At 47.3% G+C, this 71184-nt stretch overlaps 1 protein-coding gene across 1 annotated transcript; it reads right to left on the bottom strand.

Annotated features, from left to right (window-relative positions):
• Positions 1-25729: 25729 nt before the first annotated feature.
• On the bottom strand, positions 25730-51467 carry LOC129844844 (dysbindin-like). Its single transcript, XM_055912998.1, has 4 exons — positions 50991-51467; positions 32226-32375; positions 31557-31700; positions 25730-27974 (listed from the first exon to the last, which is right to left on the bottom strand). Exons 1-4 carry the CDS (start codon positions 51037-51039, stop codon positions 27712-27714), a joined length of 606 nt encoding a protein of 201 aa, XP_055768973.1. The 5' UTR covers positions 51040-51467; the 3' UTR covers positions 25730-27711.
• Positions 51468-71184: the final 19717 nt, after the last annotated feature.

Raw genomic sequence — 71184 nt, 5'->3', positions numbered from 1 at the left:
CTCGGTCTCCCCCCTCTCCTCTCTGGTCTCGGTCTTAATTAACTCGGTCTCCCCCCCTCTCCTCTCTGGTCTCGGTCTTAATTAACTCGGTCTCCCCCCTCTCCTCTCGGTGTTTGTCTTAATTAACTCGGTCTTAATTAACTCGGTCTCCCCCCTCTCCTCTCTGGTCTCGGTCTTAATTAACTCGGTCTCCCCCCTCTCCTCTCTGGTCTCGGTCTTAATTAACTCGGTCTCCCCCCTCTCCTCTCTGGTCTCGGTCTTAATTAACTCGGTCTCCCCCCTCTCCTCTCGGTGTTTGTCTTAATTAACTCGGTCTCCCCCCCTCTCCTCTCTGGTCTCGGTCTTAATTAACTCGGTCTCCCCCCTCTCCTCTCTGGTCTCGGTCTTAATTAACTCGGTCTCCCCCCTCTCCTCTCTGGTCTCGGTCTTAATTAACTCGGTCTCCCCCTCTCTCCTCTCTGGTCTCGGTCTTAATTAACTCGGTCTCCCCCCTCTCCTCTCGGTGTTTGTCTTAATTAACTCGGTCTTAATTAACTTAGTCTCCCCCCCTCTCCTCACTGGTCTCGGTCTTAATTAACTAGGTCTCCCCCCTCTCCTCTCTGGTCTCGGTCTTAATTAACTCGGTCTCCCCCCTCTCCTCTCTGGTCTCGGTCTTAATTAACTCGGTCTCCCCCCTCTCCTCTCGGTGTTTGTCTTAATTAACTCGGTCTCCCCCCCTCTCCTCTCTGGTCTCGGTCTTAATTAACTCGGTCTCCCCCCTCTCCTCTCTGGTCTGGGTCTTAATTAACTTGGTCTCCCCCCCTCTCCTCTCTGGTCTCGGTCTTAATTAACTCGGTCTCCCCCCTCTCCTCTCTGGTCTCGGTCTTAATTAACTCGGTCTCCCCCCCTCTCCTCTCTGGTCTCGGTCTTAATTAACTCGGTCTCCCCCCTCTCCTCTCGGTGTTTGTCTTAATTAACTCGGTCTCCCCGCCTCTCCTCTCTGGTCTCGGTCTTAATTAACTCGGTCTCCCCCGTCTCCTCTCGGTCTCGGTCTTAATTAACTCGGTCTCCCCCCTCTCCTCTCCGTCTCGGTCTTAATTAACTCGGTCTCCCCCCCTCTCCTCTCTGGTCTCGGTCTTAATTAACTCGGTCTCCCCCCCTCTCCTCTCTGGTCTCGGTCTTAATTAACTCGGTCTCCCCCCTCTCCTCTCTGGTCTCGGTCTTAATTAACTCGGTCTCCCCCCTCTCCTCTCTGGTCTCGGTCCTAATTAACTTGGTCTCCCCCCCTCTCCTCTCTGGTCTCGGTCTTAATTAACTCGGTCTCCCCCCTCTCCTCTCTGGTCTCGGTCTTAATAAACTCGGTCTCCCCCCCTCTCCTCTCTGGTCTTGGTCTTAATTAACTCGGTCTCCCCCCCTCTCCTCTCTGGTCTCGGTCTTAATCAACTCGGTCTCCCCCCCTCTCCTCTCTGGTCTCGGTCTTAATTAACTCGGTCTCCACCCCTCTCCTCTCTGGTCTCGGTCTTAATTAACTTGGTCTCCCCCCCTCTCCTCTCTGGTCTCGGTCTTAATTAACTCGGTCTCCCCCCCTCTCCTCTCTGGTCTCGGTCTTAATTAACTCGGTCTCCCCCCTCTCCACTCGGTGTTTGTCTTAATTAACTAGGTCTCCCCCCTCTCCTCTCTGGTCTCGGTCTTAATTAACTCGGTCTCCCCCCTCTCCTCTCTGGTCTCGGTCTTAATTAACTCGGTCTCCCCCCTCTCCTCTCTGGTCTCGGTCTTAATTAACTTGGTCTCCCCCCTCTCCTCTCTGGTCTCAGTCTTAATTAACTCGGTTCTCCCCCCTCTCCTCTCTGGTCTCGGTCTTAATTACCTCGGTCTCCCCCCTCTCCTCTCTGGTCTTGGTCTTAATTAACTCGGTTTCCCCCCTCTCCTCTCTGGTCTCGGTCTTAATTAACTTGGTCTCCCCCCCTCTCCTCTCTGGTCTCGGTCTTAATTAACTCGGTCTCCCCCCCTCTCCTCTCTGGTCTCGGTCTTAATTAACTCGGTCTCCCCCCTCTCCCCCCCTCTCCTCTCTGGTCTCGGTCATAATTAACTTGGTCTCCCCCCTCTCTTCTCTGGTCTCGGTCTTAATTAACTCGGTCTCCCCCCTCTCCTCTCTGGTCTCAGTCTTAATTAACTCGGTCTCCACCCCTCTCCTCTCTGGTCTCGGTCTTAATTAACTAGGTCTCCCCCCTCTCCTCTCTGGTCTTGGTCTTAATTAACTCGGTCTCCCCCCTCTCCTCTCTGGTCTCGGTCTTAATTAACTCTGTCTCCCCCCTCTCCTCTCGGTGTTTGTCTTAATTAACTCGGTCTCCCCCCCTCTCCTCTCTGGTCTCGGTCTTAATTAACTTGGTCTCCCCCCCTCTCCTCTCTGGTCTCGGTCTTAATTAACTCGGTCTCCCCCCTCTCCTCTCTGGTCTCGGTCTTAATTAACTCGGTCTCCCCCCCTCTCCTCTCTGGTCTCGGTCTTAATTAACTCGGTCTCCCCCCTCTCCTCTCGGTGTTTGTCTTAATTAACTCGGTCTTAATTAACTCGGTCTCCCCCCTCTCCTCTCTGGTCTCGGTCTTAATTAACTCGGTCTCCCCCCTCTCCTCTCTGGTCTCGGTCTTAATTAACTCGGTCTCCCCCCTCTCCTCTCTGGTCTCGGTCTTAATTAACTCGGTCTCCCCCCTCTCCTCTCGGTGTTTGTCTTAATTAACTCGGTCTCCCCCCCTCTCCTCTCTGGTCTGGGTCTTAATTAACTTGGTCTCCCCCCCTCTCCTCTCTGGTCTCGGTCTTAATTAACTCGGTCTCCCCCCTCTCCTCTCTGGTCTCGGTCTTAATTAACTCGGTCTCCCCCCCTCTCCTCTCTGGTCTCGGTCTTAATTAACTCGGTCTCCCCCCTCTCCTCTCGGTGTTTGTCTTAATTAACTTGGTCTCCCCCCCTCTCCTCTCTGGTCTCGGTCTTAATTAACTCGGTCTCCCCCCTCTCCTCTCTGGTCTCGGTCTTAATAAACTCGGTCTCCCCCCCTCTCCTCTCTGGTCTTGGTCTTAATTAACTCGGTCTCCCCCCCTCTCCTCTCTGGTCTCGGTCTTAATCAACTCGGTCTCCCCCCCTCTCCTCTCTGGTCTCGGTCTTAATTAACTCGGTCTCCACCCCTCTCCTCTCTGGTCTCGGTCTTAATTAACTTGGTCTCCCCCCCTCTCCTCTCTGGTCTCGGTCTTAATTAACTCGGTCTCCCCCCCTCTCCTCTCTGGTCTCGGTCTTAATTAACTCGGTCTCCCCCCTCTCCACTCGGTGTTTGTCTTAATTAACTAGGTCTCCCCCCTCTCCTCTCTGGTCTCGGTCTTAATTAACTCGGTCTCCCCCCTCTCCTCTCTGGTCTCGGTCTTAATTAACTCGGTCTCCCCCCTCTCCTCTCTGGTCTCGGTCTTAATTAACTTGGTCTCCCCCCTCTCCTCTCTGGTCTCAGTCTTAATTAACTCGGTTCTCCCCCCTCTCCTCTCTGGTCTCGGTCTTAATTACCTCGGTCTCCCCCCTCTCCTCTCTGGTCTTGGTCTTAATTAACTCGGTTTCCCCCCTCTCCTCTCTGGTCTCGGTCTTAATTAACTTGGTCTCCCCCCCTCTCCTCTCTGGTCTCGGTCTTAATTAACTCGGTCTCCCCCCCTCTCCTCTCTGGTCTCGGTCTTAATTAACTCGGTCTCCCCCCTCTCCCCCCCTCTCCTCTCTGGTCTCGGTCATAATTAACTTGGTCTCCCCCCTCTCTTCTCTGGTCTCGGTCTTAATTAACTCGGTCTCCCCCCTCTCCTCTCTGGTCTCAGTCTTAATTAACTCGGTCTCCACCCCTCTCCTCTCTGGTCTCGGTCTTAATTAACTAGGTCTCCCCCCTCTCCTCTCTGGTCTTGGTCTTAATTAACTCGGTCTCCCCCCTCTCCTCTCTGGTCTCGGTCTTAATTAACTCTGTCTCCCCCCTCTCCTCTCGGTGTTTGTCTTAATTAACTCGGTCTCCCCCCCTCTCCTCTCTGGTCTCGGTCTTAATTAACTTGGTCTCCCCCCCTCTCCTCTCTGGTCTCGGTCTTAATTAACTCGGTCTCCCCCCTCTCCTCTCTGGTCTCGGTCTTAATTAACTCGGTCTCCCCCCCTCTCCTCTCTGGTCTCGGTCTTAATTAACTCGGTCTCCCCCCTCTCCCCCCCTCTCCTCTCTGGTCTCGGTCATAATTAACTTGGTCTCCCCCCTCTCTTCTCTGGTCTCGGTCTTAATTAACTCGGTCTCCCCCCTCTCCTCTCTGGTCTCAGTCTTAATTAACTCGGTCTCCACCCCTCTCCTCTCTGGTCTCGGTCTTAATTAACTAGGTCTCCCCCCTCTCCTCTCTGGTCTTGGTCTTAATTAACTCGGTCTCCCCCCTCTCCTCTCTGGTCTCGGTCTTAATTAACTCTGTCTCCCCCCTCTCCTCTCGGTGTTTGTCTTAATTAACTCGGTCTCCCCCCCTCTCCTCTCTGGTCTCGGTCTTAATTAACTTGGTCTCCCCCCCTCTCCTCTCTGGTCTCGGTCTTAATTAACTCGGTCTCCCCCCTCTCCTCTCTGGTCTCGGTCTTAATTAACTCGGTCTCCCCCCCTCTCCTCTCTGGTCTCGGTCTTAATTAACTCGGTCTCCCCCCTCTCCTCTCGGTGTTTGTCTTAATTAACTCGGTCTTAGTTAACTTGGTCTCCCCCCCTCTCCTCTCTGGTCTCGGTCTTAATTAACTCGGTCTCCCTCCTCTCCTCTCTGGTCTCGGTCTTAATTAACTCGGTCTCCCCCCCTCTCCTCTCTGGTTTCGGTCTTAATTAACTCGGTCTCCCCCCTCTCCTCTCGGTGTTTGTCTTAATTAACTCGGTCTCCCCCCCTCTCCTCTCTGGTCTCGGTCTTAATTAACTCGGTCTCCCCCCTCTCCTCTCTGGTCTCGGTCTTAATTAACTTGGTCTCCCCCCTCTCCTCTCTGGTCTCGGTCTTAATTAACTCGGTCTCCCCCCTCTCCTCTCTGGTCTCGGTCTTAATTAACTCGGTCTCCCCCCTCTCCTCTCGGTGTTTGTCTTAATTAACTCGGTCTCCCCCCCTCTCCTCTCTGGTCTCGGTCTTAATTAACTCGGTCTCCCCCCTCTCCTCTCTGGTCTCGGTCTTAATTAACTCGGTCTACCCCCCTCTCCTCTCTGGTCTCGGTCTTAATTAACTCGGTCTCCCCCCTCTCCTCTCGGTGTTTGTCTTAATTAACTCGGTCTCCCCGCCTCTCCTCTCTGGTCTCGGTCTTAATTAACTCGGTCTCCCCCGTCTCCTCTCGGTCTCGGTCTTAATTAACTCGGTCTCCCCCCTCTCCTCTCTGGTCTCGGTCTTAATTAACTCGGTCTCCCCCCTCTCCTCTCTGGTCTCGGTCTTAATAAACTCGGTCTCCCCCCCCTCCTCTCTGGTCTTGGTCTTAATTAACTCGGTCTCCCCCCCTCTCCTCTCTGGTCTCGGTCTTAATCAACTCGGTCTCCCCCCCTCTCCTCTCTGGTCTCGGTCTTAATTAACTCGGTCTCCCCCCCTCTCCTCTCTGGTCTCGGTCTTAATTAACTCGGTCTCCCCCCTCTCCTCTCTGGTCTCGGTCTTAATTAACTCGGTCTCCCCCATCTCCTCTCTGGTCTCGGTCTTAATTAACTTGGTCTCCCCCCCTCTCCTCTCTGGTCTCGGTCTTAATTAACTCGGTCTCCCCCCTCTCCTCTCTGGTCTCGGTCTTAATAAACTCGGTCTCCCCCCCTCTCCTCTCTGGTCTTGGTCTTAATTAACTCGGTCTCCCCCCCTCTCCTCTCTGGTCTCGGTCTTAATCAACTCGGTCTCCCCCCCTCTCCTCTCTGGTCTCGGTCTTAATTTTTATCTCGGTCTCCCCCCCTCTCCTCTCTGGTCTCGGTCTTAATTAACTCGGTCTCCCCCCCTCTCCTCTCTGGTCTCGGTCTTAATTAACTCGGTCTCCCCCCCTCTCCTCTCTGGTCTCGGTCTTAATTAACTCAGTCTCCCCCCTCTCCTCTCTGGTCTCGGTCTTAATTAACTCGGTCTCCCCCATCTCCTCTCTGGTCTCGGTCTTAATTAACTCGGTCTCCCCCCCTCTCCTCTCTGGTCTCGGTCTTAATTAACTCGGTCTCCCCCCTCTCCACTCGGTGTTTGTCTTAATTAATTCGGTCTCCCCCCCTCTCCTCTCTGGTCTCGGTCTTAATTAACTCGGTCTCCCCCCTCTCCTCTCTGGTCTCGGTCTTAATTAACTTGGTCTCCCCCCCTCTCCTCTCTGGTCTCGGTCTAAATTAACTCGGTCTCCCCCCTCTCCTCTCTGGTCTCGGTCTTAATTAACTCGGTCTCCCCCCTCTCCTCTCTGGTCTCGGTCTTAATTAACTTGGTCTCCCCCCTCTCCTCTCTGGTCTCAGTCTTAATTAACTCGGTTCTCCCCCCTCTCCTCTCTGGTCTCGGTCTTAATTACCTCGGTCTCCCCCCTCTCCTCTCTGGTCTTGGTCTTAATTAACTCGGTTTCCCCCCTCTCCTCTCTGGTCTCGTTCTTAATTAACTTGGTCTCCCCCCCTCTCCTCTCTGGTCTCGGTCTTAATTAACTCGGTCTCCCCCCCTCTCCTCTCTGGTCTCGGTCTTAATTAACTCGGTCTCCCCCCTCTCCCCCCCTCTCCTCTCTGGTCTCGGTCATAATTAACTTGGTCTCCCCCCTCTCTTCTTTGGTCTCGGTCTTAATTAACTCGGTCTCCCCCCTCTCCTCTCTGGTCTCAGTCTTAATTAACTCGGTCTCCACCCCTCTCCTCTCTGGTCTCGGTCTTAATTAACTAGGTCTCCCCCCTCTCCTCTCTGGTCTTGGTCTTAATTAACTCGGTCTCCCCCCTCTCATCTCTGGTCTCGGTCTTAATTAACTCTGTCTCCCCCCTCTCCTCTCGGTGTTTGTCTTAATTAACTCGGTCTCCCCCCCTCTCCTCTCTGGTCTCGGTCTTAATTAACTCGGTCTCCACCCCTCTCCTCTCTGGTCTCGGTCTTAATTAACTTGGTCTCCCCCCCTCTCCTCTCTGGTCTCGGTCTTAATTAACTCGGTCTCCCCCCCTCTCCTCTCTGGTCTCGGTCTTAATTAACTCGGTCTCCCCCCTCTCCTCTCGGTGTTTGTCTTAATTAACTCGGTCTTAGTTAACTTGGTCTCCCCCCTCTCCTCTCTGGTCTCGGTCTTAATTAACTCGGTCCCCCCCCTCTCCTCTCTGGTCTCGGTCTTAATTAACTCGGTCTCCCCCCCTCTCCTCTCTGGTTTCGGTCTTAATTAACTCGGTCTCCCCCCTCTCCTCTCGGTGTTTGTCTTAATTAACTTGGTCTTAGTTAACTTGGTCTCCCCCCCTCTCCTCTCTGGTCTCGGTCTTAATTAACTCGGTCTCCCCCCTCTCCTCTCTGGTCTCGGTCTTAATTAACTCGGTCTCCCCCCTCTCCTCTCGGTGTTTGTCTTAATTAACTCGGTCTCCCCCCCTCTCCTCTCTGGTCTCGGTCTTAATTAACTCGGTCTCCCCCCTCTCCTCTCTGGTCTCGGTCTTAATTAACTCGGTCTCCCCCTCTCCTCTCTGGTCTCGGTCTTAATTAACTCGGTCTCCCCCTCTCCCCTCTCTGGTCTCGGTCTTAATTAACTCTGTCTCCCCCCTCTCCTCTCGGTGTTTGTCTTAATTAACTCGGTCGTAATTAACTTAGTCTCCCCCCCTCTCCTCACTGGTCTCGGTCTTAATTAACTAGGTCTCCCCCCTCTCCTCTCTGGTCTCGGTCTTAATTAACTCGGTCTCCCCCCCTCTCCTCTCTGGTCTCGGTCTTAATTAACTCGGTTTCCCCCCTCTCCTCTCGGTGTTTGTCTTAATTAACTCGGTCTCCCCCCCTCTCCTCTCTGGTCTCGGTCTTAATTAACTCGGTCTCCCCCCTCTCCTCTCTGGTCTGGGTCTTAATTAACTTGGTCTCCCCCCCTCTCCTCTCTGGTCTCGGTCTTAATTAACTCGGTCTCCCCCCTCTCCTCTCTGGTCTCGGTCTTAATTAACTCGGTCTCCCCCCCTCTCCTCTCTGGTCTCGGTCTTAATTAACTCGGTCTCCCCCCTCTCCTCTCGGTGTTTGTCTTAATTAACTCGGTCTCCCCGCCTCTCCTCTCTGGTCTCGGTCTTAATTAACTCGGTCTCCCCCGTCTCCTCTCGGTCTCGGTCTTAATTAACTCGGTCTCCCCCCTCTCCTCTCGGTCTCGGTCTTAATTAACTCGGTCTCCCCCCCTCTCCTCTCTGGTCTCGGTCTTAATTAACTCGGTCTCCCCCCCCTCTCCTCTCTGGTCTCGGTCTTAATTAACTCGGTCTCCCCCCTCTCCTCTCTGGTCTCGGTCTTAATTAACTCGGTCTCCCCCCTCTCCTCTCTGGTCTCGGTCTTAATTAACTTGGTCTCCCCCCTCTCCTCTCTGGTCTCAGTCTTAATTAACTCGGTTCTCCCCCCTCTCCTCTCTGGTCTCGGTCTTAATTACCTCGGTCTCCCCCCTCTCCTCTCTGGTCTTGGTCTTAATTAACTCGGTTTCCCCCCTCTCCTCTCTGGTCTCGGTCTTAATTAACTTGGTCTCCCCCCCTCTCCTCTCTGGTCTCGGTCTTAATTAACTCGGTCTCCCCCCCTCTCCTCTCTGGTCTCGGTCTTAATTAACTCGGTCTCCCCCCTCTCCCCCCCTCTCCTCTCTGGTCTCGGTCATAATTAACTTGGTCTCCCCCCTCTCTTCTTTGGTCTCGGTCTTAATTAACTCGGTCTCCCCCCTCTCCTCTCTGGTCTCAGTCTTAATTAACTCGGTCTCCACCCCTCTCCTCTCTGGTCTCGGTCTTAATTAACTAGGTCTCCCCCCTCTCCTCTCTGGTCTTGGTCTTAATTAACTCGGTCTCCCCCCTCTCCTCTCTGGTCTCGGTCTTAATTAACTCTGTCTCCCCCCTCTCCTCTCGGTGTTTGTCTTAATTAACTCGGTCTCCCCCCCTCTCCTCTCTGGTCTCGGTCTTAATTAACTCGGTCTCCACCCCTCTCCTCTCTTGTCTCGGTCTTAATTAACTTGGTCTCCCCCCTCTCCTCTCTGGTCTCGGTCTTAATTAACTCGGTGTCCCCCCCTCTCCTCTCTGGTCTCGGTCTTAATTAACTCGGTCTCCCCCCTCTCCTCTCGGTGTTTGTCTTAATTAACTCGGTCTTAGTTAACTTGGTCTCCCCCCCTCTCCTCTCTGGTCTCGGTCTTAATTAACTCGGTCCCCCCCCTCTCCTCTCTGGTCTCGGTCTTAATTAACTCGGTCTCCCCCCCTCTCCTCTCTGGTTTCGGTCTTAATTAACTCGGTCTCCCCCCTCTCCTCTCGGTGTTTGTCTTAATTAACTCGGTCTCCCCCCCTCTCCTCTCTGGTCTCGGTCTTAATTAACTCGGTCTCCCCCCTCTCCTCTCTGGTCTCGGTCTTAATTAACTTGGTCTCCCCCCTCTCCTCTCTGGTCTCGGTCTTAATTAACTCGGTCTCCCCCCTCTCCTCTCTGTTCTCGGTCTTAATTAACTCGGTCTCCCCCCTCTCCTCTCGGTGTTTGTCTTAATTAACTCGGTCTCCCCCCCTCTCCTCTCTGGTCTCGGTCTTAATTAACTCGGTCTCCCCCCTCTCCTCTCTGGTCTCGGTCTTAATTAACTCGGTCTCCCCCCTCTCCTCTCTGGTCTCGGTCTTAATTAACTCGGTCTCCCCCTCTCTCCTCTCTGGTCTCGGTCTTAATTAACTAGGTCTCCCCCCTCTCCTCTCTGGTCTCGGTCTTAATTAACTCGGTCTCCCCCCCTCTCCTCTCTGGTCTCGGTCTTAATTAACTCGGTCTCCCCCCTCTCCTCTCGGTGTTTGTCTTAATTAACTCGGTCTCCCCCCCTCTCCTCTCTGGTCTCGGTCTTAATTAACTCGGTCTCCCCCCTCTCCTCTCTGGTCTGGGTCTTAATTAACTTGGTCTCCCCCCCTCTCCTCTCTGGTCTCGGTCTTAATTAACTCGGTCTCCCCCCTCTCCTCTCTGGTCTCGGTCTTAATTAACTCGGTCTCCCCCCCTCTCCTCTCTGGTCTCGGTCTTAATTAACTCGGTCTCCCCCCTCTCCTCTCGGTGTTTGTCTTAATTAACTCGGTCTCCCCGCCTCTCCTCTCTGGTCTCGGTCTTAATTAACTCGGTCTCCCCCGTCTCCTCTCGGTCTCGGTCTTAATTAACTCGGTCTCCCCCCTCTCCTCTCCGTCTCGGTCTTAATTAACTCGGTCTCCCCCCCTCTCCTCTCTGGTCTCGGTCCTAATTAACTCGGTCTCCCCCCCTCTCCTCTCTGGTCTCGGTCTTAATTAACTCGGTCTCCCCCCTCTCCTCTCTGGTCTCGGTCTTAATTAACTCGGTCTCCCCCCTCTCCTCTCTGGTCTCGGTCCTAATTAACTTGGTCTCCCCCCCTCTCCTCTCTGGTCTCGGTCTTAATTAACTCGGTCTCCCCCCTCTCCTCTCTGGTCTCGGTCTTAATAAACTCGGTCTCCCCCCCTCTCCTCTCTGGTCTTGGTCTTAATTAACTCGGTCTCCCCCCCTCTCCTCTCTGGTCTCGGTCTTAATCAACTCGGTCTCCCCCCCTCTCCTCTCTGGTCTCGGTCTTAATTAACTCGGTCTCCACCCCTCTCCTCTCTGGTCTCGGTCTTAATTAACTTGGTCTCCCCCCCTCTCCTCTCTGGTCTCGGTCTTAATTAACTCGGTCTCCCCCCCTCTCCTCTCTGGTCTCGGTCTTAATTAACTCGGTCTCCCCCCTCTCCACTCGGTGTTTGTCTTAATTAACTCGGTCTCCCCCCTCTCCTCTCTGGTCTCGGTCTTAATTAACTCGGTCTCCCCCCTCTCCTCTCTGGTCTCGGTCTTAATTAACTCGGTCTCCCCCCTCTCCTCTCTGGTCTCGGTCTTAATTAACTTGGTCTCCCCCCTCTCCTCTCTGGTCTCAGTCTTAATTAACTCGGTTCTCCCCCCTCTCCTCTCTGGTCTCGGTCTTAATTACCTCGGTCTCCCCCCTCTCCTCTCTGGTCTTGGTCTTAATTAACTCGGTTTCCCCCCTCTCCTCTCTGGTCTCGGTCTTAATTAACTTGGTCTCCCCCCCTCTCCTCTCTGGTCTCGGTCTTAATTAACTCGGTCTCCCCCCCTCTCCTCTCTGGTCTCGGTCTTAATTAACTCGGTCTCCCCCCTCTCCCCCCCTCTCCTCTCTGGTCTCGGTCATAATTAACTTGGTCTCCCCCCTCTCTTCTCTGGTCTCGGTCTTAATTAACTCGGTCTCCCCCCTCTCCTCTCTGGTCTCAGTCTTAATTAACTCGGTCTCCACCCCTCTCCTCTCTGGTCTCGGTCTTAATTAACTAGGTCTCCCCCCTCTCCTCTCTGGTCTTGGTCTTAATTAACTCGGTCTCCCCCCTCTCCTCTCTGGTCTCGGTCTTAATTAACTCTGTCTCCCCCCTCTCCTCTCGGTGTTTGTCTTAATTAACTCGGTCTCCCCCCCTCTCCTCTCTGGTCTCGGTCTTAATTAACTTGGTCTCCCCCCCTCTCCTCTCTGGTCTCGGTCTTAATTAACTCGGTCTCCCCCCTCTCCTCTCTGGTCTCGGTCTTAATTAACTCGGTCTCCCCCCCTCTCCTCTCTGGTCTCGGTCTTAATTAACTCGGTCTCCCCCCTCTCCTCTCGGTGTTTGTCTTAATTAACTCGGTCTTAGTTAACTTGGTCTCCCCCCCTCTCCTCTCTGGTCTCGGTCTTAATTAACTCGGTCTCCCCCCTCTCCTCTCTGGTCTCGGTCTTAATTAACTCGGTCTCCCCCCCTCTCCTCTCTGGTTTCGGTCTTAATTAACTCGGTCTCCCCCCTCTCCTCTCGGTGTTTGTCTTAATTAACTCGGTCTCCCCCCCTCTCCTCTCTGGTCTCGGTCTTAATTAACTCGGTCTCCCCCCTCTCCTCTCTGGTCTCGGTCTTAATTAACTTGGTCTCCCCCCTCTCCTCTCTGGTCTCGGTCTTAATTAACTCGGTCTCCCCCCTCTCCTCTCTGGTCTCGGTCTTAATTAACTCGGTCTCCCCCCTCTCCTCTCGGTGTTTGTCTTAATTAACTCGGTCTCCCCCCCTCTCCTCTCTGGTCTCGGTCTTAATTAACTCGGTCTCCCCCCTCTCCTCTCTGGTCTCGGTCTTAATTAACTCGGTCTACCCCCCTCTCCTCTCTGGTCTCGGTCTTAATTACCTCGGTCTCCCCCCTCTCCTCTCGGTGTTTGTCTTAATTAACTCGGTCTCCCCGCCTCTCCTCTCTGGTCTCGGTCTTAATTAACTCGGTCTCCCCCGTCTCCTCTCGGTCTCGGTCTTAATTAACTCGGTCTCCCCCCTCTCCTCTCTGGTCTCGGTCTTAATTAACTCGGTCTCCCCCCCTCTCCTCTCTGGTCTCGGTCTTAATTAACTCGGTCTCCCCCCTCTCCTCTCTGGTCTCGGTCTTAATTAACTCGGTCTCCCCCATCTCCTCTCTGGTCTCGGTCTTAATTAACTTGGTCTCCCCCCCTCTCCTCTCTGGTCTCGGTCTTAATTAACTCGGTCTCCCCCCTCTCCTCTCTGGTCTCGGTCTTAATAAACTCGGTCTCCCCCCCTCTCCTCTCTGGTCTTGGTCTTAATTAACTCGGTCTCCCCCCCTCTCCTCTCTGGTCTCGGTCTTAATCAACTCGGTCTCCCCCCCTCTCCTCTCTGGTCTCGGTCTTAATTTTTATCTCGGTCTCCCCCCCTCTCCTCTCTGGTCTCGGTCTTAATTAACTCGGTCTCCCCCCCTCTCCTCTCTGGTCTCGGTCTTAATTAACTCGGTCTCCCCCCCTCTCCTCTCTGGTCTCGGTCTTAATTAACTCAGTCTCCCCCCTCTCCTCTCTGGTCTCGGTCTTAATTAACTCGGTCTCCCCCATCTCCTCTCTGGTCTCGGTCTTAATTAACTCGGTCTCCCCCCCTCTCCTCTCTGGTCTCGGTCTTAATTAACTCGGTCTCCCCCCTCTCCACTCGGTGTTTGTCTTAATTAATTCGGTCTCCCCCCCTCTCCTCTCTGGTCTCGGTCTTAATTAACTCGGTCTCCCCCCTCTCCTCTCTGGTCTCGGTCTTAATTAACTTGGTCTCCCCCCCTCTCCTCTCTGGTCTCGGTCTAAATTAACTCGGTCTCCCCCCTCTCCTCTCTGGTCTCGGTCTTAATTAACTCGGTCTCCCCCCTCTCCTCTCTGGTCTCGGTCTTAATTAACTTGGTCTCCCCCCTCTCCTCTCTGGTCTCAGTCTTAATTAACTCGGTTCTCCCCCCTCTCCTCTCTGGTCTCGGTCTTAATTACCTCGGTCTCCCCCCTCTCCTCTCTGGTCTTGGTCTTAATTAACTCGGTTTCCCCCCTCTCCTCTCTGGTCTCGTTCTTAATTAACTTGGTCTCCCCCCCTCTCCTCTCTGGTCTCGGTCTTAATTAACTCGGTCTCCCCCCCTCTCCTCTCTGGTCTCGGTCTTAATTAACTCGGTCTCCCCCCTCTCCCCCCCTCTCCTCTCTGGTCTCGGTCATAATTAACTTGGTCTCCCCCCTCTCTTCTTTGGTCTCGGTCTTAATTAACTCGGTCTCCCCCCTCTCCTCTCTGGTCTCAGTCTTAATTAACTCGGTCTCCACCCCTCTCCTCTCTGGTCTCGGTCTTAATTAACTAGGTCTCCCCCCTCTCCTCTCTGGTCTTGGTCTTAATTAACTCGGTCTCCCCCCTCTCCTCTCTGGTCTCGGTCTTAATTAACTCGGTCTCCACCCCTCTCCTCTCTGGTCTCGGTCTTAATTAACTCGGTCTCCACCCCTCTCCTCTCTGGTCTCGGTCTTAATTAACTCGGTCTCCCCCCCTCTCCTCTCTGGTCTCGGTCTTAATTAACTCGGTCTCCCCCCTCTCCTCTCGGTGTTTGTCTTAATTAACTCGGTCTTAGTTAACTTGGTCTCCCCCCTCTCCTCTCTGGTCTCGGTCTTAATTAACTCGGTCCCCCCCCTCTCCTCTCTGGTCTCGGTCTTAATTAACTCGGTCTCCCCCCCTCTCCTCTCTGGTTTCGGTCTTAATTAACTCGGTCTCCCCCCTCTCCTCTCGGTGTTTGTCTTAATTAACTTGGTCTTAGTTAACTTGGTCTCCCCCCCTCTCCTCTCTGGTCTCGGTCTTAATTAACTCGGTCTCCCCCCTCTCCTCTCTGGTCTCGGTCTTAATTAACTCGGTCTCCCCCCTCTCCTCTCGGTGTTTGTCTTAATTAACTCGGTCTCCCCCCCTCTCCTCTCTGGTCTCGGTCTTAATTAACTCGGTCTCCCCCCTCTCCTCTCTGGTCTCGGTCTTAATTAACTCGGTCTCCCCCTCTCCTCTCTGGTCTCGGTCTTAATTAACTCGGTCTCCCCCTCTCTCCTCTCTGGTCTCGGTCTTAATTAACTCTGTCTCCCCCCTCTCCTCTCGGTGTTTGTCTTAATTAACTCGGTCTTAATTAACTTAGTCTCCCCCCCTCTCCTCACTGGTCTCGGTCTTAATTAACTAGGTCTCCCCCCTCTCCTCTCTGGTCTCGGTCTTAATTAACTCGGTCTCCCCCCCTCTCCTCTCTGGTCTCGGTCTTAATTAACTCGGTCTCCCCCCTCTCCTCTCGGTGTTTGTCTTAATTAACTCGGTCTCCCCCCCTCTCCTCTCTGGTCTCGGTCTTAATTAACTCGGTCTCCCCCCTCTCCTCTCTGGTCTGGGTCTTAATTAACTTGGTCTCCCCCCCTCTCCTCTCTGGTCTCGGTCTTAATTAACTCGGTCTCCCCCCTCTCCTCTCTGGTCTCGGTCTTAATTAACTCGGTCTCCCCCCCTCTCCTCTCTGGTCTCGGTCTTAATTAACTCGGTCTCCCCCCTCTCCTCTCGGTGTTTGTCTTAATTAACTCGGTCTCCCCGCCTCTCCTCTCTGGTCTCGGTCTTAATTAACTCGGTCTCCCCCGTCTCCTCTCGGTCTCGGTCTTAATTAACTCGGTCTCCCCCCCTCTCCTCTCGGTCTCGGTCTTAATTAACTCGGTCTCCCCCCCTCTCCTCTCTGGTCTCGGTCTTAATTAACTCGGTCTCCCCCCCTCTCCTCTCTGGTCTCGGTCTTAATTAACTCGGTCTCCCCCCTCTCCTCTCTGGTCTCGGTCTTAATTAACTCGGTCTCCCCCATCTCCTCTCTGGTCTCGGTCTTAATTAACTTGGTCTCCCCCCCTCTCCTCTCTGGTCTCGGTCTTAATTAACTCGGTCTCCCCCCTCTCCTCTCTGGTCTCGGTCTTAATAAACTCGGTCTCCCCCCCTCTCCTCTCTGGTCTTGGTCTTAATTAACTCGGTCTCCCCCCCTCTCCTCTCTGGTCTCGGTCTTAATCAACTCGGTCTCCCCCCCTCTCCTCTCTGGTCTCGGTCTTAATTAACTCGGTCTCCCCCCTCTCCTCTCTGGTCTCGGTCTTAATTAACTCGGTCTCCCCCCCTCTCCTCTCTGGTTTCGGTCTTAATTAACTCGGTCTCCCCCCTCTCCTCTCGGTGTTTGTCTTAATTAACTCAGTCTCCCCCCCTCTCCTCTCTGGTCTCGGTCTTAATTAACTCGGTCTCCCCCCTCTCCTCTCTGGTCTCGGTCTTAATTAACTTGGTCTCCCCCCTCTCCTCTCTGGTCTCGGTCTTAATTAACTCGGTCTCCCCCCTCTCCTCTCTGGTCTCGGTCTTAATTAACTCGGTCTCCCCCTCTCCTCTCGGTGTTTGTCTTAATTAACTCGGTCTCCCCCCCTCTCCTCTCTGGTCTCGGTCTTAATTAACTCGGTCTCCCCCCTCTCCTCTCTGGTCTCGGTCTTAATTAACTCGGTCTCCCCCCTCTCCTCTCTGGTCTCGGTCTTAATTAACTCGGTCTCCCCCTCTCTCCTCTCTGGTCTCGGTCTTAATTAACTCTGTCTCCCCCCTCTCCTCTCGGTGTTTGTCTTAATTAACTCGGTCTTAATTAACTTAGTCTCCCCCCCTCTCCTCACTGGTCTCGGTCTTAATTAACTAGGTCTCCCCCCTCTCCTCTCTGGTCTCGGTCTTAATTAACTCGGTCTCCCCCCCTCTCCTCTCTGGTCTCGGTCTTAATTAACTCGGTCTCCCCCCTCTCCTCTCGGTGTTTGTCTTAATTAACTCGGTCTCCCCCCCTCTCCTCTCTGGTCTCGGTCTTAATTAACTCGGTCTCCCCCCTCTCCTCTCTGGTCTGGGTCTTAATTAACTTGGTCTCCCCCCCTCTCCTCTCTGGTCTCGGTCTTAATTAACTCGGTCTCCCCCCTCTCCTCTCTGGTCTCGGTCTTAATTAACTCGGTCTCCCCCCCTCTCCTCTCTGGTCTCGGTCTTAATTAACTCGGTCTCCCCCCTCTCCTCTCGGTGTTTGTCTTAATTAACTCGGTCTCCCCGCCTCTCCTCTCTGGTCTCGGTCTTAATTAACTCGGTCTCCCCCGTCTCCTCTCGGTCTCGGTCTTAATTAACTCGGTCTCCCCCCTCTCCTCTCGGTCTCGGTCTTAATTAACTCGGTCTCCCCCCTCTCCTCTCTGGTCTCGGTCTTAATTAACTCGGTCTCCCCCCCTCTCCTCTCTGGTCTCGGTCTTAATTAACTCGGTCTCCCCCCTCTCCTCTCTGGTCTCGGTCTTAATTAACTCGGTCTCCCCCATCTCCTCTCTGGTCTCGGTCTTAATTAACTTGGTCTCCCCCCCTCTCCTCTCTGGTCTCGGTCTTAATTAACTCGGTCTCCCCCCTCTCCTCTCTGGTCTCGGTCTTAATAAACTCGGTCTCCCCCCCTCTCCTCTCTGGTCTTGGTCTTAATTAACTCGGTCTCCCCCCCTCTCCTCTCTGGTCTCGGTCTTAATCAACTCAGTCTCCCCCCCTCTCCTCTCTGGTCTCGGTCTTAATTAACTCGGTCTCCCCCCTCTCCTCTCTGGTCTCGGTCTTAATTAACTCGGTCTCCCCCCCTCTCCTCTCTGGTTTCGGTCTTAATTAACTCGGTCTCCCCCCTCTCCTCTCGGTGTTTGTCTTAATTAACTCAGTCTCCCCCCCTCTCCTCTCTGGTCTCGGTCTTAATTAACTCGGTCTCCCCCCTCTCCTCTCTGGTCTCGGTCTTAATTAACTTGGTCTCCCCCCTCTCCTCTCTGGTCTCGGTCTTAATTAACTCGGTCTCCCCCCTCTCCTCTCTGGTCTCGGTCTTAATTAACTCGGTCTCCCCCTCTCCTCTCGGTGTTTGTCTTAATTAACTCGGTCTCCCCCCCTCTCCTCTCTGGTCTCGGTCTTAATTAACTCGGTCTCCCCCCTCTCCTCTCTGGTCTCGGTCTTAATTAACTCGGTCTCCCCCCTCTCCTCTCTGGTCTCGGTCTTAATTAACTCGGTCTCCCCCTCTCTCCTCTCTGGTCTCGGTCTTAATTAACTCGGTCTCCCCCCTCTCCTCTCGGTGTTTGTCTTAATTAACTCGGTCTTAATTAACTTAGTCTCCCCCCCTCTCCTCACTGGTCTCGGTCTTAATTAACTAGGTCTCCCCCCTCTCCTCTCTGGTCTCGGTCTTAATTAACTCGGTCTCCCCCCCTCTCCTCTCTGGTCTCGGTCTTAATTAACTCGGTCTCCCCCCTCTCCTCTCTGTGTTTGTCTTAATTAACTCGGTCTCCCCCCCTCTCCTCTCTGGTCTCGGTCTTAATTAACTCGGTCTCCCCCCTCTCCTCTCTGGTCTGGGTCTTAATTAACTTGGTCTCCCCCCCTCTCCTCTCTGGTCTCGGTCTTAATTAACTCGGTCTCCCCCCTCTCCTCTCTGGTCTCGGTCTTAATTAACTCGGTCTCCCCCCCTCTCCTCTCTGGTCTCGGTCTTAATTAACTCGGTCTCCCCCCTCTCCTCTCGGTGTTTGTCTTAATTAACTCGGTCTCCCCCCCTCTCCTCTCTGGTTTCGGTCTTAATTAACTCGGTCTCCCCCCTCTCCTCTCGGTGTTTGTCTTAATTAACTCAGTCTCCCCCCCTCTCCTCTCTGGTCTCGGTCTTAATTAACTCGGTCTCCCCCCTCTCCTCTCTGGTCTCGGTCTTAATTAACTTGGTCTCCCCCCTCTCCTCTCTGGTCTCGGTCTTAATTAACTCGGTCTCCCCCCTCTCCTCTCTGGTCTCGGTCTTAATTAACTCGGTCTCCCCCCTCTCCTCTCGGTGTTTGTCTTAATTAACTCGGTCTCCCCCCCTCTCCTCTCTGGTCTCGGTCTTAATTAACTCGGTCTCCCCCCTCTCCTCTCTGGTCTCGGTCTTAATTAACTCGGTCTCCCCCCTCTCCTCTCTGGTCTCGGTCTTAATTAACTCGGTCTCCCCCTCTCTCCTCTCTGGTCTCGGTCTTAATTAACTCTGTCTCCCCCCTCTCCTCTCGGTGTTTGTCTTAATTAACTCGGTCTTAATTAACTTAGTCTCCCCCCCTCTCCTCACTGGTCTCGGTCTTAATTAACTAGGTCTCCCCCCTCTCCTCTCTGGTCTCGGTCTTAATTAACTCGGTCTCCCCCCCTCTCCTCTCTGGTCTCGGTCTTAATTAACTCGGTCTCCCCCCTCTCCTCTCGGTGTTTGTCTTAATTAACTCGGTCTCCCCCCCTCTCCTCTCTGGTCTCGGTCTTAATTAACTCGGTCTCCCCCCTCTCCTCTCTGGTCTGGGTCTTAATTAACTTGGTCTCCCCCCCTCTCCTCTCTGGTCTCGGTCTTAATTAACTCGGTCTCCCCCCTCTCCTCTCGGTGTTTGTCTTAATTAACTCGGTCTCCCCGCCTCTCCTCTCTGGTCTCGGTCTTAATTAACTCGGTCTCCCCCGTCTCCTCTCGGTCTCGGTCTTAATTAACTCGGTCTCCCCCCTCTCCTCTCGGTCTCGGTCTTAATTAACTCGGTCTCCCCCCCTCTCCTCTCTGGTCTCGGTCTTAATTAACTCGGTCTCCCCCCCTCTCCTCTCTGGTCTCGGTCTTAATTAACTCGGTCTCCCCCCTCTCCTCTCTGGTCTCGGTCTTAATTAACTCGGTCTCCCCCATCTCCTCTCTGGTCTCGGTCTTAATTAACTTGGTCTCCCCCCCTCTCCTCTCTGGTCTCGGTCTTAATTAACTCGGTCTCCCCCCTCTCCTCTCTGGTCTCGGTCTTAATAAACTCGGTCTCCCCCCCTCTCCTCTCTGGTCTTGGTCTTAATTAACTCGGTCTCCCCCCCTCTCCTCTCTGGTCTCGGTCTTAATCAACTCAGTCTCCCCCCCTCTCCTCTCTGGTCTCGGTCTTAATTAACTCGGTCTCCCCCCTCTCCTCTCTGGTCTCGGTCTTAATTAACTCGGTCTCCCCCCCTCTCCTCTCTGGTTTCGGTCTTAATTAACTCGGTCTCCCCCCTCTCCTCTCGGTGTTTGTCTTAATTAACTCAGTCTCCCCCCCTCTCCTCTCTGGTCTCGGTCTTAATTAACTCGGTCTCCCCCCCTCTCCTCTCTGGTCTCGGTCTTAATTAACTTGGTCTCCCCCCTCTCCTCTCTGGTCTCGGTCTTAATTAACTCGGTCTCCCCCCTCTCCTCTCTGGTCTCGGTCTTAATTAACTCGGTCTCCCCCCTCTCCTCTCGGTGTTTGTCTTAATTAACTCGGTCTCCCCCCCTCTCCTCTCTGGTCTCGGTCTTAATTAACTCGGTCTCCCCCCTCTCCTCTCTGGTCTCGGTCTTAATTAACTCGGTCTCCCCCCTCTCCTCTCTGGTCTCGGTCTTAATTAACTCGGTCTCCCCCTCTCTCCTCTCTGGTCTCGGTCTTAATTAACTCGGTCTCCCCCCTCTCCTCTCGGTGTTTGTCTTAATTAACTCGGTCTTAATTAACTTAGTCTCCCCCCCTCTCCTCACTGGTCTCGGTCTTAATTAACTAGGTCTCCCCCCTCTCCTCTCTGGTCTCGGTCTTAATTAACTCGGTCTCCCCCCCTCTCCTCTCTGGTCTCGGTCTTAATTAACTCGGTCTCCCCCCTCTCCTCTCTGTGTTTGTCTTAATTAACTCGGTCTCCCCCCCTCTCCTCTCTGGTCTCGGTCTTAATTAACTCGGTCTCCCCCCTCTCCTCTCTGGTCTGGGTCTTAATTAACTTGGTCTCCCCCCCTCTCCTCTCTGGTCTCGGTCTTAATTAACTCGGTCTCCCCCCTCTCCTCTCTGGTCTCGGTCTTAATTAACTCGGTCTCCCCCCCTCTCCTCTCTGGTCTCGGTCTTAATTAACTCGGTCTCCCCCCTCTCCTCTCGGTGTTTGTCTTAATTAACTCGGTCTCCCCGCCTCTCCTCTCTGGTCTCGGTCTTAATTAACTCGGTCTCCCCCGTCTCCTCTCGGTCTCGGTCTTAATTAACTCGGTCTCCCCCCTCTCCTCTCGGTCTCGGTCTTAATTAACTCGGTCTCCCCCCCTCTCCTCTCTGGTCTCGGTCTTAATTAACTCGCTCTCCCCCCCTCTCCTCTCTGGTCTCGGTCTTAATTAACTCGGTCTCCCCCCTCTCCTCTCTGGTCTCCTCTCTGGTCTCGGTCTTAATTAACTCGGTCTCCCCCATCTCCTCTCTGGGCTCGGTCTTAATTAACTTGGTCTCCCCCCCTCTCCTCTCTGGTCTCGGTCTTAATTAACTCGGTCTCCCCCCTCTCCTCTCTGGTCTCGGTCTTAATAAACTCGGTCTCCCCCCCTCTCCTCTCTGGTCTTGGTCTTAATTAACTCGGTCTCCCCCCCTCTCCTCTCTGGTCTCGGTCTTAATCAACTCGGTCTCCCCCCCTCTCCTCTCTGGTCTCGGTCTTAATTAACTCGGTCTCCACCCCTCTCCTCTCTGGTCTCGGTCTTAATTAACTTGGTCTCCCCCCCTCTCCTCTCTGGTCTCGGTCTTAATTAACTCGGTCTCCCCCCCTCTCCTCTCTGGTCTCGGTCTTAATTAACTCGGTCTCCCCCCCCTCTCCTCTCTGGTCTCGGTCTTAATTAACTCGGTCTCCCCCCTCTCCTCTCTGGTCTCGGTCTTAATTAACTCGGTCTCCCCCCTCTCCACTCGGTGTTTGTCTTAATTAACTCGGTCTCCCCCCTCTCCTCTCTGGTCTCGGTCTTAATTAACTCGGTCTCCCCCCTCTCCTCTCTGGTCTCGGTCTTAATTAACTCGGTCTTCCCCCCTCTCCTCTCTGGTCTCGGTCTTAATTAACTCGGTCTCCCCCCTCTCCTCTCGGTGTTTGTCTTAATTAACTCGGTCTCCCCCCCTCTCCTCTCTGGTCTCGGTCTTAATTAACTCGGTCTCCCCCGTCTCCTCTCGGTCTCGGTCTTAATTAACTCGGTCTCCCCCCTCTCCTCTCTGGTCTCGGTCCTAATTAACTCGGTCACCCCCCTCTCCTCTCTGGTCTTGTTCTTAATTAACTCGGTCTCCCCCCTCTCCTCTCTGGTCTCGGTCTTAATTAACTCGGTCTCCCCCCTCTCCTCTCGGTCTCGGTCTTAATTAACTCGGTCTCCCCCCCTCTCCTCTCTGGTCTCGGTCTTAATTAACTCGGTCTCCCCCCCTCTCCTCTCTGGTCTCGGTCTTAATTAACTCGGTCTCCCCCCTCTCCTCTCTGGTCTCGGTCTTAATTAACTCGGTCTCCCCCATCTCCTCTCTGGTCTCGGTCTTAATTAACTTGGTCTCCCCCCCTCTCCTCTCTGGTCTCGGTCTTAATTAACTCGGTCTCCCCCCTCTCCTCTCTGGTCTCGGTCTTAATAAACTCGGTCTCCCCCCCTCTCCTCTCTGGTCTTGGTCTTAATTAACTCGGTCTCCCCCCCTCTTCTCTCTGGTCTCGGTCTTAATCAACTCGGTCTCCCCCCCTCTCCTCTCTGGTCTCGGTCTTAATTAACTCGGTCTCCCCCCCTCTCCTCTCTGGTCTCGGTCTTAATTAACTCGGTCTCCCCCCTCTCCTCTCTGGTCTCGGTCTTAATTAACTCGGTCTCCCCCCTCTCCTCTCTGGTCTCGGTCTTAATTAACTCGGTCTCCCCCCTCTCCTCTCTGGTCTCGGTCTTAATTAACTCGGTCTCCCCCCCTCTCCTCTCTGGTCTCGGTCTTAATTAACTCGGTCTCCCCCCTCTCCTCTCTGGTCTCGGTCTTAATTAACTCGGTCTCCCCCCTCTCCTCTCTGGTCTCAGTCTTAATTAACTCGGTTTCCCCCCTCTCCTCTCTGGATATCCTTGTAATGCTTAGAGAAGATCTTATGTCAGGTGTTACTGAAGTGTTGTTGTTGCAGGTTCACTTGGCACATCTAAAGCCTTTGCTTTTGGGGTGTTGCTATAGTCCACCAAGTGCGAACAGTCAGTATCTAAATAATATGTGTGAAATGCTTGATAGTGTATGTGATGTAAACAGAGAAGTCTACTTTCTTGGAACCCTGAACATTGGCTAGTTTTCATCAAGCTGTCCGCTCAAGAGGAAGTTTCTTACTGTAACCAATGCCTTTAAGATTTTGCTGTGACTCTTATGTGGATGATGTTAAAAATATTTGTTATCTGATGAAATTAATGAGGAGCATCCAGATGCTGCACTTGATGAATTTATGAAATTGCTTCTTCCAATTATTGATAAACATGCACCTGTTAAGAAACTGACTGTTAGAACTGTTAAGGCTCCATGGATTGATGAGGAATTGAATAACTGTATGGTTGAAAGAGATGGGGCAAAAGGAGTGGCTAATAAGTCTGGCTGCACATCTGACTGGCTGTCTTACTGCAAATTGAGAAATGATGTGACTAAACTCAAAAAAAGAAGAAGAAACTGTATTATGAAGCCAAGATGAATGAATGGGAAAAACTTTGGAGTACTTTAAAGGAAATTATGGGCAGAAAGACAAATTCAACGCCATCTTTCATTGAATCAGATGGCTTATTCATCACAAAACCGTTTGATGTTGCCAATTATATTAATGATTACTTCATTGGCAAAGTGGGCAAACTTAGGCAGGAAATGCCAACAACGAACAGTGAGCCACCTCACGGCACAACGCCTCTCCCCTATCTGACCTAGATTGCCCTTTTTTTAAATGTATGTAGTTCTGTCCTTGAGCTGTTCTTGTTTATTTATGTTCTGTATTATGTCATGTTTCATATTTGTGTGGACCCCAGGAAGAGTAGCTGCTGCTTTTGCAACAGCTAATGGGGATCCTAATAAAATACCAAATACCAAATATATCAACGCAGCCATTTCATATGAAGGGTTGTTTCTTGACACGGCCTGTGGGTCTGTGATGGAGCATGGAAACCTCTGTATGGGTGCAGAAAAAATACTCATTAAACCAGTTGTGAAATGTGATGTCTTACCATGTCTGTTCTTTGTCCCAGACATGGACCCATCCCTGAGCCCTATAAGAAATTACAGCACTCTGAGAGCTGGGACCAGTCCAGATTCCAATTACAGGTCATGATTTAGAACATTACTCTATTCAATCTAGAACTGTAGGGTAAACTGTGCCATTGCCTTGCATGCCAACCACAACATGATCTTGTCAGTGCCACTCTGATACATACCACTAGGTGAAAGTATTTTAAAACACATATAGTCGATGTCAAATTTAGCATCATACACAAATCCACATAAAAATCTTTCCGTTTAAACTAGAGATATCTGACACGTCCAGAAATTCTGTCTTCTCAAAAAATAGTCTGTAGTGTCCGAACGGTTTGGCCTACACAATAATATCACACTAATAACAACCTTTTTTGCAAATTTAAATGGCAGTTGTTTTGCTCTAAGATGTCCACAGGCCTCAAAACTCGTCTGAAGGCCCCCTCTGGTGCCAGTTGAAAAAATGTGTGTAAGTACAGTATATACTGTATATCGTCTGTTTAGTGGGGAACAAAAGGGGTTAAATGCATGTAAAAGAAATAAAAATGTGTTCTGATCTTTCTTATATCTCTCACATATAGGATATACACTTCAGAACAAACTTCCTTTAGATTTTTGGGGGACTATGTGTTGTTCCATGTAGGGAGTTTGTTTGTTTGGGCTGATAGCAGTAAGGTCAAAAATACTTTGACAGGGTTTAAATGTATGGGTTAAATACCCAACACTGAGCATTGGGAGGTCTATGTGACTGGCAATGACATCTAACAACTATTATAAACTTGACTAAATGACCTGAACTTAGTTTCAGATCATGTTACAGACCAAATGCTAGCGTATGAAAACTGTACAGGGCATCCAATCAAGTTGAAGGTAACACTTTACTTGGATAGTCCATCTGTACATCATCTACAGACTATCAGTAACATTTCAACTAACTATCTGCTAATCCTAACCCTAATCCTAACCCTAACCCTAACCCTAACCCTTATGCTAACCTTAAACTTAACTCTTATCATAACCCTAACCTTAACCCTTACTCTAACCCTTATACTAAACCTAACCCTAACCATAACTTTAGCAAGCAGCTGCTTATCAACAGATAATTTGTTGATAGTATGACAATCTGTAGTGCATCTACAGATGGAAGATCCAGACTATCCAAAAAAGTGTGACTAAGTTGAATAGTGCCCAGGTTTCATCAGAATAGTTTGTTTACAGTGCACACAGTAAACATAATTCTAAAGTAACCTAACCGATCCTTCTCCTCACTCCCCAACCCTTACTATTTCTTAATTTAAGGTTTGCATGGCTTTTTATGGCTTTTTATAAGTATCTGAATAGAGTTATGTGCCAACGGGTATTTTCTGTACAGTACGTAAAACAATGATAAAGCTTTGTGTCCTGGGGATGTTGGCTAGAGTGAAGGCTAGAGATGTTTTAGCTGAGGTTATTCCCAGAAGTGAAAAGGTATGGATTTGACTTCAATGGTATATTTTTGTTTTTATTCAGGCCTACTGTGAACAGTACAGGGACTGAGTAAACCTGTTCTTCTTCTTAGTGTATTGATAGTGTGGGAATCACTGAATTAATCCAAATGCTACGTATCAAGTATACTTTGTAGTCAATGAGGCAAAGAGTAATTTGTTGAGAAGTACTTAATGACAAACTCCTCCCTTCTAAATTACCCGAGATACACACCCAGATGTCACGCTATCTATAATTTCTCATTAGGTAAAAGTACCTGGATTAACCTTCAGTTTAAATCCTGTTCTAATTTCAGCAAACTTTCCACTAGCGCCCCCGGGCTTAAAACACCTTGCCTGTGACTAACTTTTCTATTTTCCACCCAACCTCAACTCCAGGAAGAGACTCCTGATGTTGGAAATCCGACTGAAAACTGGTTGGTCCTCATCTTGGCTCTGTTTTTTGTGTGTGATTCCCAGACTGTGACGTGGAGGTCATTAAAATGATTTGTGATCACAAATGAACATAGAGGTATATAGAACAATAATTCAAGTCTCAAATTGTTATTATATGCTCACAGCACCGTGTCAGAAGGAGACCCACAACATTTTTTCTAGTAGAGAGCTTGATGAACACACACACACGAACATGTATGGCACTCACAAAAAATAATGTAATTTATTTGTTTCGCAATTGTATTCATTTTATTCTTTATCTTGACTGGGAGCTCATAGAGAGAGGGAAATTATACACATAACCATGTTTTCCACTGTCAAAAGAGGACCATTATAAAACCAGAAAGCACATGCACACTCACAAACACAGTCACATTCAAGGTACTCTGATGAGAGGAGTACAACCAGACAACATGAGGCTGCACTCTACTGTTCTCTTGCAAAGAACACACACATACATGCATGCGCACCCCCCCCCCCACCCACCCACATACACAGAAACCATTCCAGCTTGTTGATATACTCTAACACCCGAAAAACTGGCATAAACCACTTTGTGTGCCAAGTTTCTACAGTGTCTACATATCCAACCCTCAACGTTCAGCTCAATAGGAGGCTACAGGGAGGAAAGACGCCCTGTTTGTCCTCACAAGACTTGCTTCATGGATAGATAGGCATACAAATTTATCTGAAGTGCCAGGGAAAACACTGGAAATTATACACTTCATAGCAGATGATCAGAACTGTACAGAACATACAGTACATTTACAATGTGGCATGCATTTCATGGTACTCAAATGAGATGAGTATAACCAGACAACATGAGGCTGGGGACTGTGTGGCTCACTCCTGCTCTCTACCTTTCTTTTACAGTTAAAACATCAGTATGTACTGAATTAAAACGGTGGGAAATCTTACCTTGTCATGGCAGGTGTGGGTGCAGGATTTTGCTCCAACCAAGCAGAAATAAAAGTCTGAGTAAGGTTACGCCTCCCTAGTCTAGTAGCTAGTGTCGTGAATTTCCTGTAACGGTTTGATATTGTCTGAATGAGACCAAGGTCCTTACCAATACCAAGGTGTTGTCCTGGTGAGACATTGCCTTAACTCATTCTGACATAGGGGAATGCCACACAGGGATGATTGTACTTCTAAATACCAATCTGAAATCTTTCTGACCCTCTTAAAGGGGCAAGCTGAGGTATGGGGCTGGAGAAATTGTTTACATTTACTTTGTTTACAAAGTAAAACAAGCTTACATTTTGGGTTCTGATGGGGTACGAGAGTTGAGCTAAGCTCATGAGGTATTTATAAGTTCTTCAAGAATCAATGGGTACATGTCATTAACTTATAAGTAAAAAAATGTATGTCGCTACTGTAGCTAACTGACTTAAAGATTTTAAATGGCCGTGATCAAGGTGTCCTGAGCTGGAGGGAATAGCAATGGCAGAAACCAAAGAAGAAAATCCAGTATGCTAATGTAGACTAGTGCATGTGTGTGTGTGTGAGTTGACTGTGTTATGTTACTACATGTTGGATCCTCTGTCAACTGTCACATAAAGGGAGGTAAATACCTTGACTGAGAACAAATGAAACCAAACCGCTTGAGACTTCCACTACTAACTGTTCCAAATGATCCAGCAAAGAGTCATGTTAGAATGCAGTGTTATATAGCAGCATTAATGAATGGATAGGATTAGATCTAGAATGTAGTCTCAAGTAGTTGTTCACAGGTTCTTATGTGAGACAGACATCTATCTGGACATTCCTCCCTCAAACAATGATATTCTGTGTATGATAAATATGCAGAACACAATATTGGCACCTTGATAATGGTTGAACACAATACACGTATATTGCTCTGAAGCAACAGAAGAAAAAACGGTGAAAACTGAGTGTTCCTTATAATAGTGCTAAGTAGAAACAATGAGGAGTCATCAATAAGTAGTTTCATAGTTACGCAGAGAATCAATTCCCACTGGGCAAAAACTGGTTGCATCAACGTTGTTTCCACGTCATTTCAACTAAAAAATGCAATCTGATGACATTGAATCAAATGTGGAAAACTGATCGGATTTGCAAAAATTCTTCAACGTAAGGGAATTTAGTCTTTCTTTCATCCAACTTTGAACCTAAGTCACATGACATGTTGACATTTGTTGTTTATTTCATGTTGAATTCACATTAGTTGACATTTCAACCAAATGTAAATAAACATTTGACGTTTAAATGGTGTCTGTGCCCAGTGGGTTGACCCATAACAACACAACCAAAGAATAACAAGGGTTGTCCATGCTAGGGGTTTCCCACAAGGAATTCCAGGGGCGTCCGCACAGTAACATGTAAAGAGGAAGTGATGGTACTGTATATGTATGGATCTCCGAGTTAGTCTGTTTACCCTCTCCTTGTTGTCATTGACAACAGTCAGAGCAGCTGAGTGGCTTGTGTCTCTATGACAATGGAGCGGACAGGCCTCACTTCTCTTCATCTTCTTCCTCTGCCTCTTCATCTTTTGTTCGAGGCACGGAGGTCAGCAACAGGGTGTCTGCGTGCACCTCCTCGTCATCTGATTGGACCACATGGGTGTCGGTCCCTCCTCCGCTGGTGTCACTGGAACCGGAAGAGGTGGATGACATGCGAGATTTTGACCCCCGGCGAATGTCGCAAGTTGGCACACGCTCCCTGTAGACAACTACTTTACTCTCATCTTCCTCCTCTTCCTCTTCATCATCTACCTCTGGTGTGGGCCAGAGGAACAGGCAGAAGACATGAGTAGAAAATAATAGGAAAAGGAACAAACATCATGACACTGAGGTTCAAGGCATAGAAAGGATTGTAATTACCACTGAAAGGAATTTGTATCAACCCCGACAGTCTTTGTTGGGATCATTTTGAAATGTCACTTACAGTTACCATCCTTTCACAGTACCTCACCATTTTCTCAGTGTTGTGTAAACAACAGGATGTCGTCAGTCGCACTGCCATAACATTTGAGATGGAAGTCTTATGTTCTGTTGATACCGTCTCTATTATTAAATCAAATGCAATAACAGACTGATGAAAACATGGTAACACTTTATTTGGATAGTCCATCTGTAGATGTTCTACAGACTATCAGTAACATTTCAAGTAACTATTGTGGTATCCCAGGAGGTCTACCCCGGGGGATGGTAATAGAGGGGAGGTATGTGAGGTGACGTTGGCTCCCTCTGCTGGGAATACGGCAGCTGGGCACCCTGACACAGACAGCTCCAAGTGGAGGTAATTGGGCGAAAATATTAATGAACGTAATATTGGCTCTAATAGAGAATAATGAGGTCTTTGTCTTCAGTATGTCAGTGGTGTCTAACAAATTAAGCTGTTCCTTTCATACTGAGTTATTGATATATAAAACAAACCGAAAGGTTTGCACCGATTTCCTCCCTGAGAGTCTCTCGATACACCTGATCCCTCTCTATCACCACAGTGATCTGATGCCAGGGTAAATCCAGGGTAAACAAAACTGCTTCTGAAAACAGAATCCCTATTTTCCATAAGTCAGTTTGCATGAAAGAGAAACACAACAACCTTTTCTGGGTGGTGCAGACATTTCACACACACATAATACAAAAGCAGTTTCAATCTCTTGTGTCATACTTCTAGCTTTAGTTTTACATCTTAAATGTGATACTGCACCAATCAGATTGTGAAGTCTCTGTGGGTGAAGGCAGAGCATCAAAGAGAGTTTTGTAAGAGGACAGGGGTGAGTTGATAAGCCTGTAGGGTCACAATGACAGGAGCAGGAAAACCAGAGAGATAATAAGGTTCCAGTCTAGAACAGCTACACTCTACCAAAGAACCACTAGACTAGAACCACTAGACCACCACTAAAACCCCCAATAGAACCACCACTACAACAACTAGAACCACCACTGGAAGCACTAGAACTACCACTACAACCACTAGAACCACCACCAGAACAAGCACTAGAACCACCACTAGAACCATCACTAGAACCATCACTAGAACCACTAGAACCACCACTATAACTACTATAACTACCACTAGAACCACTAGAACAACCCCCGGAACTACTAGAAACACCACTAGTACCACGACTAGAACCACTAGAACTACCACTAGAACCACCAGAACTACCACTAGAACCACCACTAGAACCACCAGAACTACCCCTAGAACCACTAGAACCACCACTAGAACTACAAGAACTACAACTAGAACTACTAGAACTACCACTAGAACCACTAGAACCACCACTAGAACCACTAGAACAACCACTAGAATCTCCACTAGAACCACCACTAGAACCACCACTAGAACCACTAGAATCACCACTAGAATCACCACTAGAATCACAACTAGAATCACCACTAGAATCACCACTAGAATCACCACTAGAATCACCACTAGAATCACCACTAGAATCACCACTAGAATCACCACTAGAACCACTAGAACCAACACTAGAACCACTAGAACTACCACTAGAACCTACTAGAACCACCACTAGAACCACTAGAATTACCACCAGAACCACCACTGGAAGCACTAGAACTACCACTAAAACCACTAGAACAACCACTAGAATCTCCACTAGGACAACCACTGGAATCTCCACTGGAACCACTAGAACCACCACTAGAACCACTCAAACTACCACTAGAACCACGAGAACCACCACTAGAACCACTAGAACCACCACTAGACCACCACTAAAACCCCCAATAGAACCACCACTACAACAACTAGAACCACCACTGGAAGCACTAGAACTACCACTACAACCACTAGAACCACCACCAGAACAATCACTAGAACCACCACTAGAACCATCACTAGAACCATCACTAGAAACACTAGAACCACCACTATAACTACTATAACTACCACTCGGACCACGAGAACAACCACTAGAACAACCCCCGGAACTACTAGAACCACCACTAGACCATGACTAGAACTACCACTAGAACCACCAGAACTACCACTAGAACCACCACTAGAACCACCAGAACTACCACTAGAACCACTAGAACCACCACTAGAACTACAAGAACTACAACAATAACTACTAGAACAACCACTAGAAGTACCACTAGAACCACTAGAACCACCACTGGAATCACCACTAGAACAACTAGAACCACTAGAACCACCGCTAGAACCACCACTAGAACCACTAGAACCACCGCTAGAATCACAACTAGAACCACTAGAACCACCACCAGAACAACTAGAACCACCACTGGAACCACCACTAGAACCACTAGAACCACCACTGGATTCCACCACTAGAACTACTAGGCCTTTGCACTCAAGTACACAACAGCTCTACATTCTAGTTCAGAAGAGACTGGTCATTGTTGGAAGAGTGCAACCATCCTCCTCTATCTGAATTTTTTTAAACAATTTTTATAAGAAGCATGAAACATGAAAACATGTATACTTATTTGATATACTAAAGGTCTTAAAATGTCTAACTGTAAGTCGCTCTGTAAAAAAGCTTCTACTAAGTGACTAAAATGTGAATGCATATGTCACAAAAAAAAAGTTTTTGCAAGGTAGTCTCAACAGCACCCCATATATGGGAGGAGGGCAATGTTTGTCCTCTAGCTCCATTGACTCCAGTTCAAACCCAGGGAGAATGAACAGGTAACCAATCAGATATCATGCAGTAGAAAGTACTTTTTTCTTTCCCATCCAATCAAATGATTGAATAATCTCACGTGCTGTAGCCCACATGCATGATTCAGAAGATCAATATAGGGAGAGAGATTTTTAATTCAGAGAAGAATGCATAGACATTTTCAAGTCTTTCAAGTTAGCTAAGCATACTATAGCTAGCATGTTTCACAATGGAGTTATTAATTTCAAAAAGGTAAGACTGTGTTTTTAATTGTGCTGCTACTGTGCATACATGAGCTTGTTAGCTAGCTACTAGCTAGCTCTCGTCGATGGGGTAACTTAGGGCTTGCTGATTGATGCCAGACATAAACAATGCACATTGGTGCTGCAATGTTATAGCGAGCGCAGGGAAATTACTAACAGCTTGATGAAAAATATGGTGGTTTTTTTTCAAAAAATGTCCTTGATCCTTCTCAAATTCTAAGTATAAAGTCACTACTGCTTTTGTTCCTTTTTATAATGACTTGATTTCCACTCTAGAATGGCTAATTGTACAATCCACTCTAGAAAGAAAATCTCTCCACATTTAAACCTTATTTTAAGAAACGAAGTGACCAATTATTATGTGCCCCCTCCCCTAAAAGCACACCTGGTAAGTATGTTATTTATGGGGCCAGGATGGTGGCATAATTACCTGGTAAAGGGGAGGCCAGTGGGCTGTTGTTGGCCCCAGAGTTGAGGAACACATCCAGAGCTTCCTGGTCAGAGATGTCCATGAGGTCCATCTGCTCCAGCATGTCCACGTTCACCTCCATAGAGGAGATACTGCCCATGGGAGCTGTATGGACAACACATCACACTCAGATACTGGCTGTATATTTACTACATATCATTAAATCAATTATGTGCTGTCTGTTTGGACTGTAATGTGCGTTCTAATAAGTCCATAGATTACATAATAGAGGCTTATCCTTTGTGTACATGTTTAACTATTCTTGTGGGGACCAGAAGTCCCCACAAGAATAGTAAAAGAACCAACATTTGACCAAATGGGACACTTTGTTGGTCCCCACAAGGTCAAATGCTATTTCTAAGGGGTTTAGGGTAAAGGTTATAATTAGGGTTAGGGTTAGGAACTAGGGTTAGTTTTATGGTTAGGGTTAGGAGCTAGGGTTAGGTTTAGGGTTAAGGATAGGTTTTTGGGTTAGAGTTAGGGGTTATGGAAAATAGGATTTTGAATGGGATTGAATTGTGTGTCCCCACAAGGTTAGCTGTACAAGACTGTGTGTGGGTGGGTGTGTGTGTGTGTGGTTGTGAGTGTGCGGGCGTAGGTGTGTGTGTGTATGTATTGAGCATCTCTCACATTTCCTGCTGTCAATGTGCAGGTGAGCCGAGGACAGGAGGAAGTCCATATCGTGCTGATACACCTCCTCAAAAAAGCGCTGTCTCTCCCTTAGCTTCAGATGCTGGGTTGAGTCATTGTCCAACACAATCTGAGAGTTATCTGTCTCCACTAGCAATCAAAACATAACACATACAGCCCAAATGTCAATCAAACTCCTCAACAGGTACGTGTTGTATAGGTTGACATTTACATTGTCAGGCCAAAACATCAACATTTTCAGCTTGGGACTACCTGGATGTATTGGATTGCATAGATATCAGTTTGAGAAAACCCCTATAAAACCCATTTAAAACACGTGGGATATACTCAGGATGAGAAGACCAATAACAATGCATTTCTTTGAACATGTAATAAAACATGTGCTATCACAGACTTGAACATGTTCTGGGATTCTTCCGATGACATTGAGGAATACACCACATCAGTCACTGGCTTTATCAATAAGTGCATTGAGGACGTCGTCCCCACAGTGACTATACGCACATACCCCAACCAGAAGCCATGGATTTACAGGCAACATTCGCACTGAGCTAAAGGGTAGAGCTGCTGCTTTCAAGGTGCGGGTCTCTAACCCGGAAGCTTACAAGAAATCCTGCTATGCCCTGCGACGAACCATCAAACAGGCAGAGCGTCAATACAGGACTAAGATTGAATCATACTACACCGGCTCCGACGCTCGTCAGATGTGGCAGGGCTTGCAAACTATTACAGACTACAAAGGAAAGCACAGCCGCGAGCTGCCCAGTGACACGAGCCTACCAGACGAGCTAAATCACTTCTATGCTCGCTTCGAGGCAAGCAACACTGAGGCATGCATGAGAGCATCAACTGTTCCGAACGACTGTGTGATCACGCTCTCCGTAGCCGACGTGAGTAAGACCTTTAAACAGGTCAACATACACAAGGCTGTGGGGCCAGACGGATTACCAGGATTATCATTGACTACAGCTCAGCGTTCAACACCATAGTAGCCTCAAAGCTCATCACTAAGCTAATGAACCTCGGACTAAACACCTCCCTCTGCAACTGGATCCTGGACTTCCTGACGGGACGCCCCCAGGTGGTAAGGGTAGGTAGGAACACATCTGCCACGCTGATCCTCAACACTTGAGCTCCCCAGGGGTGCTTGCTCAGTCCCCTCCTGTACTCCCTGTTCACCCACGACTGCATGGCCAGGCACGACTCCAACACCATCACCTGTTAAGGGTTGAGGGCGCTATTTTCACTTTGGGAAAAATCGTGCCCAATTTAAACGGCCTCGTACTCTATTCTTGCTCGTACAATATGCATATTATTATTACTATTGGATAGAAAACACTCTCACGTTTCTAAAACCGTTTGAATTATATCTGTGAGTAAAACAGAACTCATTTTGCAGCAAACTTCCTGTCAGAAAGTGAAAAATCTGAAATCGAGGCTCTGTTCCAGGGCCTCCCTATTCATTTGCTTGAAATCTATTAGTATACATGCACTTCATACGCCTTCCACTAGATGTCAATAGGCAGTGAGAGGTGAAATGGGGTGTATAGCTTGATCTGAGGTCAAAAGAGAGCTCTTGGAATGAAATGACCCCAATTTCCTTTCTTCAGGAAGGCGGGGAAGGAACTCTGGATTACCTTCTGAAAAGCTTTCGTTATAGACGGCTAATATCTCCGGCTTTGATTTGATAAATGTGATAATATCATCGTAAAGTATATTTTTTCAATATAGTTTTATCAGATTATTGAAAGTTAATCGGGAGTTTTGGCGTGTTCCGTTCTCTGCGTTTGGTGACGATGGACAGCTTCGCGCCACTTGGCTAGCTTTGATTGCTAATTCGAGAGACGAAGAGGACATTCTAAATCCAAACAACAATTATTCTGGACAAAGGGCCCCTTGTACAAGATTCTGATGGAAGCTCACCAAAAGTAGGACCCATTTATGATGTTATGTCACGAATCCTGTTTCCTGAGTCTGGTTTTTGCCTGTGTTCTGTTCTGGAGTGTTTTTCCGGTGTCCTGGAACGCACCCTGTCTGGTTGCCGGGCGTTTTAGCTAGTTGGGAGATCTTAGATTACCAGCACCTGTATCCCATCAGCTATCTGTTCACCTGGTCCTGATCATCATCTCTCCTCTTCATAAGCCTGGACCTGACATCCATTCCCTGCCGGATCGTTAGCCATAAACAGTATGTTGTGCCAGCGTATCAGCCTCCAGCTTGATAGTATTTGTTTTGTTGTTTTGTACGTCTTGCTTGCCTTAAACTTAACCCCGTTTGTTCTGTCTTCAGTTATTCACCCGGATCACTTACTCCATTCCTGCCTGGTCGTCGGAGGCTTCCACTACTCCTTTGGACCCACCTATTCACTCCCATCAACTCACCACCGCTGCCCGTTACGCTACCTGGATATTTCTACACCTTCATATTCACTTGTAAATAAATACTCACCTTCTTCCTACTCTCCTTGTCCTGGTCTGCTTCTGGGTTCGATTTTGAAAGAACGTGACAGAACGATCCGGCCAAGGATGAACCCAGCGGACCTGGACCCCGTTTGCCATGCCGTTACCCAGCAGGGGAAGATATTGGAACAACACAACACGGCGCTACAGGAGATAGCGGGTTCAGTCCGGAACTTATCTGCTAGCTTGACGAATATCCAGGATCAGCTCAGGTTGCCGGCGGGACATCCACCACCTGTTTCACCCATCTCACCTGCCGATTCTGGAGAGGTTTCCTTCCGTGAGCCCAAGGTTCCGACGCCTGATAAGTACGAGGGGGATTTCGGAAGATGCCGTTCATTTCTTATGCAGTGTGGCTTAGTTTTTGATCTACAGCCCTACTCTTACGCCACAGATAAGGCTAGGATAGCTTTCGTGATTGAACTGCTGCGTGGTAGAGCTCTGGAATGGGCTTCAGCCGTTTGGGAACGACCGGACACCTGCATGGCTTCATACCAGGAGTTCACGGCGGAGATGAGAGCTTTTTGACCATCCTGTCCGAGGTAAGGACGCAGCTAAACGTTTGTTCACTCTTCGCCAAGGAGCTCGCAGTGTGGCAGACTTTATGATCGAATTCAGGACATTGGCTGTGGAGAGTGGTTGGAATGAGGAGTCACTACAAGCGGCTTTTTACCAGGGGTTGTCGGAGCAACTCAAGGACGAGCTGATATCCTATCCAGAGCCTAGTGACCTAGACAGCTTGGTCACTTTAGCTATTCGGGTAGATAATAGAGTCCGAGAGAGAAGGAGGGAGAAGCAGTGGGGGTCGTCCAATCAATCAGCAACTCGGTTACCATTTGGTTCAGGAAATGGACCAGAACGTGTTGATCATGCTTCCCCACACGGGATTAGTGGAGGGGTCTTGCCACCAGATCCTGAACCAATGCAAGTGGGGCGACACGGGCTAACTAAGGAGAAGCGCCAACGTAGACGTGAGACCAACAGCTGCCTCTACTGTGGTAGCTCGGGACATTACATCTCCGCTTATCCACAGCGCCCGTTAAACTGCCCGGCTCGCTAGTTATGGGAGGAATCTTTGCGAGCCAGTTTCAACCTCTCAAGAACCCTGTCAGACCCCGTTTTCCTGCGACCCTTATGAATAAGGATCAGAGCTTAGTGATGAACGCTTTTATCGATTCAGGTGCCGATGGTAGCTTTATGGATGCCGACTTGGTGGAACAGCTGGGGCTTTCCAAGGAGCAATTGCCGGAAGCCATTGAAGCAACCACTCTGAACGGCAGTAGTCTGGCACTGATTACGATGAGGACTGAACCGGTTAAAATGTTATTGTCGGGGAATCATTCAGAGTTTATTTCCTTCCTCATTCTGTCCTCGCCCCATGTTCCTCTGGTTCTTGGTTACCCCTGGCTGAAGGAACACAATCCCTCGTTTGATTGGGTGACAGGTAAGGTAACTAGTTGGAGCATTGAGTGTCATGCTAACTGCCTTAGGACTGCCTGTTCTCCTGCTGTTCCCAGTCAGGACAGTGACTCTGCTCCTCCTGATTTGTCCCTGGTTCCAGAAACATATCACGAGTTGGGTGAAGTATTCAGTAAGCAGAAGGCTCTGTCCCTTCCTCCCCACCGACCTTATGACTGTGCGATTCATTTGTTCCCTGGAGCTGCCTTTCCCAAGGGACGGTTATACAGTAACTCTCGACTTGAACGTGAAGCCTTGGAGACCTACATCAAGGAATCTCTAGCTGCAGGTCTCATTCGCCCCTCGTCATCACCTCTGGGAGCAGGATTCTTTTTTTGTGAGTAAGAAGAATGGCTCTCTTCGACCATGTATTGATTATCGGGGGTTGAATGATATTACGGTTAAGAACAAGTATCCCCTGCCCTTGATGAGCTCTGCTTTCGACTCTTTACAGGGTGCTACGGTTTTTACAAAGCTTGACCTACGTAATGCTTATCATTTGGTTCGGATCAAAGAGGGGGACGAGTGGTTGACTGGGTTCAATACTCTTATGGGACATTTCGAGTACCAGGTGATGCCGTTTGGACTGACCAATGCTCCTGCTGTGTTCCAAAGTATGGTGAATGATGTTCTGAGAGATATGATTGGTATTTTTGTGTTTGTTTACCTGGATGATATCCTCATCTTCTCGAGGGAGCTTTCTAGCCACGTCCTGCATGTCAAGCAGGTCTTGCAGCGGTTATTGGAGAACCGTCTGTTCGTGAAGGCTGAGAAGTATGATTTTCACGCCCACACGACGTCCTTCCTCGGGTACATCATCTCCAGGGGAGAGATCACGATGGACCAAGAGAAGGTTCGGGCGGTTCGGGATTGGGCCCAGCCCGGTACGAGATTGCAGCTCCAGAGATTCCTGGGGTTTGCGAACTTCTATCGGAGGTTTTTCCGTGATTACAGCCGGGTGGCCGTCCCTTTAACTGCCCTGACGTCTTGCACCAGAGATTTCTGTTGGACTCCTGAGGCAGACCGAGCATTTCTGGACTTGAAGAGCCGATTCACCAACGCCCCGATTCTCTCTCAACCTGACACTTCCCGTCAGTTTGTTGTTGAGGTGGACGCGTCTGATGTGGGGGTGGGCGCCATCCTGTCCCAGCGTAGCTCCACTGACGGTAAACTCCATCCCTGCGCCTTCTACTCTTGTCGTCTTTCTCCAGCTGAAAGAAACTACGATGTGGGTAACCGGGAGCTTCTCGCTGTGAAGCTTGCCTTGGAGGAGTGGCGTCACTGGTTGGAGGGAGCGGCACAACCGTTTGTGGTCTGGACTGACCACAAGAATCTGGCTTACGTGCAATCGGCTAAACGTCTCAACTCCCGTCAGGCCAGGTGGGCTTTGTTTTTTGGACGCTTCAATTTTTCCCTGACGTTCCGACCTGGGTCGAAGAACGGGAAGGCGGACGCCCTGTCCCGGATGTTCTCCAAGACGGAGGAGAGTGGGGCCAAGACTGAGACGATTATTCCCCAGAATGTTGTCGTGGGAGCTGTTACATGGAGGATTGAGGAGGATGTGATGGCGGCCCTTCGGACGCAGCCCGGCCCCGGTAACGGTCCACCCGGTCGGTTGTTCGTGCCTGAGTCGGTCCGCTCTGCTGTCCTTCAGTGGTCCCACGCCAGCAAGATAGCTTGTCACCCTGGCGTTGCTCGGACTGTGGCGTTACTGCGCAGACGATTTTGGTGGCCTGCCATGGGAGAAGATACCCGGAGGTTTGTTGCCGCTTGTCCTGTTTGTGCGCAGAATAAGAGTTCCAATCGGCCCAGCTCTGGGCTTCTTCACCCCCTACCTATTCCCCGGCGACCTTGGTATTATCTGGCCCTGGACTTTGTCACGGGGTTGCCCTCTTCTGTTGGTAACACGGTTATTCTGACCATTGTGGACAGATTCAGCAAGTTTGCTCACTTTGTCCCCCTCTCCAAGCTGCCTTCTGCCACTGAGACGTCCGAGATCCTGGTTAGGGAGGTTTTCAGGGTCCACGGGTTGCCCTGTGACATAGTTTCTGACCGTGGTCCTCAGTTTACCTCTGCTGTCTGGAGATCCTTCTGTTTGGCCATTGGAGCTACAGTCAGTCTCACTTCTGGATTTCACCCCCAATCTAATGGTCAGGCGGAAAGAGCCAACCAGAAGATGGAGTCCACGCTGCGCTGTCTTGTTTCTTCTGATCCCACCTCTTGGTCCTCTCAATTACCCTGGGTCGAGTATGCCCATAATACTCTCCCTTCATCTGCTACTGGGATGACTCCCTTCCAGTGCCTGTACGGTTACCAACCTCCCTTGTTTCCTTCTCAGGAGAGGGATCTCTCGGTCCCCTCCGTCCAGACCCACATTCGTTGTTGCCACCGGACCTGGCATCGGGCCAGGAAGGCTCTCCTTAGAGTTTCTGACCGGTATCAGATCCAGGCGAATCGTCTCCGTATTCCTGCCCCCGCTTATACGGTCGGAGATAAGGTTTGGTTAGCTACACGGGATCTTCCTCTACGGACTGAGTCGAGGAAACTGTCACCGAAGTTCATTGGTCCGTTTGTAGTGGAGAGAATCATTAATCCGGTGGTGGTCCGACTCAAGTTGCCTGCAACACTTAGAGTACATCCCACCTTTCATGTCTCCTGCCTCAAGCCGGTTCACCTCAGTCCTCTGTTGCCCCCTCCTCCTCATCCTCCCCCTCCTCGGATGATCGGAGGTGGTCCTGTCTACACGTTGCGCCGCATCATGGACTCAAGACGGCGGGGTCGAGGGTTCCAGTATGTAGTGGATTGGGAAGGATATGGTCCAGAGGAGAGGAGTTGGATTCCTCGGCGTCAGATCCTTGACGCTGACCTGCTTCGTGACTTCTACCGCCTCCACCCTGGCGCTCCGGGTAGTCCGCCCGGTGGCTTTCGTCGGAGGGGGGGGTACTGTCACGAATCCTGTTTCCTGAGTCTGGTTTTTGCCTGTGTTCTGTTCTGGAGTGTTTTTTCGGTGTCCTGGAACTCATCCTGTCTGGTTGCCGGGCGTTTTAGCTAGTTGGGAGATCTTAGATTACCCGCACCTGTATCCCATCAGCTATCGGTGCACCTGGTCCTGATCATCATCTCTCCTCTTCATAAGCCCGGACCTGACATCCATTCCCTGCCGGATCGTTAGCCATAAACAGTATGTTGTGCCAGCGTATCAGCCTCCAGCTTGATAGTATTTGTTTTGTTGTTTTGTACGTCTTGCTTGCCTTAAACTTAACCCCGTTTGTTCTGTCTTCAGTTATTCACCCGGATCACTTACTGCATTCCTGCCTGGTCGTCGGAGGCTTCCACTACTCCTTTGGACCCACCTATTCACTCCCATCAACTCACCACCGCTGCCCGTTACGCTACCTGGATATTTCTACACCTTCATATTCACTTGTAAATAAATACTCACCTTCTTCCTACTCTCCTTGTCCTGGTCTGCTTCTGGGTTCGATTTTGAAAGAACGTGACATGTTATTTCGTATTTCTGTCAAATGTTTAGTATTATTTTCCACCCAGATTTTGGGCGCTGTCTTGCTATAACGTAAGCTGTATGTCGTACTAAAGTTATTTTTAGAATTCTAACACAGCGATTGCATTAAGAACTAGTGTATCTATCATTTGCTGTACAACATGTATTTTTTAGTAAAGTTTATGGTGAGTTATTTGGTCAGAATAGGTGAGTGTCAGAAATATATCCGGAGATTCTGGAAAAAAAGTTGCTACGTTTTCACAATGTATAACCACGGATTTCAGCTCTAAATATGCACATTTTCGAACAAAACATAAGTGTATTGTATAACCTGATGTTATAGGACTATCATCTGATGAAGCTTATCAAGGTCAGTGAAAAATTATATATCTTTTGCTGTTTTTTTGCGATCGCTAACATTTGCTGCTGATAAATGGGTTGTGTTTTTGGATATTGTGGTAAGCTAATATAATGCTATATTGTGTTTTCGCTGTAAAACACTTAAAACATCTGAAATATTGGCTGGATTCACAAGATGTTTGTCTTTCATTTGCTGTACACCATGTATTTTTCATAAATGTTTTATGATGAGTATTTAGGTATTTCACGTTGGTCTCTGTAATTACTCTGGCTGCTTCGGTGCTATTTGTGATGGTAGCTGCAATGTAAAACTATGATTTATACTTCAAATATGCAAATTTTTCGAACAAAACATAGATTTATTGTATAACATGTTATAAGACTGTCATCTGATGAAGTTGTTTCTTGGTTAGTTTGGTTGGTTCTTGGTTAGTTTGGTTGGTTTTGTGCAAGCTACCTGTGCTGTGAAAAATGTCTGTGCTTTTTTGTATTTGGTGGTGAGCTAACATAAATATACGTGGTGTTTTCGCTGTAAAACATTTAAAAAATCGGACATGTTGGCTGGATTCACAAGATGTTTATCTTTCATTTGCTGTATTGGACTTGTTAATGTGTGAAAGTTAAATATTTCAAAAAAATATATTTTGAATTTGGCGCCCTGCACTTGGACTGGCTGTTGTCATATTGATCCCGACTTAGGGCTTGCAGCCATAAGAAGTTATTAAGTTTGCAGACGACACAACAGTGGTAGGCCTGATCACTGACAACGACGAGACAGCCTATAGGGAGGAGGTCAGAGACCTGGCCGGGTGGTGCCAGAATAACAACCTATCCCTCAACGTAACCAAGACTAAGGAGATGATTGTGGACAACAGGAAAAGGAGCACCGAGCACGCCCCCATTCTCATCGACGGAGCTGTAGTGGAGCAGGTTGAAAGCTTCAAGTTCCTTGGTGTCCACATGAACAACAAACTATCATGGTCCAAACACACCAAGACAGTCGTGAAGAGGGCACGACAAAACTTACTCCCCCTCAGGAGACTGAAAATATTTGGCATGGGTCCTAAAATCCTCAAAAGGTTCTACAGCTGCAACATCGAGAGCATCCTGACCGGTTGCATCACTGCCTGGTACGGCAATTGCTTTTTCCTCTGACCACAAGGCACTTCAGAGGGTAGTGCGTACGGCCCAGTACATCACTGGGGCAAAGCTGCCTGCCATCCAGGACCTCTACACCAGGCGGTGCCAGAGGAAGGCCCTAAAAATTGTCAAAGACTCCAGCCACCCCAGTCATAGACTGTTCTATCTACTACCGCAAGCGGTACCGGAGTGCCAAGTCTAGGACAAAAAGGCTTCTCAACAGTTTTTAGCCCCAAGCCATAAGACTCCTGAACAGGTAACCAAATGGTTACCTGGACTATTTGCATTGTGTGCCCCCCCCCCCCCCCCCCAACCCCTCTTCTACGCTGCTGCTACTCTCTGTTTATCTTATATGCATAGTCACTTTAAATATACGTTCATGTACATACTACCTCAATTGGCCCAACCAACCAGTGCTCCCGCACATTGGCTAACTGGGCTATCTGCATTGTGTCCCACCTCCCGCCAACCCCTCCTTTTACACTACTGCTACTCTCTGTTCATGATATATGCATAGTAACTTTAACCATACCTACATACTACCTCAATAAGCCTGACTAACCGGTGTCTGTATATAGCCTTGCTACTCTTATTTTCAAATGTCTTTTTACTGTTGTTTTATTTCTTTACTTACCTACACACACACAAACACACACACACACACTTTTTCCCCCCGCACTTTTGGTTAGAGCCTGTAAGTAAGCATTTCACTGTAAGGTCTACACCTGTTGTATTCGGCGCACGTGACAAATAAACTTTGATTTGATTTATGCATTCCTTTCGCAAATGAAATTAGGAATGTAATTTATGCCATTTCTCTGGAGCAATTCTGAAATCCAAAATGTGGGTAACAAATTGCAGCCTATTCCCAGGAGAAAGAGAGGACACATGTCCCCAGGCACACCTGTCCTGTCCTGTCCTGTCCTGTCCTGGGCTAACCAGCTGGGGTTGTATAACTGTGTTATGTCCTCCTCAGCACACTCCAGTCACGCTCCCACTGGGCTCAATGAGCTGACACTGTGACTCATGTCACCCCCTGTGTGTGTGTGTGTGTGTGTGTGACTTTGTGTGTGTGTGCATGACTGCTTGTGTGTTTGTGTGTATGTGTGTGACTGCGTGTGCATGTGTGTGATCTTGTGTGTGTGACTGTGTGTGTGTGCTGACTGCATGTGTGTGCATGCAAATGACCTGACATTGGACTTGGCTGTGGATTCAGCTAAACATTTAAACACTAACTTCTGCCATCTGAGTGGCCATCCTTCTTCAGAGTTCTTATATTCTCTGTTTTCACGCTGTTAATCACAAGTGTCATCAATCAACACTCAGCCTGATACTGACGTTAGTAAGTTGTCACTCATTCCTTCTAGAAGCCTGTAATTCGCTCATTCGTTGGAGGCAGAGAACTTTTCTGACTCCAGTTTGTTAGACCAACTGTTGATATAGGGGATATTACCATGGAGAAAAGATGCATTCAGCCTGTATATTTAATTAAAAAAGAGGTTGAGAATTTTTGCTGTATTTAACCATTTCTGTGAGGTCGTGGCACGAAGCCTCCGGTGATGATCCATGGCACGAAGCCTCCGGTGAGGATCCATGGCACGAAGCCTCCGGTGAGGATCCATGGCACGAAGCCTCCGGTGAGGATCCATGGCACGAAGCCTCCGGTGAGGATCCATGGCACGAAGCCTCCAGCGTCGCCCTCAGGAATTGCCGGGGCCGCCCGTCAGTCAGGAGCTGCCGGGGCCGCCCGTCAGTCAGGAGCTGCCGGGGCCGCCCGTCACTCTGGCGCTGCCGGAGTCTCCCATCTTTTCAGGGCCCGCTGCAAGGGTCCCCAGTCCAAGGTCGGCGGCGAGGGTCGCCGCTCCAAAGACGCCACTTAAGCGGGCTAAGACTATGGTGGAGTGGGGTCCACGTCCCGCGCCAGAGCCGCCACCGCGGACAGATGCCCACCCAGACCCTCCCCTACAGGTTCACGTTTTGCAGCCAGAGTCCGCGCCTTTGGGGGGGGGGGGGGGGGGGGGGGTGGGGGGGGGGGCTTTGTATGCTTTGTATGTTTCTATGTTTTGTTTGGTCAGGGTGTGATGTTGGTGGGCATTATATGTTGTATGTCTAGGTTGTCTATTTCTGTGTTTGGCCTGGTGTGGTTCCCAATCAGAGGCAGCTGTCTATCGTTGTCTCTGATTGGGAGCTATACTTAGGTAGCCTATTTTCCATTGTGTGTTGTGGGTGGTTGTTTTCTGTAGTGTATGTTCACCTAGCAGAACTGTTCGTTTATTGTTTTTGTTGTTTTGTTACTATTCATTAAAAGTAATTATAAGTACTTACCACGCTGCACCTTGGTCTTCTCCTTCTCCTCGATACGACGATCGTTACAGGGGGTCGCTCTAATAAGACAGTCACACAGGAATCCCATGACAACTAAGAGACGGTTGATGATGACTTGACTGTACAGCTTATGTAAACTACAGCGCCTTTAGCCACCGAACCCACAGATCTGTCAAAGAGGTCCCACACATATAGGCAAGCAGAAACACACACGGGTGTGTACATGCACACTGCACACACACACACACACACACACACACAAATAGAAACTTTGTTCTCCCACTCCCTGCATCTGTCTTAGTCCACTAATGATGTTTCAACATGTAGAAATATTAAATTAACTGGAATATCCTCTAAACCTACCCACATCATTTCTGTAAGTTGGCTGGCTCAGACAAGGTTCCACAGATAGATACTCACTAATCAGAGGCATCTGAATCAAATGTAATGAGTGATCATTGTATAATGAGCGTGGTGTAATAAATGCATTCTCCATTCATCTCTAAGTGGGCAACTTCAAAGACTGGGCTTGACGTTCAGAGCCAGTTCAGTCAAGGGCAATGAGACTGAGTCAGGCACTGAGTATGGGAGTTCATTGTTCAACTTGCCATTAGTGATTATGTATATGTCAAGACTCATCAGCCATGTAGAAGGATTTGGGAAACTGCTGTAAAGTATGTAAGTTTGGTAACACTTTAGTTAACACCCAGCGTCATAACACGTTATGACACGGTCATAACCTGTTATATTATGATCATAACACTGTCATGAAAAATATATTTAAGCCTGTTGTGACGTATATTGCGTTATTTTATGGCTGGTTGTGACAACAACATAATAGTGTAAAAACCCACAAAACCTATCACACAAGGCAAAACATTCCATTACACCATAGCCTACTTTCAACAGTCTGTTTATGTTGTATAACATTTTGTTAATGATCATTGTAATTGCTCACACATTGTTGTCAGACATGCACCTACCCCAATGCTCTGTTGCTGATGACTGGAATGAATGCAGGAGCAGATGTCAGGAGAAGGACAAGGCACCCTCTTTTAGACTGATGACTGATATAAGGGCATGTACTGTATGTGATAGACCTATCTGGCTTATATGATTATGATGGCCATAATGCTTCTTGACTGTGTCATAAAGTGCTTTTTCTTAGTATAAGTAAAGTGACACATGACGGTCATAATACTTCATGACAGTGTCATAAAGTGTATTTTGACGTTGAAATTGCTGAGGACGTCAGGAAATGCCTTCAAAACCGGCCAATAGGGACAACAGTGAGTGCTATTACCATCAATTGGGCTGGAATGTGACTGTGAGACCCCTGCTGCATCTGTGTCCTGATATATGCCATGCACCTCTGACACACTGTCTTATGCAACTGTCCAAAATAATAAGCCAATGCATGGTTATACAATGATGCGACAAAAGAACACATACGTCCCAGTGGCTTTTCTTCAGAGCACTCAACATTTCCACTGGGTAAGTGCTTCTGTTGACTGTTGAGTTTGGGTGCTCACATAAACCAAATATGCATTTAATGGAGGTTCCCATTCTCCTTTGGTGATTGTGTCATGTTATTACTTTTATCCCACAAACTGTACTTATTAAATGAATGTATTTTCATGGTTACATGTTTTTCTTAATCTGCAGAGACCAGATGGTGAGGTCAGAATACTGCAGCCAGGCCAGAGTTCTGTCAGTCGGTGTTCTGTTACTAACACACAGTTAAACACTCAGTTACAGTAGCTGTTGCATAGACATGATACATGTCAATCCATATAGTCTGTACCCATCACACAGTATCTATAAGTGTATTTATGGACATATTCAATCAATCCCTATGCCAGTCTGCTGTCCCCACATGCGTCAAGATGGCCACCATTGTTCCTGTTCCCAAGAAAGTTAAAGTAACTGAACTAAATGACTATCGCACCGGTGCACTCACTTCTGTCATCATGAAGTGCTTTGAGAGACTAGTCAAGGATCATATCACCTCCACCCTACCTGATAACCTAGACCCACTCCAATTTGCTTACCGCCCCAATAGGTCCACTGACTGTGCAATCGCCATCACACTGCACACTGCCCTAACCCATCTGGACAAGAGAAATACCTATGTGAGAATGCTGTTCATCGACTACAGCTCAGCATTTAACACCATAGTACCCTCCAAACCCTCATTAAGCTCGAGACCCTGGGTCTCAACCCCGCCCTGTGCAACTGGGTCCTGGACTTTCTGACGGGCCACCCCCAGGTGGTGAAGGTAGGAAACAACATCCCGCTGATACTCAACACTGGGGCCCCACAAGGGTGCATTCTCAGCCCTCCTGTACTCCCTGTTCACCCAAGACTGCGTGGCCATGCACACTTCCAACTCAATCATCAAGTTTGCAGACGACACAACAGTAGTAGGCTTGATTACCAACAACGACGAGAACGCCTACAGGGAGGAGGTGAGGGCCCTCGGAGTGTGGTGTCAGGAAAACAACCTCTCACTCAACGTCAACAAAACAAAGGAGATGATCGTGGACTTCAGGAAACAGCAGAGGGAGCACCCCCCCCCCCCCCCCCCCCCCCCCATCCACAACAACGGGACAGCAGTGGAGAAGGTGGAAAGTTTTAAATTCCTCAGCGTACACATCCCTGACAAACTGAAATGGTCCACCCACACAGACAGCGTGGTAAAGAAGGCGAACCAGCGCCTCTTCAACCTCAGGAGGCTGAATAAATTTGGCTTGTCACCTAAAACACTCACAAACACACACACATGCACGCATACAAACACAAACACACACACACACAGCATGTCAGCACAATCCATGTCTCAATTCTCTCCTCCCCTTCATCTACACTGATTGAAGTGGATTTAAAACGTGACATCAATAAGGAATCAAAGCCTTCAACTGAATTCACCTGGTCAGTATATGTCATGGAAAGAGCAGGTATCCGCAATGTTTTGTACACTCAGTGTATTTATCATTATTTCATTACAGAAGATAATCTATTTAACATAAAGAACAAAGTAATATTGAATAGGACCAAGTAGAACTGAATAGGACCAAGTAGAACAGAATAGGACCAAGTAGAACTGAATAGGACCAAGTAGAACTGAATAGGATACAACCGAAAACCCTGAGGCGAGCTACACAATGAAAGACTGATTTGCTGCACAAACTCTGCGGGTCAAAAAGCTAATAGGTTTCCTTTAGAGATGAATCCATTTTCCTCTCCATTTTCTCTCCATTTTCCTGTGTAGCAGATTAATCTCTCAAAGAATTTCTCCCCAGCATGTAGAGGAGAGGGGGAGGAGGCAGAGAGAGAAGAGAGGGGGATGAGGGGGGAGGTAGTGGTTAAAGGGGCCTGGGGAGTGGGGAGACTGACTGGGGGAGCTGGACCACATGATTATCCCCCATCCCCATGGTTACCCATCCGTGATCTGACCTCTCTCCTCTCCTCTCTGTAGGCTTCCCGTGCCCAGGTCTGGGCTTGTCTCCCTGACCATATATTGTGAGGACCAAGCATAGCAAACCTGGTGTGTGTGTGTGTGTGTGTGTGTGTGTGTGTGTGTGTGTGTGTGTGTGTGTGTGTGTGTGTGTTGTGTGTGTGTGTGTGTGTGTGTGTGTGTGTGTTTGAGAGAGAGTAAGAGGGAGAGAGAGAGAGAGAGAGAGTAGAGATTCTCTATCACTTTGACAGTTGACGACTGGCTCACACCCAATCCTCTCCCCTTGGGGGTGCAGTGATAGTCTACCCCACCTCTTTACAGTTTCTAGCTGACCCATCTCTCATTATTACTGCCATTATTTACAGACCCAATCCCTCTCTCTCTCCCTCTCCCCTCAGCCACAGCAGTCTGAATGGGGATACATGATTGCTCACTGCAGCACCACAATAGCCTGTTAACTATTCCTTCACACAGTCGTATCATTAGCACAACACTCATACAGTAGCGTAGAGCGATAATGGTCAGCGCTACTTCTGCCCTTCCCCCAACCACCATCACCATTGGGGCACTGCAAATACACCATCCTTCCGCTCTAAGCCGTTATGTGAGACACATATATCATGGGGCTATGAAGACCTGTCAGTATATATTCAGGCTTAGTGGTAATAGAGTACTGGATGAGATCGGTTATCCATCTTCCTTCTAGCTAATCTCTCTATCCTTCTCTCTGATTCCTCCATTTCTCTTCTCCCTTAGTCAGAAGAGGGAGGTCCACTCTATGACCATGGGCTAATCCTGTAGGCCTGTATTCCCGGAGCCATTAAAGCACTTCAGTGAGGGGTAAATGTTTGACCTTCATCCCTTACCAAGGCTGCACATTTAGTTCAATCAGAGCAGGTCTCTAACTCGGTCTCCATAACCTTCACAGACACTTAGAATAGAGATGCTAAACCTCCAGAGATGAAACGGTCTGGTGCCAAATAACCTCACACATACCCCCATTCCCAGCCCAACACTCAAACACATTTAAAACACATCTTGGGTTTTGTTGACTAACATTAGTTTATTGCAAATTATTTCACTTGGCCTATTGGAGAATGACTACACCATTATTCACTCACACTTAATCTACGGTCTTCATGACACAATCAAAACAGTATTATTTTAGAGGATTTAGCTTGCTTACCCAATTTGGCTACACTTGACACCTTCTACAGATTAGTGCTAGCATGCTAAGCCAGTAGCTAAGCCAGACACCTCTTCCTATAGCTTAGATGGAGGAGGTATGTTATAGCGTGTCTAGCCTAAGTCTGTTAGGCAGTCCTTTTCTGGCTTAGTGAAATAATGGTGTTAGTCTTAACCCCTTACTATGTGTGTAGCTCAGGAAGCTGGTGTCCGGTTAATTAGGGAAGACAGGCTCATAGTAATCGTTGGAAAGGAATAAATGGAATGGTATCAAACACATGTGTTTGATACCATTCCGTTCACTGCATTCCAGACATTGGTATGAGCCATCAGCAGTCTCTTGTGGTGTGTAGCCTACTGTACATACATCCAAACTGAGAGACCTCCCTTCTGGATAACAGTAAGGCAGCCAATAACAGACTCACTGAAGACTCTTATTTTGTTTGTCATGTTGTTTGGTTGGTTGACAATATGTCTGAGTATCTTAAGATGTATAGTTCAGCTGTGGGCTGGCTGTGGAAGGGTTAAAGTGAGGTGCCCAGACTGTACTGTCTGGTTCCATATGAACCCTGTGTCCCTCTACCCATTGTCACATTTGGTAGATCTAATAACAATGGATAGGTTTTCAACAAATCTCTCACACCTATCAGATCCTGCTAGATCAACTCATATTAGGTAGGGAGGTATGGACATGGTGTTGACTTGGAGAGACATACACCTGTTAGACCATACACCATACTGTGAGAGACCTGAGAACATCTTGCCATCTTGCCACAGACTGTTACAATCTACCACAGGATTAATTCAACTGACTGTTGCTGATGTCAGACCACCAACTCCTTCAAGAAGATATTCAATCATCTACACTAGGGTTACACTACATGGACAAAAGTATGTGGACATCCCCTTCAAATTAGTGGATTCAGCTATTTCAGCCACACCCGTTGCTGACAGGTGTATACAATTGAACTCATAGCCATGCAATCTCTATAGTCAAACATTGGCAGTAGAATGGCCCGTACTGAAGAGCTCAGTGACTTTCAATGTGACACCGTCATAGGATGCCACCTTTCCAACAAGTCACTTCGTCAAATTTCTGCCCTGCTAGAGCTGCCTCGGTCAACTGTAAGTGCTCTTATTGTGAAGTGGAAACGTCTAGGAGCAACAACGGCTCAGCTGCGAAGTTGCAGGCCACACACGCTCACAGAAAGGGACCGCTGAGTGCTGAAGCTTGTAGTGCATAAAAATAGTCTTTCCTCGGTTGCAACACTCATTACCAAGTTCCAAACTGCCTCTGGAAGCAATGTCAGCACAAACTGTTCGTCAGCAGCTTTATGAAAGGGGTTTCCATGGTCGGGCATCCGCACACAAGCCTAAGATCCCTATGCGCAATGCCAGGCGCCGGCTGGAGTGGTGTAAAGCTCGCCGCCATTGGACTCCATCTGGCAGACGGACGGACAAATCTGGGTTTGGTGGGTGCCAGGAGAACACTACCTGCCGGAATGCATATTGCCAACTGTAAAGTTTGGTGGAGGAGTAATAATGGTCTGGGGCAGTTTTTCATGGTTCGGACTAGGCCTCTTAGTTCCAGTGAAGATAAATCTTAACACTACAGCATATAATGACATTCTAGACGATTCTGTGCTTCCAACTTTGTGGCAACAGTTTGGGGAAGGCCCTTTCCTGTTTCACCATGACAATATCCCTGTGCACAAAGCGAGGTCCATACAGAAATGGTTTGTCGAGATCGGTGTGGAAGAACTTGACTGGCCTCGACAGAGCCCTGACCTCAACCCCATCGAACACCTTTGGGATGAATTGGAATGCCGACTGCAAGCCAGGCCTAATTGCCCAACATCAGTGCTCGACCTCACTAATGCTGTTGTGGCTGAATGGAAGCAAGTCCCTGCAGCAATGTTCCAACATCTAGTGGAAAGCCTTCCCAGAGGAGTGGAGGCTGTTATAGCAGCAAAGGGGGAACCAATTCCATATTAATGTCCATTCTTTTTTTATGAGATGTTCGGCGAGCAGGTGTCCACATACTTTTAGCCAAGTAGTGTATCTTTTAATACTTTTCTCCCTCCTTCCTCCTCTTTCTCTCTCTGCAGCATGGACCACATGTGACGACCTCATTGTAACTCTGACCATGGTGGTCCTGTGATGGACCACACATGTTCAACAGGAACCAAACACAAACCAAAGTCAACCACATCTCTGCTTATTGTCATTTATCCAATCACAGAGGACCTTACTGGTCAAACACTTTGACAATATCATCATCAATTGTACCTCCTTTAACTTAAACCAGGTAGGTGAGGTTTGGATTCGGTGAAGCTGCGGTGAATATAGCATCACGTGATTGTATCAAAAATACATTTTCTGTCACCGACCGTGGTGTCAATCACACCTATTGTGGAATACTAAATATACATGTATCTTAATTTCGGACTAATCTCAGTATCCATCTCTTTAGTACAGTATGTATCAGTTTAAACCAATCTACATTATAGAAAGATGGACAGAGAGCTGTTAATTAGACATGGAAAGTTATCCTAAGACAGTTACAGTGTAATATGACTGTCCTACTGAAGCCTAATATCCTAAAATGCTAAAAATGTATTTGATTTACAGTAGAATTAGGATCACAATTAAACCATAATTATTAACTGATTGGCCAGAAATGTTATGCTTACTGTAAGTTTGGGGAATTTACAGAACAGTGGTAGACACACGTTAACATAATTGAATATAAATGCACCATTGTGATGAACTCCCTCCAGTCTACTAGGTTTAACTACTACCACTTTCAATTACTTTCAGAGCTGGTAGAGATCGGCAACATAAAGTGAGTTACTCACATGACTGACGCTTGTTGTGGTTGGTCGATCCAGACGAGGACGTGGACATGGTCCAATCGAGGGAGGGAGGGGGGGGGGGGGGGTTGCAGACAGTGATGGAGAATGTCTACCCTCTGTGTATGCAGGTATGTGTGCGAGAGAGGGAGTGCGCGTATGAGTGTGTGTGTCCACTCCTGTCAGAGTTCCAGGACAGAACACTGGGATGTGTAAAGCCTGGTCATCTAGTCTCTAGAGATGTTGAGAATTCTTTAAAAACAAGAACATCTGAGATATACCTCACAGGAAAACACTCCCTCTGTTCTCCTCTTGTCTGTCCTGTCTGTTTTTTACTCTCTCACCTGATTTTGTTTTGTAGTTCCCTCTCTCTGTCCTCTTTTGCTACTCTTTCTTTCAGCAGCTCTCTCTCTCTCTCTCTCTCTCTCTCTCTCTCTCTCTCTCTCTCTCTCTCTCAGACCTGGTAGGGTAGTATAGAGCGGTGCCGAGCTGCAGCTTAGGAACAGAGGGAGAGAGTGTGGGTTAAGGCAGTGCGGCCTGTACCAAGTTGACACCCACAGAGGGGACAGCATGTGATAGGATAAGGTGGAGCAGTGCTTCTTACATAATGTGGAGGAACGTACCAGGATAAGTAAAACCCCTCATCTGTGTAAAAATATAGATCTGTAATTATCTAAGGGAGAGGGTGAAAAGAACAGAAGCTTTGTTTCTGACAAATACTAAATATGAGGAAAATATTCAGCAACACTTGAAGGAAAATTTAAGTGGATGTCAATAAAAAAACATTTTTTTTTAAAATCAAGAAGACACTTTCATTCTTTAGAGTCTAAGACGTTGGGGGGAGTGGGTGTGCTAAGCTGACATGGGATTGTTTTAAGATGGTCATACTCTGGATAATTTAGCTATCTGATTTTTAGGTATAAAAAATATATTGAAAAATATTTGATGAAATATTGATTTTGACCTTTACTCCTGAAGCCAATAGAAACACATGTAATATTACATTCATAAATGGCAAAAAGGACAGTCAAAAAATAAGTAATTAGAAACAAGGTTTTGAAGTGTCTGTTCTAAATGTATACAGTACCAGTCAAAAGTTTGGACACCCCTACTCATTCTAGGGTTTTTCTTTATTTTTACTATTTTCTACATTGTAAAATAATAGTGAAGACATCACAATTATGAAATAACACATATAGAATCATGTAGTAACCAAAAAAGTGTTAAACAAATCAAAATATATTTTACATTTGAGATTCTTCAAAGTAGCCACCCATCTTTGATGACAGCTTTGCACACTCTTGGCATTCTCTCAACCAGCTTCAAGAGGTAGTCACCCGGAATGCAGAACAGCTCAAATAAGCAAAGAGAAACGACACTCCATCATTACTTTAAGACATGAATTTCAGTCAATGCGGAAAATTTCAAGAACTTTCAAGTGCAGTCGCAAAAACCATGAAGCGCTATGATGACACTGACTCTCATGAGGACCACCACAGTAAAGGAAAACAGAGTTACCTCTGCTGCAGAGGATAAGTTCAATAGATTGCAGCCCAAATAAATGCTTCACAGAGTTCAAGTAACAGACACATCTCAACATCAACTGTGCAGAGGAGACTGCATGAATCAGGCCTTCATGGTCGAATTGCTGCAAAGAAACCACTACTAAAGGACATCAATAAGAAGAACAGATTTGGCCTCCCGGGTGGCGCAGTGGTCTAGGGCACTGCATCGCAGTGCTAACTGCGCCACCAGAGTCTCTGGGTTCGCGCCCAGGCTCTGTCGCAGCCGGCCGCGACCGGGAGGTCCGTGGGGCGACGCACAATTGGCATAGCGTCGTCCGGGGTAGGGAGGGTTTGGCCGGTAGGGATATCCTTGTCTCATCGCGCTCCAGCGACTCCTGTGGCGGGCCGGGCGCAGTGCGCGCCAGCCAAGGGGGCCAGGTACACGGTGTTTCCTCCGACACATTGGTGGGCTGGCTTCCGGGTTGGAGGCGCGCTGTGTTAAGAAGCAGTACGGCTGGTTGGGTTGTGCTTCGGAGGACGCATGGCTTTCGACCTTCGTCTCTCCCGAGCCCGTACGGGAGTTGTAGCGATGAGACAAGGTAGTAATTACTAGCGATTGGATACCACGAAAATTGGGGAGAAAATGGGATAAAAAAAAAAGAAAAAAAGGAAAGAAAAAAAAAAGAAAGAAGAACAGACTTGCTTTGGCCAAGAAACATGTGCAATGGACATTAGACCAGTGGAAATCTGTCCTTTGGTCTGATGAGTCCGAATTTGAAATTTTGGGTTTCAACCGCCATGTCTTTGTGAGACGCAGAGTAGGTGAACAGATGATATCTGCATGTGTGGTTCCCACCGTGAGGCATGGAGGAGGATGTGTGATGGTTTGGGGGTGCTTTGCTGGTGACACTGTCGGTGATTTATTTAGAATTCAAGGCACACTTAACCAGCACGGCTACCTTAGCATTCTACAGCGATACGCCATCCCATCTAGTTTGCACTTAGTGGGACTATCATTTGTTTTTCAACAGGACAATGACCCAACACACCTCCAGGCTGTGTAAGGGCTATTTGACCAAGGAGAGTGATGGAGTGCTGCATCAGATGACCTGGCCTCTACAATCACCCAATCTCAATCCAATTGGTTTGGGAGGAGTTGGACCGCAGAGTGAAGGAAAAGCAGCCAACAAGTGTTCATTATATGTCGGAACTCTTTCAAGACTGTTGGAAAAGCATTCCGCATGAAGCTGTTTGAGAAAATGCCAAGAAAGTGCAAAGCTGTCATCAAGGCAAAGGGTGGCTACTTTGAAGAATCTCAAATATAAAATATATTTAGAGTTTTTGGTTACTTCGGGATTTCATATGTGTTATTTCATAGTTTTGATGTCTTCACTATTATTCTACAATGTAGAAAACAGTGAAAATAAAGAAAACCCTTGAAGGAGTAGGTGTGTCCAAACTTTTGACTGGCACTGTATATATATTTTTACACATATTTAACCCCTTTTTTTGGGTAGGAACAAACTACTTTCATACTTCCACTTGTTTTTTTCACCATTACCGGTTACCTTCAGATGAGTCCCGTGATACTTGCGGGGGTCGTAGAGCATACATCGATCTAGCTCTGCCACCTTTCACCGCAGATGCGACACTGGCGGATGCGGTTGATTGAGATGCATCCAATGTAAAAAAACGAATTGGCGAATTTTGATGGGGATTGTTTTGTTACGTTATTTAGATCGAGGCACTGGTGCGTCAATCGACTCTAGGGGGTTAATTGTCTCCTAAGATTAGCTAAATATCATCCTCATCTTTGGTTCACTCTTCTGTTCATGTGCATGGTGGGAAAGAAAGGTACTGCAGCGAGGACTATTTTGTCTTATCTGACACTGAATTACAGAGTACAGGACAGGCTGTGTATCAACATGTAACAAGCCCTGACCTTCTAACCGCACACATTATGCATCTCCAATTTCTCCAGAGTTGTACATCATACATGTACCTTTTGGGGCAAAAGTGACGCGTTGCAGCTTGCTGATGACCTTGTATCCTAATGTATATTAGGCAACAATGTTTTAAAATGGAAAATGGTATCACTTACAGAAAGTTCACTACCTCCCTCCCTAAACCAGTTAAGTACTCTGATTTTGAATAAATATTTCAGTTTTGATTCTTTATATAAGTATATATATTCTTGATTACCAACAACAACGCAACAGCCAATAGGGAGGAGGTAAGGGCACTCAGAGTGTGGTGTCAGGAAACAACCTCTCACTGAACGTCAACAAAACAAAGGAGATGATTGTGGACTTCAGGAAACAGCAGAGGGAGCACCCCCCACCCACATCGACAGGACAGCAGTGAAGTAGGTGGAAAGTTTTAAGTTCCTCGGTGTACACATCACGGACAAATCGAAATGTTCCACCCACACAGACAAAGTGGTGAAGAAGGTGCAACAGCGCCTCTTCAACCTCAGGAGGCTGAAGAAATTTGGCTTGTCACCTAAAACCCTCAAAAACTTTTACAGATGCACAATTGAAAGCATCCTATCGGGCTATATCACCGACTGGTACGGCAACTGCACCACCAATAACCACAGGGTTCTCCAGAGGTTGGTGCGGTCTGCACAACGCATCACCGGGGAAAAACTACCTGCCCTCAAGGACACCTACAGCACCCGATGTCACAGGAAGGCCAAAAAGATAATCAATGACAACAACCACCTGAGCCACTGCCTGTTCATCCCGCTACCATCCAGAAGGCAAGGTCAGTACAGGTGCATCAAAGCTGGGACAGAGAGACTGAAAATAATATATATCTCAAGGCCATCAGACTGTTATACATCCATCACTAGCACAACATACAGACTTGAAATCATTGGCCACTTTACTAAATGGATACTAGTCAATTTAATAATGCCACTTTAATACTGTTTACATATCTTGCATTACTCCTCCCATATGTGTACACTGTCTTTTATACCATTTATTGTATCTTGCATTTGCCGGTCGATCATTGCTCATCCATATATTTATATGTACAGTTGAAGTCGGAAGTTTACATACACCTTAGCCAAATACATTTAAACTCAGTTTTTCACAATTCCTGACATTTAATCCTACTAAAAATATAGGTCAGTTAGGATTACCACTTTATTTTAAGAATGTGAAATGTCAGAATAATAGTAAAGAGAATGATTTATTTCAGATTTCATTTCTTTCATCACATTCCCAGTGGGTCAGAAGTTTACAAACACTCAATTAGTATTTGGTAGCATTGCCTTTAAATTGTTTAACTTGGGTCAAACGTTTCGGATAGCCTTCCACCAGCTTCCCACAATAAGTTGTGTGAATTTTGTCCCATTCCTCCTGACAGAGCTGATGTAACTGAGTCAGGTTTGTAGGCCTCCTTGCTGGCACATGCTTTTTCAATTCTGCCCACACATTTTCTATAGGATTGAGGTCAGGGCTTTGTGATGGCCACTCCAATACCTTGACTTTGTTGTCCTTAAGCCATTTTGCCACAACTTTGGAAGTATGCTTGGGCTCATTGTCCATTTGGAAGACCCATTTGCGTCAAGCTTTAACTTCCTGGCTGATGTCTTGATATGTTGCTTCAATATAGCCACGTCATTTTTCTTCCTCATTATGCCATCTATTTTGTGAAGTGCACCAGTCCCTCCTGCAACAAAGCACCCCCACAACATGACGCTGCCACCCCCGTGCTTCACGATTGTGCTCTTTGGCTTGCAAGCCTCCCCCTTTTTCCTCCAAACATAACAATGCCCATTGTGGCCAAACAGTTCTATTTTTGTTTCATCAGACCAGAGGACATTTCTCCAAAAAGTACGATCTTTGTCCCCATGTGCAGTTGCAAACCGTAGTCTGGCTTTTTTTATGGCGGTTTTGGAGTAGTGGCTTCTTCCTTGCTGAGCGGCCCTTCATGTTAAATCGATATAGGACTCGTTTTACTGTGGATATAGATACTTTTGTACCTGTTTCCTCCAGCATCTTCACAAGGTCCTTTGCTGTTGTTCTGGGATTGATTTGCACTTTTCGCACCAAGGTACGTTCATCTCTAGGAGACAGAATGCGTCTCCTTCCTGAGCGGTATGACGGCTGTGTGGTCCCATGGTGTTTATACTTGCGTACTATTGTTTGTACAGATAAACGTGGCACCATCAGGTGTTTGGAAATTGCTCCCAAGGATGAACCAGACTTGTGGTCACCTCCAATTTATTTTCTGAGGTCTTGGCTGATTTCTTTAGATTTTCTCATGATGTCAAGCAAAGAGGCAGTGAGTTTGAAGGTAGGCCTTGAAATACATCCACAGGTACACCTCCAATTGACTCAAATGATGTCAATTAGCCTATCAGAAGCTTCTAAAGCCATGCCATCATTTTCTGGAATATTCCAAGCTGTTTAAAGCCACAGTCTAGTAGTGTATAGTGTATGTAAACGTCTGACCCACTGGAATTGTGATACAGTGAATTATAAGTGAAATAATCTGTTTGTAAACAATTGTTGGAAAAAATACTTGTGTCATGCACAAAGTAGATGTCCTAACCAACTTGTCAAAGTGTCACGTTCCTGACCTATTTCTGTTAGTTTGTTGTATGTGTTAGTTGGTCAGGACGTGAGTTTGGGTGGGCATTCTATGTTTTCTGTTTCTATGTTGGTTTATGGGTTGCCTGGTATGGCTCTTAATTAGAGGCAGGTGTTTGGCGTTCCTCTAATTGAGAGTCATTTTTAGGTAGGTTGTTTCACAGTGTTCGTTGTGGGTGGTTGTCTCCTGTGTCAGTGTTTGTCGCACCATACGGGACTGTTTGGTTTGTTTTTGTTCATCGTCATTTATGTGTAGGCTATTTTCCCTGTTCGTGCGTTCTCGTGTTTTATTGTGAGTTCGTATGTCCAGGTTCGTCTACTCCGTTTTGTTATTTTGTTAATTAGTCAAGTGTATTTCGTTTTCGTGTTTTCCGTCTTTACTTTAATAAATATCATGTCTTCACAATCCGCTGCATTTTGGTTCAATCCCTGCTCCTCCTCTTCGGATGAAGAGGAGGAGGACAACCGTTACACAAAGCTATAGATTGTTAACAAGACATTTGTAGAGTGGTTGAAAAACGAGTTTTAATGACTCCAACCTAAGTGTATGTAAACTTCTGACTTCAACTGTATGTCTTTTTACCAGCAAGTTTCTTGCAGTAAGTGGCCGGCTCCATTGTAGGGTAATTGGGAGCTTGACTTCTCCTGCTGCACCTTTGACAATTGAAATAAAGAGATGCACGTACACACACACGCACACACACACGCACACGCACACACACACACACACACACACACACACACACGCACACACACACACACACACACACACACACACACACAAACACACACACACACACAGCAAATGAACTATGGGCCCTTGGGGGTGGTTTATGAGCAGATGAACCTGAGGGGTTCTGACAAGGCCTCTCTCTAGTAAGGAGCTAAGTTGCATCAAACATGCCAGTTGCCAGTTGCATCAAACATGCAGCTGGGAAACACGAGGCAACTCATCAGCTAACCGTTAAAACTCCTTCTTAATCTGTAGCGCACTGAGGTGCGATCAAATCAAATGTTATTTGTCACATACTCCGAATACAACAGGTACAACCTTACAGTGAAATGCTTACTTACAAGCCATTAACCAACACTGCAGTTTTAAGAAAAATAAGTGTTAAGTAAAAAATAGATGTAAAATTTGTTGTAAAAAAATTAAAGTAACTAATAATTGAAGAGCAGCAGTAAAATAACAATAGCGAGGCTTTATACAGGGGGTACCGGTACAGAGTCAATGGTTAGTCGAGGTAATTGAGATAATATGTATACATGTAGATAGTTAAAGGGACTATGCATAAATAATAAACAGAGAGTAGCAGCAGTGTAAAGCGGGGGGGTTAGAGTGTTGGACTAGTAACCGAAAGGTTGCAAAATCGAATCCCCGAGCTGACAAGGTAAAAATCTGTCTTTCTGCCCCTGAACAAGGCAGTTAACCCCACTGTTCCTAGGCTGTTGTTGAAAATCAAAATGTGTTCTTATTAACTTGCATAGTTAAATAAAGGCCCAAATAAAATACAGGGAATAGGGCTATGATGTTTAATGACACAGTTACGTTGTGGTGCTGGGATGACCCATCTTTACTGGGATGTTATGGTGTTCTGGGGGTTGTATTCTCCCAGCTGTCCACTGACACATCTCTAACAGACTAGAGCACCTGCTGCAGGGATAACATCTGTCTGATAAGACAAGGACAGGAAGGGAAGGAGGGGGCGAGAGAGAGGAGAGGGGGAGGGGAAGGGGAAGGGATAATGGCATGGGGGAAGAAGAGATAAAGCGATAGAGAATCAGGAATGAAGGGGGAAATTACAGTGGTAAAATGAATTGCAGGAAAGAGTGGGTGAATGAGAGAGAGTCTATTGTAATCAAATGTAATAATCTCCTTCACAACAGCCTAAATCTGAACTGGTGGAATTGACAAATCCCCAGAGATAGTCATATTTGACATGGCTGCATCATGATGTGTGTGTGTGTGTGTGTGTGTGTGTGTGTGTGTGTGTGTGTGTGTGTGTGTGTGTGTGTGTGTGTGTGTGTGTGTGTGTGTGTGTGAGATGGCAATACCAGACATGGCTGCACCATGATTAACCAGAGACATTACACTGTTAAGAAGAGTCATAGGGAGAGTTACAGCAATAATGCACCAATGTAAGAAAGGGAGATGACAGGTAGGTCAACACTGGATTACATTACGATGGCATTTAGGGAAGAATCCATCTGCAGTTATGATACACAGAGACTGAAGTGGCAATGCCACACTTCCCAAAACACTTGATCACTGCTATAATACCATGCCACCTATGGTCCAGCAAGTGGAATTACAGTAAAGGAATCTTTCGTGTGTTCACTACAACCTTACAGATTTCCTCATCTTTGGCTGTATTTGCTAGTGTTTCTCGCTACCTAGTGGAGGGGATTGTGTATTACACATCAGAAACTAACAATAAGGCTCAAGCTAGGCTTGCACACTCACAAACCAAAACACATTCCTGAAAAAAGGTCAACATGTATTTGTGTTAATAATGGAAAAATACATTCATACAATTTGAAAACTGTTCAAAATAATATTTAAAGTATTTTACTGCCACATGATCAAAAACAAAATTGATTCTCCACTATTGATGCTCCACACTATTGTGTGTGTGTGTTTGTGCGTGTAGGCGTGCATGCGTGCGTGTGCTTATTTGCTCTTTGAGCAAATGATTTGCTCTCTATCAGTGTTGGCTTCCTGTATGAAACTGTGGAGTCTCAATGTGCTGCAGCGTAGTCTTTGATGTGGCTCATTAGTTGTTGTTGTGGTAAACACACACACACACACACACACACACACACACACACACACACACACACACACACACACACACACCAGCCACATGCCTTCCTCATTCACTAGATTTCAGCAATACATCAGATGACTCAATAAGTCTGCTGACCTAATTGTTGTGCTAGTACCTTCTTTAATCTTTCTTCAAAAAACGTGTTTAAAAAAAATCTATCACCATTACCATGGTAACAGACATCGACATGCCACACACAGTTTGTGTCTGTGTCTGCTAGTTCTGTGAGGTGGGAACAGCCATACAGTAGCTGTCTTTGTTTCAATAGAGGAGTCTGTAATAGTGCTAATTAGCTGTCATGTTGCTGGAAGGGCGAGAGGATTGTGCTCACTAAATGGTGAAAAGAAACTACATTATTCACCATGTCTACTGTAGGAGAACCTTATATTGTGAGTGAGAGAGAAGTGAGAGAGAGAAAGACAGAGAAAGGTATTCCGTGACACAATATGTCTTAAATACATGCTTTTAACGCAGTATGCAGAATGTGTCTTTCTCCTTTTAGCTGTTGGCTGTAGACCACCTGCACTAACCCCCCTGTGGGGCAGACAGTAAAGGCCACTTGTAAAGTCTGTCACTTCAAATTAAACTAAGTAAGCATTCATTTTACACTTTCTCCAAGGAAGCCATAGCTTAGTCTGCTGTACAATAAACAAGCAACAAGTCAGATATTTCTCTGTGGTTTTCTGTGATCATCTGGGATTCCTTGTGATCATGACGTTGTCTGTCATGGTTAGTGTGATCCGGTAGGGTTATGTCTCTGTAGGCTGATGTCTCTGTAGGGTTGTGATCTAAGGGACTGTTAGGAGATCTGAGTCTGTATGTATCTAGCATCTCAGAGTAGGAGTGCTGATCTAGGATCAGGTTGCCCCTATCCATATGATCTAGAAGGCAAAACTGATCCTAAGTCAGGTCTCCTACTCTGAGACGCTTGATACGTAAGGCCCCTGGTTAGGTCTTCTCTTTTTAGTAGGTGTTGTGACGAGGATGGTGATATATGGCGAGGTAGGCAGTGTTTGTTCTGTGTCTAACTGAGGGTTGGTGAGTCATTGAGAGAGTGCAGGCTGTTGAGGCTGGCTGACTGACAGTATCGGTTTGACTCTGCCTGGAGAATTGAGCAGAGCAGAGCGACCTTCATATTCTCCTGTGGAAGATATCAGTCACACACACACAACTTACACCGGCTTATGTTTGTCTCTCTCTCTCTCTCTCTCTCTCTCTCTCTCTCTCTCTCTCTCTCTCTGTCTCTCTGTCTGTCTTTCTCTCTCCCTCTCTCTCTCTGTCTCTGTCTGTCTTTCTCTCTCCCTCTCTCTCTCTCTCTCTCTCTCTCCCTCTCTCTCTCTCTCTCTCTCTCTCTCTCTCTCTCTCTCTCTCTCTCTCTCTCTCTCTCTCGCTGTCTCTCGCTGTCTCTCTCTCTCTCTCTCTCTCTCTCTCTCTCTCTCTCTCTCTCTCTCTCTCTCTCTCCCTCTCTCTCTGTCTGTCTCTGTCTTTGTCTCTATGTCTAAGGCTCTCTCTCTCTCTCTGTCTTTGTCTCTATGTCTATGTCTCTCTCTCTCTCTCTCTCTCTCTCTCTCTCAATTCAATTCAATTCAATTCAAGGGGCTTTATTGGCATGGGAAACATGTGTTAACATTGCCAAAGCAAGTGAGGTAAAAAAAAAGTGAGGTAAAAGTGAAGTCTCTCTCTCTCTCTCTCTCTCTCTCTCTCTCTCTCTCTCTCTCTCTCTCTCTCTCTCTCTCTCTCTCTCTGTGTCTCTGTCTTTGTCTCTATGTCTTTGTCTCTGTCTCTGTCTTTCTATGTGTCTCTGTTTCTGTCTTCTGTCTCTGTCTCTGTCTCTGTTTCTGTCTCTGTCTCTGTCTCTGTTACTGTCTATGTCACCGTTTCTGTCTCTGTCTCTGTCTTTGTATTTGTCTCTGTCAATGTTTCTGTCTCAGTTATGTCTCTGTCTCTAATTCTGTGTATGTCTAATTCTCTCTCTAGTTCTGTGTATGTCAGTCTCTGTCAGTCTATCTCGTTATCTGTTTGTGTCTATGTCTGTCAATCTCTATCTTTGTTTTTGTTTTTGTCTCTGTCTCTGTTTCTGTATCTGTATTAGTCTCTGAATCTCTCATTCTCGCCGTGTCTCGTACTTACTCTTTGTTTCACTGTGTTTCTCCCATGTGTGTGAAAGTTTAATTCAGTGAAACTAAAGGGCATTCTGAGTCATATTATTCACAATGAGCACAATATGTGTGTAGAGCAGAACTAGCTGGTTGACAGTGAGTGAAAATAGTGAATATTGTGATAAACAGTAGTGGTTAGTAGAATAAATGCAGTAGGAAAAAATATTTTTCCAAAAACCAATGTGACAATTTCTGTGGAATTTCAGAATGATGTGCGATAATACAACGAGGGGTTCTAATCCTGAATGCTGATTGGTTAAAACCGCATTCCAGAAGGTGTCTATTCCACAAGTTACCACCAGCTAAATCTATGACGTTAAAATACCTATTTACTCTGTTCCATCTGACTGCGCAATCCACTGTCTCATCAACCCAGCCAGGCAATTTATAAACTCTACTATAAAAAGCATTTAGACATTATTTAGACATTATCTCACATTTTACATACACCTTAGCCAAATACATTTAAACTCAGTTTTTCACAATTCCTGACATTTAATCCTACTAAAAATATAGGTCAGTTAGGATTACCACTTTATTTTAAGAATGTGAAATGTCAGAATAATAGTAAAGAGAATGATTTATTTCAGCTTTAATTTCTTTCATCACATTCCCAGTGGGTCAGAAGTTTACATACACTCAATTAGTATTTGGTAGCATTGCCTTTACATTGTTTAACTTGGGTCAAACGTTTCGGGTAGCCTACCACCAGCTTCCCACAATAAGTTGTGTGAATTTTGGCCAATTCCTCCTGACAGAGAGATTTAGGCCCATTCCTCCTGACAGCAGAGATTTTGGCCCATTCCTCCTGACAGCAGAGATTTAGGCCCATTCCTCCTGACAGCAGAGATTTTGGCCCATTCCTCCTGACAGCAGAGATTTAGGCCCATTCCTCCTGACAGCAGAGATTTTGGCCCATTCCTCCTGACAGCAGAGATTTTGGCCCATTCCTCCTGACAGCAGAGATTTTGGCCCATTCCTCCTGACTGCAGAGATTTTGGCCCATTCCTCCTGACAGCAGAGATTTTGGCCCATTCCTCCTGACAGCAGAGATTTTGGCCCATTCCTCCTGACAGCAGAGATTTAGGCCCATTCCTCCTGACAGCAGAGATTTTGGCCCATTCCTCCTGACAGCAGAGATTTAGGCCCATTCCTCCTGACAGCAGAGATTTTGGCCCATTCCTCCTGACAGCAGAGATTTTGGCCCATTCCTCCTGACAGCAGAGATTTTGGCCCATTCCTCCTGACTGCAGAGATTTTGGCCCATTCCTCCTGACAGCAGAGATTTTGGCCCATTCCTCCTGACAGCAGAGATTTGTATAAACCTTGCGGTCTGTCTCTCCCACATTTGCAACATTGTTTCAATATTCAAATGTTCCATAGTAATGAACGTGTCGGGAGTCGGAACGAGACAGACAGACAGACAGGCAACGTTTTTCAGCCGGTCAAAATCATGAATCAGCTGGCATCATTTTTATGGATATATACAAAGAAATGACAATTGAAAAAAGGTCAAATGAATCAAAATGCAGCTAGATTGCAGTCTTTCCAGTTTCAGTTTGAAGTGATTGTGTTGCTGTGTTGCTGGCTATGTCCTCTGAATAACAGTGTCCTGACGAGAGAGCACATTTTCTATGCCAGGCAAAATCACGCCTTATTAGCTCATTGTTATGGATGTGTCCAAATAAATGTCACTAGAAAACAGCTTAAAAAATGCAAATGCAGATACTGTTGTTATTCTGGCTGCACTGTTTGACGTGACTGTAAGTTAGCAAGCACGGGATAAGAACATTGCGAGTCAGAACGGCTATGGAACATTTAAAACAAACGACTGGGATATAGATACAGAACAAAAAGACTGAATGACTGGGTCACGTCTCAACAGCAGCAGTGTTCCTGTATTATCTCTCCCTCTGTCTCTATCTCTCTCTCTGCCCCCGCAGCTTAAGCGTTATTCAGACTCACTCAGATGCTGACACTGGCAGAGATATTAGATAAAAAAAGAAAGTGTGTGTGTGTGTGTGTGTGTGTGTGTGTGTGTGTGTGTGTGTGTGTGTGTGTGTGTGTGTGTGTGTGTGTGTGTGTGTGTGTGTGTGTGTGTGTGTGCGTGCGTGCGCGTGTGTGTGTGTGTGCGCATGCACATGCGCATGTCTGTAAGAAAGGAATGTTTTTGTGTGAATGTCTCCTAACATTGTCTGACATGCTGTATTGGAGTCTCTACTGTAGGTATGTGGAAGTGGATTGATTCAGGTGTCTGTCTCTAGGTATGTGGAAGTGGATTGATTCAGGTGTCTGTCTCTAGGTATGTGGAAGTGGATTGATTCAGGTGTCTGTCTCTAGGTCTGTGGAGGGGGATTGATTCAGGTGTCTGTCTCTAGGTCTGTGGAGGGGGATTGATTCAGGTGTCTGTCTCTAGGTATGTGGAAGTGGATTGATTCAGGTGTCTGTCTCTAGGTATGTGGAAGTGGATTGATTCAGGTGTCTGTCTCTAGGTCTATGGAGGGGGATAGATTCAGGTGTCTGTCTCTAGGTCTGTGGAAGTGGATTGATTCAGGTGTCTGTCTCTAGGTATGTGGAAGTGGATTGATTCAGGTGTCTGTCTCTAGGTCTGTGGAAGTGGATTGATTCAGGTGTCTGTCCATGGTCTGTGGAGGGGGATTGATTCAGGTGTCTGTCTCTAGGTCTGTGGAAGTGGATTGATTCAGGTGTCTGTCTCTAGGTCTGTGGAAGTGGATTGATTCAGGTGTCTGTCTCTAGGTCTGTGGAAGTGGATTGATTCAGGTGTCTGTCTCTAGGTCTGTGGAGGGGGATTGATTCAGGTGTCTGTCTCTAGGTCTGTGGAGGGGGATTGATTCAGGTGTCTGTCTCTAGGTCTGTGGAAGGGGATTGATTCAGGTGTCTGTCTCTAGGTCTGTGGAGGGGGATTGATTCAGGTGTCTGTCTCTAGGTCTGTGGAGGGGGATTGATTCAGGTGTCTGTCTCTAGGTATGTGGAAGTGGATTGATTCAGGTGTCTGTCTCTAGGTCTGTGGAGGGGGATTGATTCAGGTGTCTGTCTCTAGGTCTGTGGAGGTGGATTGATTCAGGTGTCTGTTTCTAGGTCTGTGGAAGTGGATTGATTCAGGTGTCTGTCTCTAGGTCTGTGGAAGGGGATTGATTCAGGTTTCTGTCTCTAGGTCTGTGGAAGGGGATTGATTCAGGTGTCTGTCTCTAGGTCTGTGGAGGGGGATTGATTCAGGTGTCTGTCTCTAGGTCTGTGGAGGGGGATTGATTCAGGTGTCTGTCTCTAGGTATGTGGAAGTGGATTGATTCAGGTGTCTGTCTCTAGGTCTGTGGAGGGGGATTGATTCAGGTGTCTGTCTCTAGGTCTGTGGAGGTGGATTGATTCAGGTGTCTGTTTCTAGGTCTGTGGAAGTGGATTGATTCAGGTGTCTGTCTCTAGGTCTGTGGAAGGGGATTGATTCAGGTTTCTGTCTCTAGGTCTGTGGAGGGGGATTGATTCAGGTGTCTGTCTCTAGGTCTGTGGAGGTGGATTGATTCAGGTGTCTGTTTCTAGGTCTGTGGAAGTGGATTGATTCAGGTGTCTGTCTCTAGGTCTGTGGAAGGGGATTGATTCAGGTTTCTGTCTCTAGGTCTGTGGAGGGGGATTGATTCAGGTGTCTGTCTCTAGGTCTGTGGAAGTGGATTGATTCAGGTGTCTGTCTCTAGGTCTGTGGAGGGGGATTGATGCAGGTGTCTGTCTCTAGGTCTGTGGAGGGGGATTGATTCAAGTGTCTGTTTCTAGGTATGTGGAAGTGGATTGATTCAGGTGGCTGTCTCTAGGTATGTGGAAGTGGATTGATTCAGGTGTCTGTCTCTAGGTATGTGGAAGTGGATTGATTCAGGTGTCTGTCTCTAGGTCTGTGGAAGTGGATTGATTCAGGTGTCTGTCTCTAGGTCTGTGGAAGTGGATTGATTCAGGTGTCTGTCTCTAGGTCTGTGGAAGTGGATTGATTCCGGTGTCTGTCTCTAGGTATGCGGAAGTGGATTGATTCAGGTGAGTCTCTAGGTCTGTGGAGGGGGATTGATTCAGGTGTCTGTCTCTAGGTCTGTGGAGGGGGATTGATTCAGGTGTCTGTCTCTAGGTATGTGGAAGTGGATTGATTCAGGTGTCTGTCTCTAGGTCTGTGGAGGGGGATTGATTCAGGTGTCTGTCTCTAGGTCTGTGGAGGGGGATTGATTCAGGTGGCTGTCTCTAGGTATGTGGAAGTGGATTGATTCAGGTGTCTGTCTCTAGGTATGTGGAAGTGGATTGATTCAGGTGTCTGTCTCTAGGTCTGTGGAGGGGGATTGATTCAGGTGTCTGTCTCTATGTCTGTGGAAGTGGATTGATTCAGGTGTCTGTCTCTAGGTCTGTGGAAGTGGATTGATTCAGGTGTCTGTCTCTAGGTCTGTGGAGGGGGATTGATTCAGGTGTCTGTCTCTAGGTCTGTGGAAGTGGATTGATTCAGGTGTCTGTCTCTAGGTATGTGGAAGTGGATTGATTCAGGTGTCTGTCTCTAGGTCTGTGGAAGTGGATTGATTCAGGTGTCTGTCTCTAGGTCTGTGGAGGGGGATTGATTCAGGTGTCTGTCTCTAGGTCTGTGGAAGGGGATTGATTCAGGTGAGTCTAGGTCTGTGGTGGTGGGGGGTTGATTCAGGAGTCTTTAGGTCTGTGTAGGTGAATTGATTCAGGTGCGTCTCTATGTCTCTGTAGGTGAATTGATTCACGTGCGTCTCTATGTCTCTGTAGGTAAATTGATTCAGGTGCGTCTCGATGTCTCTGTAGGTGGATTTATTCAGATGAGTCTCTATGTCTGTGGGAGTGCAAAATAAATTGTTGAGTCACAAAACGTTGTTTTTAAATTGACCCTGGTCAACGTAGTCATCGCTGCATTTCTGGGAGCAATAACACACAACAAACTGAATGACAGGCCATCATCAACCACCAGTGAGATGATGAGCTGCTGTGTCATTATGCAGTGTCTCACCATATTGGCCCTTAGTGGCCAGGCCACTCTAACATGGTGGGGAGCACACTGGTCCCTATCTGACAGGTATGTGTGGGTGTGTGTTTGTGCATGTGTTTGTGTAGTGTGTGTGTGTGTGTGTGTGTGTGTAGGGGGGTGTATCTAGCGGATGGAGGGGTCATCTCACACTCAGTCATGCCACTCACATAAACCATGGCCTTCCAGGAAGGAAGGGGAAGTTTTCAGTCGCTACTTTACGTAACTTTACCCCCAGAGGAGAAACGTCATTTATGGTCCCCCGAATCAAAACTGCCTCGCTTGCACTTCTCTGCGGCGTTGTGGAGCTAAAACAATCTATTAATAAGCAGGGTGACTGTGAGAGATTGTGTGTGTCTGTGTGTGTGTGTGTGTCCGTGTGTGTGTCCGTGTGTGTGCGCAAACGTTCGTGAAAGGCGCAGCTTGAAAGTCCATTGAGCTGAGCAGAGGTGGGAGACCCCGGAACGTGCATCGTGGCTTGTGCCTCAAAACAACTCCTCCCACAGTAGTACGCTATGACACAGTAGTGTGTGGCAATGTTCATACTGTAAGAAATACCGGCACCATTACCGTAGGCGAAAGGTAATACAGTTACTATAGGATGACTAGTGTCTAACTTTGCTGTAAAGGTGAAAGAGTTCCCCAGCATTAAGCGAACATTTGACATTTACATTTGAATCATTTAGCAGACGCTCCTATTTAGAAAGGGAAAGGGGGATACCTAGTCAATTGTACAATTGAATGCATTCAACTGAAATGTGTCTTTCGTCTTTTTTTTCTTTTTTTTACCCAACCCATCTGAATCAGAGAGGTGCAGGGGGTGCCTCAATCGACATCCGTTAGAGAAACTTACAGTTAGTGCATTCGTCTTAAAGAGCGACTGCCCATAAAAAGCAACTAATCCCTTTCGAAACAGCATACGTAGCATCAAGATGAGTCAGAAACATTTATTCTAGTGTCAAGATTTACTACAAAGGGTAAATAGGATAATTTGGGTTATAAAGTCAGTCTCATCTAAAACTGAGTTTGGAACCTCAGTGCGTCACAATGAGTAAATGAAAGTAGGGTTTGGATTACAATTGTCAACAAATCATGCCTCCTTTTGCCAAGCTCCACGTGCAAATCACCCCTCCGCCCTCTTCACTTCGCTTCACTGAATGGGGCTTCATCGTCCCCAATGCATTTAAAGGATCCACAGCCAAAGTTCTATGGTTTGCATGCCCTGCCGAAGGATGCTAGTATATAGTCGAAATAGGTGCTTGGAGTTCATCGGTCCCCAAGTCTGCACCAGTAACACTGGCTTGGTTTGCAGTGACCGATGGTGGTGAGATACTAGAATATAATGGCCTCTCTGCTATAACTTAACGTTATTGCTTTTTAGCTATGTTTTGATAAAGCGAGGCAGGCTAGCTAATGTTAGCTAGCAAGGAAGGCTAGCTAACATTTTAGCTACCTCATTACAACTTAGTTAGGTCGTACAAGTGTATTGTGTATTGTCTAGATACTGCTGGTTATGTAACGTTATCATTTGATAATACTAGTGAGACAGTCTAGCTAACGTTAGCTAGATAGCTAACATTAGCCTACATATCGCATTTGCAAGTTAGTTTGTAACTCATACAAGTCTATTCTGTATTGTCTAGGTCAAAACTAAATAATGGATGCAGATATGGTGGTAGCTAACTCATGTCTGAGTCTGACTAAAACAGTGAACTAGGAGCAACAAACCGTAACGGCATCACCAGCCTGAATCTAATCCAATTTGGAGCTACAGTCAGTCTACTTCTGTTAAGGATATAATGAATGTTTCCACTAGTTGCCACAGTCAAAATTGGCTTTATCATAAAAATGTATTAAAACCTAAATTTAAGGTTAAGGTTAGGCATAAGGTTAGCAGTGTGATTCAGGTTAGGTTTAAAATAACATTTTAAGAAATTAAAGAAATAGTCGGCCATTATGACTTTTTGTTTGTGGTGACTAGTGACGACTTAGAATTAGCTTGACCCAAGTTACTGCCCTGATGACACAGACGGCTTCATGACACAGACGGCAATGGTCAAGTATGTTATGAGAAAAGCTGTATTAAAAAATACCTTGATATGATAAACTAGTAAGTTAATTACCAAGCCCAGCAGATACAAGTAGTAGAGTACTGTTGGTTGCGAAGTGCATTATCAAAAATGTTAATCCTTTCTTTATAACAAAATGCAATTTACCACTTGACTGTCTATTGTATCACTCTGTTACAGGCCCTCCCAGTCAATACCACCTCATAAAATGAGGAAGTCAATTGTTTATGAGGATTGCGTGCTGCAGTTGTTCGAGAGATGTCCAGTTTGCAGCCAAACATGCAACATAGAGAAGACTAGCAAGGAGACCCTCAGCATCACGTAGACATGCCCTTGCTGTGAGCATTCCTATAAATGGAACAGGGATGACACTTGAATCAGGTTGATGACATTTGACCTGGTCAAAAGTCAAAACTGTTTCAAGTTTTGTCCCAATTCACCTTCATAATCCTAGCCTGGTGGAACCAGCCTGATCGCTGCATTAACCTTTCTACTTAACTTCATATATTATGATATAAGGTGAATGTAGCGATCAGGTTGGTTCCACCATGCTAATCATAACCACCATTGATAATGTAATCAGTGCTCTGTGTGTGTGTTTGTTTGTGACCGACCAGTATCTTTGAAAAGGGGCCAGGAGTTGATCTACGCTGCCATGCCTATCAATGGGGTGCTGGCAAAGACCTCACCTCCAGCCCCACCTCTTGCCTGCTCATCAATGGTCGTTGATGGGGTGACTAGAATTAGGTTGGTTTAGTCTGATCTGTTTAAACTTCAACATAGGTGATATCTAACAAACAAACATATGCTATCCTAACTGTCGTTGGAAATAGAACAGTGACTGTATGTGTTCATAGATGCATCTATGGTGCCAGCACTTCTTGTGATGGAGTCCTGACTGACAGACAGGCTTGATACTGATGTATTTGAACAGAGAGAGATCTGACACTCAACACATCCACAATGTGGGACTGATTGCTAATAATACAGTACATCAGAAATGTCCACTCTTTGCAACACCCTTTTCATTCCATGTGTCACTGATGAACTCTGCCTCAACACTGCCTATTTCTACAGATGGAGAGGACTGTAGATGCTTTTGCCAGATGGCAGCCTCATTGTTTGATGGGGAGACGATAATTGGGTAGGTTTTATCTGACCTGTTCAAACTGACCTGTTTGTGTGTCAGATATTACCTATCCTAACTGCCATTGGTAATAGAACAGTGACTATATGTATATGTGTTCACAGAAACATGTATGGAGCCAGCACATGGAGACTTGCATGATGATGTGATAAAGTCCAGACTGACAGACGGGCTTGATACTGATGTCTCTAAATGGTGTCGGGGTGAGTAGGGGGTGCATTGGGGGGAGCTGTGGGATTATTTAAGATACTCTTTGAAGAGGTAGGGTTTCAGAGGTTTTTGGAAGATGGGCAGAGACTCTGCTCTCCTAGCACCAGAGGGAAGCTGGTTCTACCAGGACAGAGAAGAGCTTGGACTGGGTTGAGCCCCCTCCTCTTGGCCCTCCCACCCGGTAGGGGTGGGAGGGCCAAGAGACCAGAGGTGGCAGAACAGAGTGCTCGGGTTTGGGTGTAGGGTTTGAGCAAAGCCTGAAAGTAGGGAGGGGCAGTTCCTCTTGCTGCCTCGTAGGCAAGTATCATGGTCTTGTAGTGGATGCAAACGTTGACTGGAAGCCAGTGGAGTGTGTGGAGGAGTGGCGTGACATGGGAGAAATTGGGAAGGTTGAACACCAGGTGGGCTGCAGCGTTCTGGATCAGTTGCAGGAGTTTGAGAGGGGAGCCCAGCCAACAGAGAGATGCAGTAGTCCAGGAGGGAGATGACAATTGCTTGGATTAGGACCTGCGCCGCTTCCTATGTGAGGTAGGGTCATACTCTATGAATGTTGTAGAGCATGAACCTGCAGGAGCGAGTCACTGCTTTCATGTTTGAGGAGAATGACAGAGTGTTGTCAAGGGTCACGCCAAGGTTCTTTGCACTAGGAGTGGGA

The sequence above is a fragment of the Salvelinus fontinalis genome, unplaced genomic scaffold (genome assembly GCF_029448725.1).
Source record: "Salvelinus fontinalis isolate EN_2023a unplaced genomic scaffold, ASM2944872v1 scaffold_0240, whole genome shotgun sequence".
In the NCBI taxonomy this organism is placed as follows: Eukaryota; Metazoa; Chordata; class Actinopteri; order Salmoniformes; family Salmonidae; genus Salvelinus; species Salvelinus fontinalis.
This window is presented reverse-complemented; position numbering and strand designations above follow the sequence as displayed.

Coding starts and splice junctions, on each gene's coding strand:
- LOC129844844 (XM_055912998.1), bottom strand. CDS start 51,039: ATGTCCACGTCCTCGTCTGGATCGACCAACCACAACAAGCGTCAGTCA. Junction 32,376..50,990: donor CCACAACAAGCGTCAGTCAT/GTGAGTAACTCA, acceptor TTTGATTGCTAG/TGGAGACAGATAACTCTCAG. Junction 27,975..31,556: donor ACTGGCCTCCCCTTTACCAG/GTAATTATGCCA, acceptor GGCCCACACCAG/AGGTAGATGATGAAGAGGAA.